Genomic DNA, 60,000 nt, shown 5'->3' with positions numbered 1-60,000 from the left:
GCATAGGCTACACTTACGTGAGCCAAAAAGTAGATAGTACTTCGCAACGAAGGTATTTCATCAAATACTGTTCGTTGACAGCAACTGAACATTACCGCCCTGCTAAGCGGCGTCAACGTGGATGTCGGGAATGTGGATCTGTTGAGCGGTGACGTGGACCAGTACCTCAAATATATGGACGCACTGCAGGACCACGTTCCCTTTGCACAGCTCCAAAATGTAGGTACACGGCCAATGCGTGCATGTACTGTTGGCTGTACAAGTACAGGTTGTCAAATAATTATTGAGAATTAGAATTCGATCGCTTGTGGTACTGGTCTTTATTTATAATGTATAGATAAAGTGTATGTACTGTACTATACCAGCACGTACGGGAATGCACGTGCATGCGAATACGTACATGCCTCAATCATAAACAGAGGCTGGCATACTTGTACAGATCGACAAAGCCACAGACACAGACATCGAGACAACTGCATCTGAAGGAATGAAATTACACAAGAAATGTACGCAAGATTACAAAACAAAACACACACACAAACAAACACACACACACACACACACACACACACACACACACACACACACACACACACACACACACACACACACACACACACACACACACACACACACACACACCTCCGTTTATGTGAAAAGCTATAGTCTCTCATTTTCTGTTGGTTTCTCCGGTTTTTGCAGCTATCAAGCGAAGTCAACGCCACTGCTAAGTCGGCAGAGTTTGAAGCCAAACTAGCGGTACGTAGGTTCTCTCACCCTTCTCCGCTGTCTCACTTTTTGCCCGGGCCGACTGTCCGTGGACAAAAAAACTTAACGTTGAGATTATCTCGGAAATTTTTAAAGATAGACCTCTGAAACTGTGCACACTTTTAGGGTTTGATGATCTCACGAAGTGAACCCAGTTTGGTCGACCTTCGTCAAATGTAAGGGTCAAAGCGGGGTCATGTTCGTTTCATAAAAAACTTAACGTTCAGCGGGTTATCTCAGATGTTTTTGAAGCTAGAGCTTTGAAACCCTATTGCACACTTCTAGGGTTTGATATAAATCTCCGACTTGACCTAAGTTTGATTGACCCTCGTCAAAATGTCGGGTCACAGGGGGTCATGTTCAATTCATAATAACTTAATATTGACGATTTATTTCAGGTGTTTTTGAAGCTAGAGTTTTGAAACGTTGAACACTGCAGGGGTTTGATAATCTTTCAACATGACTCTAGTTGGGTTTCCCCTCTTCACATTTTTGGGTCAAAGCAGGGTCATGTTCGTACAAACTTTACGTTGATATTTTCTCAGTTATTTTGTGAGCAAAAGCCTCTAAACTTTACACAATTGTAGGTGTTGATAATCAGCAGACACGATCCAATTTTAGAGTCCCCGCATGAAAATGTTTGCTGGAAAAGATTTTCACAACTGAAAATGTCAACTGAGCTATCAAGGATCCATATAAGTCTTAATCAGTCATGTTATGATGTCATAGTGTCAGAAATGAGGTCGCGCACGTGTCTGAGTATTACATATTTTACATGGGCTGGCCAAAACTCAATTTGGTCAACAAAATTAGTATTCTTTTTCAAAATTTGGTGGATGTTGAGTATGTCGACAGGCTAGTGATGGTGGCAGGGAGGAGGTTGGGGATTGTGCAAGTTTGAATAATTATGTGAAATATTTTTTGGGTTGAATAACTAAATGGATTGATAAAGGTCACATCAGGAGTTCTCTTGAACATTATATTATGAAGCTGGAACAGCTTCTGGTGTTTTTCTTCTTTTTTTTTTGAGGGGGGGGGGGGGGTCATAGGTAGTGGAATCCTCATTTTAAGACCTACAAAACCCTCAGAAAATCAGGTCTTATAATGGGGGTAGACTAACAGATGTTATGAACAGAATATCTTAGAAAACAGGCTCTTGATAATGTCTTATCGGGGGTTTAAGGTCTTAAAAGGAAGGGCGTAAGGTGGTTCCGGGAGGGGCGGGGGTAACGAAGGCAGGGTTCGACACTAGCGGGGGCGGGGGGCGGAACGCCCCAGAGTTTTGTGTTCCGCCCCAAACATTGCCGAAGCTTGGGGCCCACTCCGCCCCAGGATAAATTCCAACAATGACAATCCGAAAATTCTAATGCCAGAGCCAATCACTAAAAATCGCCAGTCAAAGTCGTCACTGAAATTTGCGTTACGATCAATGCTGCAGTCAAGAAAAAAAAATATTGAAATCGTCGAAGGACAATGCCGCAATGGGAAATAACTCCCAGATTGCGTTCTATAGCGTGAGAGATAAGTATCGCCTTCAAATGCCAAACGCAAAATGTGGCGACACATCCCTGGTGTAAAAAGACATGGAAATGAAGATGAAGAACAGGGTGGAGAGAAACGAAAAAAGGAGACGGATGCAGCCAAAAGCGCGAAGCGCTGTCGTAATTTCAATGTCAAATGGTTGAAAGAATTTCCCTGGCTTCAGTACGATGAAGAAAAACAAACAATGCATTGCCGCACGTGAATACTGAGAGTGGGCCCCAGATGTTTGTTTTCCGCCCCAGCAATTTCCATCTCTGGGGCCAGTGTGGCCCCAGGCCAAATAAGTTAGTGTCGACCCCTGGAAGGCGAGTCGTGTGCAAGCATTGGCTTTTCTTGTTTTAAACAATTTGACCCCATGAGTGTAAGGAACCAAAGGTCGATCATCAGAACTGATGAAGGGACGGTGGATATTCAGTGTGAAGATTATACAAGATCAACAAGGCCGAATACGAACTCAGGCAAAAACAAAAACGTTACACCCGCTTCGCTCGTTTCTTTGTCTTACTTTTTCCTTGCCTTACGTGCACATACAACAACTACGAAACTGAAATAATATATCGGTGTAAGTGTTCTAATTAAGATGTGTAAGGACAGTTTGTAAGTGTAAGAATAGGCTAATGGCTGAAACATATTTTCTTATATATTAACGATCAATCATTCAATCTCTCTCTCTCTCTCTCTCTCTCTCTCTCTCTCTCTCTCTCTCTCTCTCTCTCTCTCTCTCTCTATCTCCCTCTATCTCTCTCTCTCTCTTTCTCTCTCTCTCTCTATCGCACACACACACACACACACACACACACACACACACACACACACACACACACACACACACACACACACACACACACTGACACACACACTGATAATGCCAAGAAACTACGCTCTTTGCAGGCCCCCCAGAGGCAGAACTTCAGTGCTGCAGTCAACGGTAACTTGCGGGAGATTGAAAGACTTACGGTAAGAAAAATGACAGGTGCATTATTTAGCGTGTATTTATATATCTATAACTATATACGGCTTGTGTGTGTCCGTGTGTCAGTTCCGCGATGCACAGCCAAAGTTCTCGATGAATCTGCTTCAAATTTGGTGGGCATATTCAGGTACACCCCGGACACAATCCAGTCCATGAAAATGTTGAACACGTGCTCTCACCGATTTTGGTTTTTATGGTTTTTCTGTACATCCAATCCCAGTAACTCTTCCTTATCTTCTCCACTGTTTTGCGCGTTTATCTCCCTTCCTTCGTTCCCGGTATTCGGCTCTACTTCTTACCGGCGAAGCGGGTATTCATCTAGTATATATATATTTATATCTTACCATGTTAGCTAAGTCGCCTTCAGGCAACGTGCAAAACCATCACGCGAAGGAAGCGATATAAGAAAAGATATCTTTGAGTTCAGGAAAGCTTATAAAGACAATAAAAGCTGCTTTAGTGTTGTAAAATGCTTGTCATCGACTCACCTGAGCAATCCGGTAGTAATGGTACTGACTTGTGTCTGGGTGTATGGCCGTACGTCTGTGAGCTAAAAAAACATTAGCCTTGAGGTTATCTCTGTTAATGAGGTCGGAGCTTTGAGACTTAAATTTCTTTCAGGGTTTGATGACCTCCAGATATGACGCAAGTCTGGTTGACCCTCGTTAAATTTCAAAGTGTCTTTTGCAGGAAAAAATAGAGAAGAATAGTGCGAAACTGCAGGCTAGTTTGGGAGATGTGAGTATACCAAATTACTGCACATCATTTCTTTTCCCACTCTCCCTGTCCCCTCCTCGATCTCTCCCACTGATTTTCACTACCTCTGTTTGCTGAGTATGGTAGAGAAATGAAAGGCCTTTCAACTCATATGAGTGGTTTTACAACAAACAGCCTCATTACAAAGATCTGCACTCAAATGCATCTGCCTGGTTTTAGTCCATAGATCTCTCACTTGATTAACACTATACGACCTAGTTTCTGTTACCACAAAACAATTTTGGAATTCTACCAAAATAGGAACGGTGGTGTTCTGGCCCCGTTTAAGACTACCACTTGTTGCCTTAGTAAGTCGTAACGAGCAGTGTCTGTCTATAAAATTATGGGCGGGAAGGCAGCAGTAAACAACAAACTTCAAGTCGAGTTTTTGTCCAGATGTTTTTAAAACTAGAGCTTTGAAAGGCATGTGGGGTTTCAGGGCCGGACTAGGCTAAGAGGAGGGGGGGGGGGGGGGGGTTGCCAGTGGTGGTCAAGGGGGATGTTACCCCTGGCGGGGTCAAGGGGCAGAGCCCCTTGTGGGGGTCAGGGGGCTTCGCTCCCTGAAGCTGATAGGTAGGTCATATTTCTGAGATAGGGAAATGGTCGCTCCTTGCATGAAACGGCATAAAATAAACAATAATAAAAAATGTTTTAAATAAGTGAGGCACATGTTTAGGCTAGGCGGGGGGGGGGGGGGGGGGTTGCGCAACCCCCATAACCCCCCGGTAGTCCGGCCCTGGGTTTGATCATTTCCAGACATGACCCTATAGTCTGGCTGAGCGTCGTCAAATGTCCATGTGGTGAGCGGACACACCTTGAGACAAAACCAGAATTGTCCTTACATGGCAGTGTTCTTTCTTCGCAGAGACACAGGCATGAAGCTAGACCATCAAGGGACAGTGTGCTTCAGTGAGTCTCTGTGCCCCAAGCGCCTTTTTTTCATGTAAGTTTTTATATATCTGTTCGCCTCTCTGATGATCTGAATGTTTGTGTGCAGATCAAGACCCAAACAAACAACAGCAGAACAGATGCAATAGCTGCACAGAGCATGATTCCAATCGCTTGTGGTGAGGAGAAACCAAAGGTTTGTTTTGGAACCAAACTGTTCAAAATACTCAAATATTGCAACACTGCCTAAGGGTCGATTTTGGGTGTGACCTCATTTGAACGACTGTCACGTGACTCCAGTGAGACCAATCTTTAATCCAACCGAAGTGTGCCAGATAGCTTTGTCCCGTGCCCTTTCGGGGATAGAAAGTTGGACAAAATGAAGACGTATATGGTTATTTCTCGCACTTGATATAAATTATGAGTAATTAGCTGTGTCTACAGCTGGCCGTATACAAAAAACTTAATTTTGAGGTTTTCTTAGAAGTTATTTTTTTAAGCCAGATGGTCAAAAGTTCACACATTGGTAGAAATCTGACTCACTTGTGTAATCAGGAGAGTCCCTGCTTGTAAAAGACGTTTTCCAAAAATAACTCTCTCAGGATTTTCAGAGGTCTGGAAGAGTAAGAGCCCCTTTACCTCGGACAAACTTTTTACGGAGTATGTTCCACGATTCCGATCGGTTGTATCCTGCGATCGGAACGGACAACTAGGTATGACGTGTATGCTATGCCGCGTGCGCTAAATATAACACAATTTTCTTTCAAAAATATCATCATCGGAGCCACGAATCGCCAACGATGGCTTGCTGATCACTGGAAGGCACAGAGGGACACAAAAATATATACGACCTTGTTTAAGAAAAATGCATGCTCTTAGTAGGCTGCTGCTTCTTGCCTACCACGATGATGAGGTAATTAATGTCATTATTGAGAAACAAATGAAATGCATTTTCGTATGTTTCCAGGTAATTGAGACGTTTGTGAATAGGTTGAACATGATGATCGAGACGTTTACTAACGAGAGTAAACGCGGTGTGAGTATCAATTCTTCTTCTTCGTCGTCGTCGTCTTCTTCTTTTTCTTCTTCTTCTACTTTTTACATTTAGTCAAGTTTTGACTAAATGTTTTAACGTAGAGGGGGGAATCGAGACGAGGGTCGTGGTGTATGTGCGTGCGTGTGTGTGTGTGTGTGTGTGTGTGTGTGTGTCTGTGCGTGTGTGTGTGTGTACAGAGCGATTCAGACTAAACTACTAGACCGATCTTTATGAAATTTGACATGAGAGTTCCTGGGTATGATATCCCCAGACATTTTTTTCATTTTTTTGATAGATGTCTTTGATGACGTCATATCCGGCTTTTTGTGAAAGTTGAGGCGGCACTGTCACGACCTCATTTTTCAACCAAATTGTTTGAAATTTTGGTCAAGTAATGTTGGACGAAGCCCGGACTTCGGTATTGCATTTCAGCTTGGTGGCTTAAAAATTAGTTAATGACTTTGGTCATTAAAAATCTGAAAATTGTTAAAAAAATAATTTTTATAAAACGATCCAAATTTACGTTCATCTTATTCTCCATCATTTGCTGATTCCAAAAACATATAAATATGTTATATTTGGATTAAAAACAAGCTCTGAAAATTAAATATATAAACATTATTATAAAAATTAAATTTTCGAAATCAATTTAAAACACTTTCATCTTATTCCTTGTCGGTTCCTGATTCCAAAAACATATAGATATGATATGTTTGGATTAAAAACACGCTCAGAAAGTTAAAACGAAGAGAGGTACAGAAAAGCGTGCTATCCTTCTCAGCGCAACTACTACCCCGCTCTTCTTGTCAATTTCACTGCCTTTGCCGTGAGCGGTGGACTGACGTTGCTACGAGTATACGGTCTTGCTGCGTTGCATTGCGTTCAGTTTCATTCTGTGAGTTCGACAGCTACTTGACTAAATGTTGTATTTTCGCCTTACGCGACTTCTTCTTCTTCTACTTCTTCTCTTTCTGCGTTCATAGGCTGAAACTCCAACCTAAACTCATGTTTTTAGTTGTTTTTTTGGGGTTTTTTGTGTATGAAAGTTTTTACCCCGCCTTTTGTGCAACCCAACGCCGATTTTGGGGATGCATGCTTGGTATTTTTGTGTTTCTATATACTATAGCTCACCAAACTATTTCATGGGTTACAGGATCTTTTCCGTGTGTATGCTCAAGTGGTCTTATGATTGCGTGTACACACAAAGGGGGATAAGGAACTTTGTTACAACCAGAGTAAACCTGGCTTTAACATGGGATAAGACCACCCCTCCACTTGGTCACACACCAAAAATCAACGCCCTGACTGCTTGCTGTGGTTAGCTGAACATTTTTGATGAATTCATTTTCGAAAAAGTTACCAGTGTCTTTCACAAAATTAATTCTGAAAAGAAATACCAGTGGGCACAGAGAGCATCCAGGCTATTAGTTTTTGTATAGTGACCAAGTGGAGGGATGGTTTGATCCCATGTAAAAGCCTGGCCAGGTCTGAGACAGTGAGGCCAACTTTTTTTTCACGCGGCGGAGTGGAACTTTAACAAAATAATAAAGTGTGTTGTTGTTCTTGTTGTTGACGTTAGGTGATGGAGGACTACGGCAAGTGCGGCCCGCTCTACACCATCTTCCAGGTGATCATGCAAAACGCAGTGTGCGGCAACCTGGCCAACATCCTCGTACGTATCTCACGTGCTGTGGTGGCGTGCACGACGATGTGCCCCACTGGATGGGACCCGAGCCGTAGTTCGTTCGGATTGAAATTTTTGAATACATTTCAAATTCTCTCAATCAATCAAAATCTCAAATTCTATCAGTATCAATCAAGATCTCAAATTATATCAGTACGACCCAGCGCTTGGTTCCAAGCACTTAGTTTGGCACTGTCTCGTGCACACCACCCCTGCTCTTCTCTCTACACCTGCCATTAAAACCTATGACAGTGTAGAATTCACGGACTGTGTCTTGACTTCCACGGGAAAGCCTGTCATATGATTTGAAACTGCTTGGGAAAAAGGAAACAGAAAGAAATAAGCAGAGACAACGAAACAAAAACCACGAAGTAAAAACACCTGAGTGTGTTGGTTTGGAAGTGCACTAAGGTTTATAAGTATCTTTCCTTTCTTTCTTTCTTTCCCGCAGTGGTTGTTGTTGTTGTTCTCTCCCTCTCTCTCTCTCTCCTTGTCGGTTTAAGATAGTCCTTTTTTCATTATCTTCATTTGTATATTTAGTCAAGTTTTGACTGTTTTAACATAGAGGGGGAATCGAGATGAGGGTCGTGGTGTGTGTATGTATGTATGTATGTATGTGTGTGTGTGTGTGTGTGTGTGTGTGTGTGTGTGTGTGTGTGTGTGTGTGTGTGTGTGTGTGTGTGTGTGTGTGTGTACAGCGATTTAGAGAAAACTAATGGACCGATTTTCACGAAACTTTACATGAGAGTTCCCGAGTATAATATCCCCTCCCGGGTTTTTTGTTTTTCTTCAATTTTTTATTCAGGCAAGCACAGATTTATAATGACACATTCAAAAGCATTGTCACTGATAAAATTTTTCTTTCAGACATTTTTCAAATTCAGTCCAAAAAACCTGGACATGTTCACATTGCCACAATTAATGATAAACTGTATCTTTTTCTCATTCACAAAAATTACATACATTACTTGTGACTACCCCGATGTCTTTCAATATTGCATTAGTCACTAAAACCCTGTTATTTATTTTAATTTCACCCTTTTTTTTTTTTCTTTTTTTTTTATAAATGTCTTTGACGACGTCATATCCGGCTTTTTGTGAAAGTTGAGGCGCACTGTCACGCTCTAATTTTTCAACCAAATTGGTTGACATTTTGGTCAAGTAATCGTCGACGAAGCCCGGACTTTGGTATTGCATTTCAGCCTGGAGGCTTACAAATTAATTGATGAGTTTGCTCATTAAAGTTGTCATTAAAATCACTTTTCGCAAACAGATTAAAAATTGATTGCGTTGTATTTCTCATCTTCTCCTGAATTCAAAAATATATAGATATGTCATGTTTAATCTAAAAATATGCTCAGAATGAAAGGAAATAGGTTCAGTAAGTACTACGGACGCGTGCTTCGCGGAGGCGAGCGTGACCCGTCTCGGTCTTCAGTATCGTTAGCCTCTCTGAATGTAGTCTCGGCGATGATTGGTTTGTGGTGTTGATCATGACTAAATGTCTGTATATCGCTTCACGCGACTTGTTATGTTTTAGTTTTAGCAAGGTCAGATTGTAAGACTAGGCGTCAGCCTAAAATCTCCGTCCTTGGCTTGAGTAATGAAGATCGTTCGTTTGTTCGTTCTTTCGTTCCTTTTGTCAGAACGGGCTTTGGCTGGGGCTGGGCTGGTCACAACTCTTCCTCCTGGCGACAGCCAGCGTGGGTGTTGGCATGTGCAGAATGCTGCCCGCACCCTCCCATGCCGAATTCGAAGACCCGGGCCCATACCCGTGGCCGCACCCGACCAAAGGCACACAAACCTACGGGCGACTAACTCTGCCACCGTAGCCCCTCTGATGCCAAACGTAGTGAGTCTAACTCAAAACAAGAGGCGAAGCCTTCAAGGCTCACGTAAGAAATCGACAAACAGTAACACAAACTCAATCATTCCGTCACACATACACACACACAGAAAGAGCATAGGTGAAACTGTGCAAGAAAGCGAGACACTAGATCTAGATCTGTCTGTCTGCATGTAGCCTACTTACAGGGACACGACTGCCAACTAGTCTCGGCCCTCTCAAAATATCAATGACCAAGACTTTCAGTAATTCCTTCGCGTGACGTCTAACCCTCTTACGTCATAATGTGACGTCAATGTAATGTGACGTCTTCAAATGTTAAAGTTTCTACCACATACATACATATACTGTATATACATGTGAGTTGTTCTTTGCTACTGGTCACAAGTGGGGGTCAGCTCAGACGGACGCATTTTTGACTCACATGCGAAGCAAAAGTGAGTCTATGTACTCACCCGAGTCGTCCGTCCGTCCGTCCGTCCGTCCGTCCGGCCGGCCGGCCGGCCGGCCGTCCGGAAAACTTTAACGTTGGATATTTCTTGGATACTATTCAGTCTATCAGTACCAAATTTGGCAAGATGGTGTATGATGACAAGGCCCCAAAAAACATACATAGCATCTTGACCTTGCTTCAAGGTCAAGGTCGCAGGGGCCATAAATGTTGTCAAAAAAACAGCTATTTTTCACATTTTCCCGATTTTCTCTGAAGTTTTTGAGATTGAATACCTCACCTATATATGATATATAGGGCAAAGTAAGCCCCATCTTTTGATACCAGTTTGGTTGACCTTGCTTCAAGGTCAAGGTCACAGGAGCTCTTCAAAGTTGGATTGTATACATATTTTGAAGTGACCTTGACCCTGAACTATGGAAGATAACTGTTTCAAACTTAAAAATTATGTGGGGCACATGTTATGCTTTCATCATGAGACACATTTGGTCACATATGATCAAGGTCAAGGTCACTTTGACCCTTATGAAATGTGACCAAAATAAGGTAGTGAACCACTAAAAGTGACCATATCTCATGGTAGAAAGGGCCAATAAGCACCATTGTACTTCCTATGTCTTGAATTAACAGCTTTGTGTTGCATGACCTTGGATGACCTTGACCTTGGGTCAAGGTCACATGTATTTTGGTAGGAAAAATGTGTAAAGCAGTTCTTAGTGTAAGATGTCATTGCTAGGTTTAGTTATTTGAGGTCAAGCATGTGAGTCGTATGGGCTTTGCCCTTCTTGTTTCAATACAGTCTAGGGGAGAAACTGGTCACAAAGCACCCAGTACATGCCAGAGAGATAGGAGAATCGGCACAATCGAAGAAAATAACAAAATCATTCAATAGATACATGTATGGAAATATTACGATTTACTGTGAAAATGCTAGCAAAAATGGCGTCCAAAAATGGGAACGCACACTTGGTGCGTCTTTGAAGACTTACCTCCCGTTCTGTGTTGTTGATAATAGTCGTGTTTGTGCTGTTTTTGTTGAAATAGTATCTAATAAAACTGATGCAGTTCTTGAAATGTTGCAAATTATTGTTGTCTTTGTGAAATGCGAGAGTGTTCTGAGGCGTAATCTGCATACGGCTGATGTCCCACATAGGGTACCCCACTTCGATCAGCGTATCACTCCAAATGAGCTTCATAGCAGAAAAGCAGATACACTACCAAAACACTGCATAACAGATCTACAAGTCTGAGCCAGAATCATTGAAATTTACTTTCTGTATAAAATATTGCAATCAAATTTGTTCACGCCGTCCCACAAATAACGCAGGTTACCCTCGCCTTCGATTCAAAGTAACTCCAATCTGACTAAATAACCATCGAAACGCAGATGACGAACTGATTCACCACACATTTGTGGTATTTTACACACAAATTTCAACTGTGTTGTTTCGCGATAAACAGCCATAAACAAACAAATGTGGCGCCGTCACGTCGCCTCGGAAGGAATAACGCAGGTGACCAAGACTTGTTTCCGATACCTGTCTGATTAAAATCATCGTTTTTTTTCACAAATGACGGCTCTTTGGCAGATCTGGTGAGTTGGAAACTGTCTATGAATGTTTCATTTAATGTCAAATGCGTACATTCTTGTCGATATTGTTACCTTTGGGCTCATAAATTAAGTCAATCGTCGTGTTGTCCGAAAGTGACTTTTGTCAGCATAGAACTTACTGTGCTTTGATCATTGACTGAGAAGAATCTTCCGATGACACTAGTTCATTTCACTACGCGACTGCAGATCTGCAAGGAAACTTCTGGCAGGGGAAAGAAGACGAATAAGCGGAGTTCTTCAACGGATTGCTCTCACTGATCTAAATATTTAGATCTTGTCGTCTGCTAGTCTGCTAGTAAGTAGTCTTCGGTCGTGTGAAAGTCACATCTATTTCGACTGTGTGCATCGATCCGTGTAGTGAAATGTTGATCTTTGATGATTTGGCAACATAACTTCGCTAAATGTGCTTCGAGTGTATCTCCCCGTTAACCGCATTTGAAAACGTCTTTTAACAAGACCATGTTTCGACAGCCCAGACGGGGAGGATCCTCGATAGCTCACAGGGTATATAATGTTTTCCGCCGTTTTTTGAAGAATCCTTTCAAATTTGCTATTCCAAAAGTACCTTATGACACGACTCGAGTGGCAAAGAACATTCTCTGCAATTCCTGTCTCAGTCCGTGCAGCCGTTTCGGGTCCTATCGTCATCATACAAACAGACACACAAGAACCAGCTTTAAAAGTTAGATTATGTAGGAACCATGTGAACCAGTGATTTTTTCTTATGTACATCAGATACTACAGTATTTCTGCTTTATGAAAAGCTATATTTCAAAAACAAAACTAGAGATTTGAATTTTGACCACTTTTCCCCCTTTCTGTCACCAGTACTGAAGAACAACTCACGTACATACATACGCACGCACGCACAGACAGACAAAAGTTAGCATCGCATAGGCTACACTTACGTGAGCCAAAAACACACACACACACACTCACGACTTGATTTTCTCAGATTTGTGGAGGTCTTTAAAGCTGTCCCCTTTAAAGGGGGTTTCCACTGTGAGAATGAGTAGTTCAAAATGTTGTGCTATGTTTCTTTCTTTGTTTAACTTTGACGGTGCTTGCAGGCCGTGCATGAGGACAGACAGGAGGACAGACAGGAGGAGGACAAACAGGAGGACAGACAGGAGGACAGACAGGAGGAGAACAGACAGGAGGACAGACAGGAGGACAGACAGGAGGACAGACAGGAGAACAGACAGGAGGACAGACAGGAGGAGGACAGACAGGAGGAGAACAGACAGGAGGACAGACAGGAGGACAGACAGGAGGACAGACAGGAGGACAGACAGGAGGACAGACAGGAGGACAGACAGGAGGAGGACAGACAGGAGGACAGACAGGAGGACAGACAGGAGGAGGACAGACAGGAGGACAGACAGGAGGACAGACAGGAGGACAGACAGGAGGACAGACAGGAGGAGGACAGACAGGAGGACAGACAGGAGGAGGACAGACAGGAGGACAGACAGGAGGACAGACAGGAGGAGGACAGACAGGAGAACAGACAGGAGGACAGACAGGAGGAGGACAGACAGGAGGAGGACAAACAGGAGGACAGACAGGAGGACAGACAGGAGAACAAACAGGAGGACAGACAGGAGGACAGACAGGAGGAGGACAAACAGGAGGACAAACAGGAGAACAGACAGGAGAACAAACAGGAGAACAGACAGGAGGACAGACAGGAGGAGGACAGACAGGAGAACAGACAGGAGGAGGACAGACAGGAGGACAGACAGGAGGACAGACAGGAGGACAGACAGGAGGAGGACAGACAGGAGGACAGACAGGAGGAGGACAGACAGGAGGACAGACAGGAGGACAGACAGGAGGACAGACAGGAGGACAGACAGGAGAACAGACAGGAGGACAGACAGGAGGACAGACAGGAGGAGGACAGACAGGAGGACAGACAGGAGGACAGACAGGAGGACAGACAGGAGGACAGACAGGAGGACAGACAGGAGGAGGACAGACAGGAGGACAGACAGGAGGACAGACAGGAGGAGGACAGACAGGAGGAGGACAAACAGGAGGACAGACAGGAGGAGGACAAACAGGAGGACAGACAGGAGGACAGACAGGAGAACAAACAGGAGGACAGACAGGAGGAGGACAAACAGGAGAACAGACAGGAGAACAGACAGGAGGACAGACAGGAGGACAGACAGGAGAACAGACAGGAGAACAGACAGGAGGACAGACATGAGGACAGACAGGAGGAGGACAGACAGGAGAACAGACAGGAGGACAGACATGAGGACAGACAGGAGGACAGACATGAGAACAGACAGGAGGACAGACATGAGGACAGACATGAGGACAGACAGGAGGACAGACAGGAGGACAGACAGGAGGAGAACAGACAGGAGAACAGACAGGAGAACAGACAGGAGAACAGACAGGAGGACAGACAGGAGGAGGACAGACAGGAGGAGGACAAACAGGAGGACAGACAGGAGGACAGACAGGAGGACAGACAGGAGGACAGACAGGAGGAGGACAGACAGGAGGACAGACAGGAGGACAGACAGGAGGACAGACAGGAGGAGAACAGACAGGAGGACAGACAGGAGGACAGACAGGAGGACAGACAGGAGGACAGACAGGAGGAGAACAGACAGGAGGACAGGCAGGAGGACAGACAGGAGAACAGACAGGAGAACAGACAGGAGGACAGACAGGAGGACAGACAGGAGGACAGACAGGAGGACAGACAGGAGGACAGACAGGAGGACAGACAGGAGGACAGACAGGAGGACAGACAGGAGGAGGACAGACAGGAGGACAGACAGGAGGACAGACAGGAGGACAAACAGGAGGAGAACAGACAGGAGGACAGACAGGAGGACAGACAGGAGGACAGACAGGAGGACAGACAGGAGGAGAACAGACAGGAGGACAGACAGGAGGACAGACAGGAGGACAGACAGGAGGACAGACAGGAGGACAGACAGGAGGACAGACAGGAGGACAGACAGGAGGACAGACAGGAGGACAGACAGGAGGACAGACAGGAGAACAGACAGGAGGACAGACAGGAGGAGGACAGACAGGAGGACAGACATGAGGACAGACATGAGGACAGACATGAGGACAGACATGAGGACAGACATGAGGACAGACAGGAGGACAGACAGGAGGAGAACAGACAGGAGGAGAACAGACAGGAGGACAGACAGGAGGACAGACAGGAGGACAGACAGGAGGACAGACAGGAGGAGGACAGACAGGAGGACAGACAGGAGGACAGACAGGAGGACAGACAGGAGGACAGACAGGAGGACAGACAGGAGGACAGACAGGAGGACAGACAGGAGGACAGACAGGAGGAGAACAGACAGGAGGACAGACAGGACAGACAGGACAGACAGGAGGACAGGCAGGAGGACAGACAGGACAGACAGGAGGACAGACAGGAGGACAGACAGGAGGAGAACAAACAGGAGGACAGACAGGAGGAGGACAAACAGGAGGACAGACAGGAGGACAGACAGGAGGACAGACAGGAGGACAGACAGGAGGACAGACAGGAGGACAGACAGGAGGACAGACAGGAGGACAGACAGGAGGACAGACAGGAGGACAGACAGGAGGACAGACAGGAGGAGAACAGACAGGAGGACAGACAGGAGGACAGACAGGAGGACAGACAGGAGGACAGACAGGAGGACAGACAGGAGGACAGACAGGAGGACAGACAGGAGGACAGACAGGAGGACAGACAGGAGGACAGACAGGAGGACAGACAGGAGGACAGACAGGAGGAGGACAGACAGGAGGACAGACAGGAGGACAGACAGGAGGACAGACAGGAGGACAGACAGGAGGACAGACAGGAGGAGAACAGACAGGAGGACAGACAGGAGGACAGACAGGAGGACAGACAGGAGGACAGACAGGAGGACAGACAGGAGGACAGACATGAGGACAGACATGAGGACAGACAGGAGGACAGACAGGAGGAGAACAGACAGGAGGACAGACAGGAGAACAGACAGGAGGACAGACAGGAGGACAGACAGGAGGACAGACAGGAGGAGGACAGACAGGAGGACAGACAGGAGGACAGACAGGAGGACAGACAGGAGGACAGACAGGAGGACAGACAGGAGAACAGACAGGAGAACAGACAGAAGGACAGACAGGAAGACAGACAGACAGACAGACAGAAGGACAGACAGGAGGACAGGCAGGACAGACAGGAGAACAGACAGGACAGACAGGAGAACAGACAGGACAGACAGGAGAACAGACAGGAGGACAGACAGGAGGACAGACAGGAGGACAGACAGGAGGAGGACAGACAGGAGGAGGACAGACAGGAGAACAGACAGGAGGACAGACAGGAGAACAGACAGGAGGACAAACAGGAGGACAAACAGGAGAACAGACAGGAGAACAAACAGGAGAACAGACAGGAGGACAGACAGGAGGAGGACAGACAGGAGAACAAACAGGAGGACAAACAGGAGGACAGACAGGAGGACAGACAGGAGAACAGACAGGAGGACAGACAGGAGGACAGACAGGAGGACAGACAGGAGGACAGACAGGAGGACAGACAGGAGGACAGACAGGAGAACAGACAGGAGAACAGACAGGAGGACAGACATGAGGACAGACAGGAGGACAGACAGGAGAACAGACAGGAGGACAGACAGGAGGACAGACAGGAGGACAGACAGGAGGACAGACAGGAGGACAGACAGGAGGACAGACAGGAGGACAGACAGGAGGACAGACAGGAGGACAGACAGGAGAACAAACAGGAGGACAAACAGGAGGACAGACAGGAGAACAGACAGGAGAACAAACAGGAGAACAGACAGGAGGACAGACATGAGGACAGACAGGAGGACAGACAGGAGAACAGACAGGAGGACAGACAGGAGGACAGACAGGAGGACAGACAGGAGGACAGACAGGAGGACAGACATGAGAACAGACAGGAGGACAGACAGGAGGACAGACAGGAGGACAGACAGGAGGACAGACAGGAGAACAGACAGGAGAACAGACAGGAGGACAGACAGGAGGACAGACAGGAGGACAGACAGGAGAACAAACAGGAGGACAGACAGGAGGACAGACAGGAGAACAAACAGGAGGACAAACAGGAGGACAGACAGGAGAACAGACAGGAGGACAGACAGGAGAACAGACAGGAGGACAGACAGGAGGACAGACAGGAGGACAGACAGGAGAACAGACAGGAGGACAGACAGGAGGACAGACAGGAGGACAGACAGGAGAACAGACAGGAGGACAGACATGAGGACAGACAGGAGAACAGACAGGAGGACAGACAGGAGGACAGACAGGAGAACAGACAGGAGGACAGACAGGAGGACAGACAGGAGAACAGACATGAGAACAGACAGGAGAACAGACAGGAGGACAGACAGGAGGACAGACAGGAGAACAGACAGGAGAACAGACAGGAGAACAGACAGGAGGACAGACAGGAGGACAGACAGGAGGACAGACATGAGAACAGACAGGAGGACAGACAGGAGGACAGACAGGAGAACAGACAGGAGGACAGACAGGAGAACAGACAGGAGGACAGACAGGAGGACAGACAGGAGGACAGACAGGAGGACAGACATGAGAACAGACAGGAGAACAGACAGGAGGACAGACAGGAGGACAGACATGAGAACAGACAGGAGAACAGACAGGAGGACAGACAGGAGGACAGACATGAGGACAGACAGGAGGACAGACAGGAGGACAGACAGGAGGACAGACAGGAGGACAGACATGGGAACAGACAGGAGAACAGACAGGAGAACAGACAGGAGGACAGACATGAGGACAGACAGGAGGACAGACAGGAGAACAGACAGGAGGACAGACAGGAGGACAGACAGGAGGAGGACAGACATGAGAACAGACAGGAGAACAGACAGGAGGACAGACAGGAGGACAGACATGAGAACAGACAGGAGAACAGACAGGAGAACAGACTAGACAGGAGGACAGACATGAGGACAGACAGGAGGACAGACAGGAGAACAGACAGGAGGACAGACAGGAGGACAGACAGGAGGACAGACAGGAAGACAGACATGAGAACAGACAGGAGGACAGACAGGAGGACAGACAGGAGGACAGACAGGAGAACAGACAGGAGAACAGACAGGAGGACAGACAGAAGGACAGACAGGAGAACAGACAGGAGGACAGACAGGAGGACAGACAGGAGAACAGACAGGAGGACAGACAGGAGGACAGACAGGAGGACAGACAGGAGAACAGACAGGAGAACAGACAGGAGGACAGACAGGAGGACAGACAGGAGGACAGACAGGAGAACAGACAGGAGGACAGACAGGAGGACAGACAGGAGGACAGACAGGAGGACAGACAGGAGGACAGACAGAAGAACAGACAGGAGAACAGACAGGAGGACAGACAGGAGGACAGACAGGAGGACAGACAGGAGAACAGACAGGAGAACAGACAGGAGGACAGACAGGAGAACAGACAGAAGAACAGACAGGAGGACAGACAGGAGGACAGACAGGAGAACAAACAGGAGGACAAACAGGAGGACAGACAGGAGAACAGACAGGAGAACAAACATGAGAACAGACAGGAGGACAGACAGGAGGACAGACAGGAGGACAGACATGAGAACAGACAGGAGAACAGACAGGAGAACAGACAGGAGGACAGACATGAGGACAGACAGGAGGACAGACATGAGAACAGACAGGAGGACAGACAGGAGGACAGACAGGAGAACAGACAGGAGGACAGACAGGAGAACAGACAGGAGGACAGACAGGAGGACAGACAGGAGGACAGACAGGAGGACAGACATGAGAACAGACAGGAGAACAGACAGGAGGACAGACATGAGGACAGACAGGAGGACAGACAGGAGGACAGACAGGAGGACAGACAGGAGAACAGACAGGAGGACAGACAGGAGGACAGACAGGAGGACAGACAGGAGGACAGACAGGAGAACAGACAGGAGGACAGACAGGAGGACAGGCAGGAGGACAGACAGGAGAACAGACAGGAGGACAGACAGGAGGACAGACAGGAGGACAGACAGGAGGAGGACAAACAGGAGGACAGACAGGAGAACAGACATGAGAACAGACAGGAGGACAGACAGGAGAACAGACATGAGAACAGACAGGAGGACAGACATGAGAACAGACAGGAGGACAGACAGGAGGACAGACAGGAGGAGGACAAACAGGAGGACAGACAGGAGGACAGACAGGAGGACAGACAGGAGGACAGACATGAGAACAGACAGGAGGACAGACAGGAGGACAGACAGGAGGAGGACAAACAGGAGGACAGACAGGAGGACAGACAGGAGGACAGACAGGAGGAGGACAAACAGGAGGACAGACAGGAGGACAGACAGGAGAACAGACAGGAGGACAGACAGGAGGACAGACAGGAGGAGAACAAACAGGAGGACAGACAGGAGGACAGACAGGAGGACAGACAGGAGGACAGACAGGAGGACAGACAGGAGGACAGACAGGAGGACAGACAGGAGGACAGACATGAGAACAGACAGGAGGACAGACAGGAGGACAAACAGGAGGACAGACAGGAGGAGGACAAACAGGAGGACAGACAGGAGAACAGACATGAGAACAGACAGGAGGACAGACAGGAGAACAGACATGAGAACAGACAGGAGAACAGACAGGAGGACAGACAGGAGGACAGACAGGAGGACAGACAGGAGGACATACAGGAGGACAGACATGAGAACAGACAGGAGGACAGACAGGAGGACAGACAGGAGGACAGACAGGAGGATATACAGGAGGAGGACAGACAGGAGGACAGACAGGAGGACAGACAGGAGGACAGACATGAGAACAGACAGGAGGACAGACAGGAGGAGGACAAACAGGAGGACAGACAGGAGGACAGACAGGAGAACAAACAGGAGGACAGACAGGAGGACAGACAGGAGAACAAATAGGAGGACAAACAGGAGGACAGACAGGAGAACAGACAGGAGAACAAACAGGAGAACAGACAGGAGAACAGACAGGAGAACAGACAGGAGGACAGACAGGAGGACAGACAGGAGAACAGACAGGAGGACAGACATGAGAACAGACAGGAGGACAGACAGGAGGACAGACAGGAGGACAGACAGGAGGACAGACAGGAGGACAGACAGGAGGACAGACAGGAGGACAGACAGGAGAACAGACAGGAGGACAGACAGGAGGAGCAGAAGCAAAATGACAATGAGGTGGCCGAAGAGGAAAAAGACGGGGTTGAGAGTGATACTGACGACAATTAAAAACAAGTCGCGTAAGGCGAAAATACAACATTTAGTCAAGTAGCTGTCGAACTCACAGAATGAAACTGAACGCAATGCAACGCAGCAAGACCGTATACTTGTAGCATCGTCAGTCCACCGCTCATGGCAAAGGCAGTGAAATTGACAAGAAGAGCGGGGTAGTAGTTGCGCTGAGAAGGATAGCACGCTTGTCTGTACCTCTCTTCGCTTTAACTTTCTGAGCGTGTTTTTAATCCAAACATATCATATCTATATGTTTTTGGAATCAGGAACCGACAAGGAATAAGATAAAAGTGTTTTTAAATGGATTTCGAAAATTTAATTTTGATAATAACTTTTATATTCTTAATTTTCAGAGCTTGTTTTTAATCCAAATATAACATATTTATATGTTTTTGGAATCAGCAAATGATGGAGAATAAGATGAACGTAAATTTGGATCGTTTTATAACTTCTTTTTTTTTTTTTTACAATTTTCAGATTTTTAATGACCAAAGTCATTAATTAATTTTTAAGCCACCAAGCTGAAATGCAATACCGAAGTCCGGGCTTCGTCGAACATTACTTGACCAAAATTTCAAACAATTTGGTTGAAAATTGAGAGCGTGACAGTGCCGCCTCAACTTTCACGAAAAACCGGATATGACGTCATCAAAGACATTTATAAAAAAAATGAAAAAAACGTCTGGGGATATCATACCCAGGAACTCTCATATCAAATTTCATAAAGATCGGTCCAGTAGTTTAGTCTGAATCGCTCTACACACACACACACAGACAGACAGACAGACAGACAGACAGACAGACAGACAGACAGACAGACAGACACACACACATACACCACGACCCTCGTCTCGATTCCCCCCTCTACGTTAAAACATTTAGTCAAAACTTGACTAAATGTAAAAAGACCGCACGCCAGTAGACACAGGAGCTCAGGAATTCACTGGAGAGAAAGCTGAACAGAAAGAGGCGCCTGACGGAGAGTCCACTCTAATCTTGTAACTCCTCAAGCCTCTACCAAAACAATGCATCCAAAAATCGCGACAAAAAAACTTCCCCACATAACAATCTTCACAGACAAGCGTCTTCACACAGAAATCACGACAAAAACATCACCCCATATCACTCTCGACAGACAGGCATCTTCACAAAGAAATCGCGACCAAAAACATCATCACATATCACACTCAACAGACCGGCATTTTCACAAAGAAATCGCGAGAAAAAAAACATCCCCACATAGCAATCTTGACAGACAGACATCTTCATCGTGACCAAAAACATCCCCACATAGCAATCTTGACAGACAGACATCTTCACAAAGAAATCGCGACCAAAACCATCCCCACATAGCAATCTTGACAGACAGACATCTTCACAAAGAAATCGCGACCAAAAACATCCCCACATAACAATCTTGACAGACAGACATCTTCACAAAGAAATCGCGACTAAACACATCTTCACATTGCAATCTTGACAGACAGACATCTTCACAAAGAAATCGCGACCAAAACCATCCCCACATAGCAATCTTGACAGACAGACATCTTCACAAAGAAATCGCGACCAAAACCATCCCCACATAACAATCTTGACAGACAGACATCTTCACAATGAAATCGCGACCAAACACATCTTCACATAGCAATCTTGACAGACAGACATCTTCACAAAGAAATCGCGACCAAAAACATCCCCACATAACAATCTTGACAGACAGACATCTTCACAAAGAAATCGCGACCAAAAACATCCCCACACAAGAAATTCCTCCGATAGGAAAAACACCCCCGTCAAAGGGAAATAACCTTCTCAGTTGGTGGCAGTGAGAATGGTTATTTCCCTTTGACCAACGGGGGTGTCCCTCTATAAGTCCTTGTATAATTTTAATCCACCAATAACTCCCTAACCGTGTGTTTGACTGGTCCCAATTTTTGTAAGGACCGTCTCAGGAATGTATAGAACCTGTTCACCAAGTTTGGTGACGATCGGTCCGTTCATTCTTGAGATCTACTTGCGAACACAAACACACAAACACACAAACACATCGACCGAATCCTATACACACCCCTATACCGGGGGTGTAATAACAATCTTGACAGACAGACATCTTCACAAAGAAATCGCGACCAAAAACATCCCCACATAGCAATCTTGACAGACAGACATCTTCACAAAGAAATCGCGACCAAAAACATCCCCACATAACAATCTTGACAGACAGACATCTTCACAAAGAAATTGCAGACAGGCACTCTCATAGAACAATCAATCCTACAGACAGACCTTTAATTCCTACATTGCAATCAGTCTGACAGACAGGCACTCTCACAGAACAGTCAATCCTACAGACAGACCTTTAATTCCTACATTGCAATCAGTCTGACAGACAGGCACTCTCACAGAACAATCAATCCTACAGACAGACCTTTAATTCCTACATTGCAATCAGTCTGACAGACAGGCACTCTCACAGAACAGTCAATCCTACAGACAGACCTTTAATTCCTACATTGCAATCAGTCTGACAGACAGGCACTCTCACAGAACAATCAATCCTACAGACAGACCTTTAATTCCTACATTGCAATCAGTCTGACAGACAGGCACTCTCACAGAACAATCAATCCTACAGACACACCTTCCTACACTGCAATCAATCTGACAAAAGCATTCTGGACATTTAGTCTGACAGACAGGCATTTTCAACAATAAGCATGACAGAAAGGCATTCTCAACAATCAGTCTGACAGAAAGGCATTCTCAACAACGAGCATGACAGAAAGGCATTCTCAACAATAAGCATGACAGAAAGGCATTCTCAACAATCAGTCTGACAGAAAGGCATTCTCAACAATGAGCATGACAGAAAGGCATTCTCAACAATCAGTCTGACAGAAAGGCATTCTCAACAATGAGCATGACAGAAAGGCATTCTCAACAATCAGTCTGACAGAAAGGCATTCTCAACAATCAGTCTGACAGAAAGGCATTCTCAACAATCAGTCTGACAGAGAGGCATTCTCAACAATCAGTCTGACAATAATTTAGGCGTTTTCAATAATTATTCTGACAAAGGCATTGTCAAAAATCAATCGGACAGAAAGGCATTCTCAAAATTCAGTCTCACAGTAATTAAGGCATTCTCAACAATCAGTCTGACAGAAAGGCATTCTCAACAATCAGTCTGACAGATAGGCATTCTCATTCTCAACAATCAGTCTGACAGAAAGGCATTCTCAACAATCAGTCTGACAGATAGGCATTCTCATTCTCAACAATCGGTCTGACAGAAAGGCATTCTCAACAATCAGTCTGACAGAGAGGCATTCTCAACAGTCTGATAATAATTTAGGCATTTTCAATAATTATTCTGACAGGCATTGTCAAAAATCAATCGGCAGAAAGGCATTCTCAAAAATCTATCGGACAGAAAGGCATTCTCAAAATTCAGTCTCACAGTAAGGCATTCTCAACAATCAATCTGACAGAAAGGCATTCTCAACAATCAGTCTGACAGAAAGGCATTCTCAACAATCAGTCTCGATCACAGTAAGACATTCTCAACAATCAGTCTGACAGAAAGACATTCTCAACAATCAGTCTGACAGAAAGACATTCTCAAAAATCAATCTGACAGACAGGCATTCTCAACAATCAGTCTGACAGACAGGCATTCTCAACACTCAGTCTGACAGAAAGACATTCTCAACAATCAGTCTGACAGACAGGCATTCTCAACACTCAGTCTGACAGAAAGACATTCTCAACAATCAATCTGACAGAAAGACATTCTCAACAATCAGTCTGACAGAAAGACATTCTCAACAATCAGTCTGACAGAAAGACATTCTCATTCTCAACAATCAATCTGACAGAAAGGCATTCTCAACAATCAATCTGACAGAAAGGCATTCTCAACAATCAATCTGACAGAAAGGCATTCTCAACAATCAATCTGACAGAAAGGCATTCTCAACAATCAGTCCGACAGATAGGCATTCTCAACAATCAGTCTGACAGAAAGGCATTCTCAACAATCAGTCTGACAGAAAGGCATTCTCAACAATCAGTCTGACAGAAAGACATTCTCATTCTCAACAATCAATCTGACAGAAAGGCATTCTCAACAATCAGTCTGACAGAAAGACATTCTCATTCTCAACAATCAGTCTGACAGAAAGGCATTCTCAACAATCAGTCTGACAGATAGGCATTCTCATTCTCAACAATCAGTCTGACAGAAAGGCATTCTCAACAATCAGTCTGACAGATAGGCATTCTCATTCTCAACAATCAGTCTGACAGAAAGGCATGCATTCTCAACAATCAGTCTGACAGAGAGGCATTCTCAACAATCAGTCTGACAATAATTTAGGCATTTTCAATAATTATTCTGACAGGCATTGTCAAAAATCAATCGGCAGAAAGGCATTCTCAAAAATCCATCGGACAGAAAGGCATTCTCAAAATTCAGTCTCACAGTAAGGCATTCTCAACAATCAATCTGACAGAAAGGCATTCTCAACAATCAGTCTGACAGAAAGGCATTCTCAACAATCAGTCTCACAGTAAGACATTCTCAACAATCAGTCTGACAGAAAGACATTCTCAACAATCAGTCTGACAGAAAGACATTCTCAAAAATCAATCTGACAGACAGGCATTCTCAACAATCAGTCTGACAGACAGGCATTCTCAACAATCAGTCTGACAGAAAGACATTCTCAACAACCAGTCGGACAGAAAGACATTCTCAACAATCAGTCTGACAGAAAGACATTCTCAACAATCAGTCTGACAGAAAGACATTCTCAACAATCAGTCTGACAGAAAGACATTCTCAACAATCAGTCTGACAGAAAGACATTCTCATTCTCAACAATCAATCTGACAGAAAGGCATTCTCAACAATCAATCTGACAGAAAGGCATTCTCAACAATCAATCTGACAGAAAGGCATTCTCAACAATCAATCTGACAGAAAGGCATTCTCAACAATCAGTCCGACAGATAGGCATTCTCAACAATCAGTCTGACAGAAAGGCATTCTCAACAATCAGTCTGACAGATAGGCATTCTCAACAATCAGTCTGACAGAAAGACATTCTCATTCTCAACAATCAATCTGACAGAAAGGCATTCTCAACAATCAGTCTGACAGAAAGACATTCTCATTCTCAACAATCAGTCTGACAGAAAGACATTCTCATTCTCAACAATCAGTCTGACAGAAAGACATTCTCATTCTCAACAATCAGTCTGACAGAAAGACATTCTCATTCTCAACAATCAATCTGACAGAAAGGCATTCTCAACAATCAGTCTGACAGAAAGGCATTCTCATTCTCAACAATCAGTCTGACAGAAAGGCATTCTCAACAATCAGTCTGACAGAAAGGCATTCTCAACAATCAATCTGACAGAAAGGCATTCTCAACAATCAATCTGACAGAAAGGCATTCTCAACAATCAGTCTGACAGATAGGCATTCTCAACAATCAGTCTGACAGATAGGCATTCTCAACAATCAGTCTGACAGAAAGACATTCTCATGCTCAACAATCAATCTGACAGAAAGGCATTCTCAACAATCAGTCTGACAGATAGGCATTCTCAACAATCAGTCTGACAGAAAGGCATTCTCATTCTCAACAATCAATCTGACAGAAAGGCATTCTCAACAATCAGTCTGACAGATAGGCATTCTCAACAATCAGTCTGACAGATAGGCATTCTCATTCTCAACAATCAATCTGACAGAAAGGCATTCTCAACAATCAGTCTGACAAAAAGACATTCTCAACAGTCTGACAGATAGGCATTCTCATTCTCAACAATCAATCTGACAGAAAGGCATTCTCAACAATCGGTCTGACAAAAAGACATTCTCAACAATCAGTCTGACAAAAAGACATTCTCAACAGTCTGACAGATAGGCATTCTCATTCTCAACAATCAGTCTGACAGAAAGGCATTCTCAACAATCAGTCTGACAAAAAGACATTCTCAACAATCAGTCTGACAGAAAGGCATTCTCAACAATCAGTCTGACAAAAAGACATTCTCAACAATCAATCTGACAGATAGGCATTCTCAACAATCAGTCTGACAAAAAGACATTCTCAACAATCAATCTGACAGATAGGCATTCTCAACAATCAGTCTGACAAAAAGACATTCTCAACAATCAATCTGACAGATAGGCATTCTCAACAATCAGTCTGACAAAAAGACATTCTCAACAATCAGTCTGACAAAAAGACATTCTCAACAATCAATCTGACAGATAGGCATTCTCAACAATCAGTCTGACAAAAAGACATTCTCAACAATCAATCTGACAGATAGGCATTCTCAACAATCAGTCTGACAAAAAGACATTCTCAACAATCAATCTGACAGATAGGCATTCTCAACAATCAGTCTGACAAAAAGACATTCTCAACAATCAGTCTGACAAAAAGACATTCTCAACAATCAGTCTGACAGATAGGCATTCTCAACAATCAGTCTGACAAAAAGACATTCTCAACAATCAGTCTGACAAAAAGACATTCTCAACAGTCTGACAGATAGGCATTCTCATTCTCAACAATCAGTCTGACAGAAAGGCATTCTCAACAATCAGTCTGACAAAAAGACATTCTCAACAATCAGTCTGACAAAAAGACATTCTCAACAGTCTGACAGATAGGCATTCTCATTCTCAACAATCAGTCTGACAGAAAGGCATTCTCAACAATCAGTCTGACAGAAAGGCATTCTCAACAATCAGTCTGACAGAAAGACATTCTCAACAATCAGTCTGACAGAAAGACATTCTCAACAATCAGTCTGACAGATAGGCATTCTCATTCTCAACAATCAGTCTGACAGAAAGGCATTCTCAACAATCAGTCTGACAAAAAGACATTCTCAACAATCAGTCTGACAAAAAGACATTCTCAACAATCAGTCTGACAGATAGGCATTCTCATTCTCAACAATCAATCTGACAGAAAGGCATTCTCAACAATCAGTCTGACAAAAAGACATTCTCAACAATCAGTCTGACAGAAAGGCATTCTCAACAATCAGTCTGACAAAAAGACATTCTCAACAATCAGTCTGACAGATAGGCATTCTCAACAATCAGTCTGACAGATAGGCATTCTCATTCTCAACAATCAATCTGACAGAAAGGCATTCTCAACAATCAGTCTGACAAAAAGACATTCTCAACAATCAGTCTGACAGAAAGGCATTCTCAACAATCAGTCTACCGGCACGGTTGGCTTAATGGTAAGGCGTCCGCCCCGTGATCGGGAGGTCGTGGGTTCGAACCCCGGCCGGGTCTACATAAGACTTTAAAATTGGCAATCTAGTGGCTGCTCCGCCTGGCGTCTGGCATCTGGCATTATGGGGTTAGTGCTAGGACTGGTTGGTCCGGTGTCAGAATAATGTGACTGGGTGAGACACGAAGACTGTGCTGCGACTTCTGTCTTGTGTGTGGCGCACGTTATATGTCAAAGCAGCACCGCCCTGATATGGCCCTACGCGGTCGGCTGGGCGTTAAGCAAACAAACAAACAAACAATCAGTCTGACAGAAAGGCATTCTCAACAATCAGTCTGATAGAAAGGCATTCTCAACAATCACTCTGGCAGAAAGGCATTCTGACAATTCAACCAAGATGTCATTTTTACTGAATACAGAATTGTTTACTAAATTTAGGTTTTTATTGACTCACATGCGAAGCAAAAGTGAGTCTTATGTACTCACCCAAGTCGTCCGTCCGTCCGTCCCCCCCGTCCGTCCGTCCGGCCGGCCGGCTGGCCATCCGGAAAACTTTAACGTTGGATATTTCTTGGACACTATTCAGTCTATCAGTACCAAATTTGGCAAGATGGTGTATGATGACAAGGCCCCAAAAAACATACATAGCATCTTGACCTTGCTTCAAGGTCAAGGTCGTAGGGGCCATAAATGTTGTCTAAAAAACAGCTATTTTTCACATTTTCTCTAAAGTTTTTGAGATTCAATACCTCACCTATATATGATATATAGGGCAAAGTAAGCCCCATCTTTTGATACCAGTTTGGTTTACCTTGCTTCAAGGTCAAGGTCACAGGAGCTCTTCAAAGTTGGATTGTATACATATTTTGAAGTGACCTTGACCCTGAACTATGGAAGATAACTGTTTCAAACTTAAAAATTATGTGGGGCACATGTTATGCTTTCATCATGAGACACATTTGGTCACATATGATCAAGGTCAAGGTCACTTTGACCCTTATGAAATGTGACCAAAATAAGGTAGTGAACCACTAAAAGTGACCATATCTCATGGTAGAAAGAGCCAATAAGCACCATTGTACTTCCTATGTCTTGAATTAACAGCTTTGTGTTGGATGACCTTGACCTTGGGTCAAGGTCACATGTATTTTGGTAGGAAAAATGTGTAAAGCAGTTCTTAGTGTATGATGTCATTGCTAGGTTTAGTTATTTGACCTTGACCCTGAAGGTCAAGGTCATGTAAAGGTCAAGGTCAAGCATGTGAGTCGTATGGGCTTTGCCCTTCTTGTTCTTATTAAATTTAGTTTTGATTTCTGTGTTTGTTTTGCTTTCCACCTTTGGCGCTTGTGAGTATGATAGGATGAAGTTTAGGCTGGAACATTACAGTTATCACACTCATGTGAAGTTTAGCCAGGAACATTACAGTTATCACTCTACTCGTGTGAAGTTTAGCCTAGAACATGACAGTTTTCACACTTATGTGAAGTTTAGCCTGGAACATTACAGTTATCATACTTACGTGAAGTTTAGGGACATGAGTCAGGGCTCCCGAAAGTGCGCGTCCCTGCGTCCTATGTATATAAAATGATACTCACTAGAAACCGTGAACGCGTACTAGAAATGTATGGAGTGGGTCCCGGAACGCACCAAACCTAAAAAGAGAGGATCCCAGGACGCACTACATTTCCGTAATCGTCTGTACCTCAGGTACTCTTTTCAGACTGTCTCTTTAAGAAAATATAGTGCAAGCACTAATGTCGATTTTACGCGGGAACAACATCGGAAAGGATGCAGAAGTCGATGCCGATGTACCTGCGCCCGGCAAAGGGTATGATCTAAATTTCAGAATTGGTTTGATAATAACATTTATTTCATTGGTCAGTTGGTTAATGACGATGGACGTTTCTATGGGAACGTCCCACTAGTCCGAGGGTTCACTAGTCCGAGGGTTCACTAGTCCGAGGGTTTACTATAGTCGCTTGATTTTCCAGTTATTATACCGCCCCTTAAAGGCACAGTAAGCCTCCCGTAAACCATCACAGATACGGTCAGGCTTTTACACACAGTACAAACACCCTTTCATTTAAACACTCACCGATTGAGAACATCCTAGGTGCCCTCCGTAAAGAGCGAACAATTTTCAAAGAATTTATTTTTGCGTGGTTTATCTTACCCCTGAGCCATCGTGAACCCGTGTGATCCAGTTTCCCTTTTTCACAATGTAGTCGTCAGTTAGTCATTTGAATGCGACTCGATGTGAGCTTATCTACAATAGCACGTTTTTATGCACGAAACAAACGGCTGTGGTTCACAAGAACTCTAGCGATGGCTTTTGACTGTTGAGAGGAACGACGATATGCATAAACCGCCGTCTGCTACGACCCTTGCGTGATCCTGCTTCCGGGCTTTTCTTTTTTCAAACTTTCAAAGCTTCGAATTGCACTGATCTTGTCTTGATGGAAAAAGAATTCTTTTATGATTAAAGAATGTTTGTGTAACAAGCTGTCAATTTATTATTTAGATTTTAAAAGTTAGGTCTAGCGCAAAAACGCACCACGGTCCAAAAACATTCTGATAATCATCGATCCACGGCTATCGCCAGTTTACATCGATAGAATGAGACCCGAAGGGAAGTAACTCATTTTTGACAATCTGCAAAATTAATTCTTTAAAAATTGCTCGCTCTTTACGTAGGGCACCTAGGATGTTCCCGTTTGGTGAGCGTTCAAATGGAAGGGTGTTTGTACTGTGTGTAAAAGCCTGACAGTATTTGTGATGGTTTACGGGGGGCTTACTGTCCGGGCGTGATTTCCGGTAAGTTGAATATTCATAACAGCCGTCCAGCACCAAAACGAGGCGCCATTGTTGTAGAGCACCAAGTCCACGAAAATAAATTCTTTGAAAATGTCTCACGCTCGACAGAAAGCAGCCAGGATGTTCCCGTTCGGTGAGCGTTCAAATGGAAGTATGCTTGTACTGTATGTAGACGCTCGGGGAGCTCTGTGATGGTTTACGGGAGGCTTACTGTGCCTTTAAGGAAGGAATATATAAAAGATCATCGTTTCAGTAACCTTCAGGGATGTATGGTACTCTTGTAAGGTGCATATTGACTCAAAGTAAGTTATGAACAACTGCATTCTTCACATTTTCAAACAACATAATGTGATAACAGATTCTGAGCATTCCCCGCCCACTTGGAGGACGTAGTTCTCTCCCTTAGACTAGTCAGTTTCACCGATGTGGTCAGTCAGTTGGAGGCAACGGTTGTCTCCCTTCGACCATTAGTTTGAGAAAAGTTCTGCAGAATGTAACATTTCTGAGGTTCTGTGTTGTTACGCGGAAGACAGCATTAGAGAATTAACTGTTGTGTGAGTGTGTGCCTGTGTACATGTGTTGTATTTTAATTATTATAATGGATAATTTGTTACGGCCTCCCATCACCCAACCCCCTCTTTTTTCCCATCATCTTATCTGTCTTCTGTAGTGAGTTTGATGTTAATGCTTTATTAACTGTCCCTGCATTCACAAATACACCCACAAATGCTTGCTTGTACACCAACGCATTATCAATTTTTGTCATGATTTATTATGTTTATCACATCAATCAATATGAGGCTTATATCGCGCGTATTCCGTGGGTACAGTTCTAAGCGCAGGGATTTTTTTTTTTTTATTCTTATTTTTATTTTATGCAATTTATATCGCGCACATATTCAAGGCGCAGGGATTTATTTATGCCGTGTGAGATGGAATTTTTTTGAGTCACTTGAGAAAAAGTGACTCTATGTAATCGGTCAGTGTTAGTCTGTCCGGCCGGCCGGCCGGCCGTCCGTCCGGCCGGCCGGCCGGCCGTCCGTAGACACCACCTTAACGTTGGACTTTTCTCGGAAACTATCAAAGCGATCGGGCTCATATTTTGTTTAGTCGTGACCTCCAATGACCTCTACACTTTAACGATGGTTTCGTTGACCTTTGACCTTTTTCAAGGTCACAGGTCAGCGTCAAAGGAAAAATTAGACATTTTATATCTTTGACAAAGTTCATCGGATGTGATTGAAACTTTGTAGGATTATTCTTTACATCAAAGTATTTACATCTGTAGCCTTTTACGAACGTTATCAGAAAAACAAGGGAGATAACTAGCCTTTTCTGTTCGGCAACACACAACTTAACGTTGGGCTTTTCTCGGAAACTATAAAAGTGACCGGGCTCAAATTTTATGTGAACGTCTGATGCCTCATATAATATTCAGAACTGCGAAAGTGACTCGATCGAGCTTTTGCTCTTCTTGTTACACAATACGTCACGCATTCACATCGGCCAGCAGATCGCAGCCATTTCGGCGCATATCCTACTTTTCACGGCCTATTATTCCAAGTCACACGGGTATTTTGGTGGACATTTTTATCTATGCCTATACAATTTTGCCAGGAAAGACCCTTTTGTCAATCGTGGGATCTTTAACGTGCACACCCCAATGTAGTGTACACGAAGCACAAGAAACATGTCACCCAAGAAAAGAAAATAGCACTGGGGAGGCAGTTTGATGGGGACCTAATTAACCTTCACTGCATCACGCTTTGGACTACACAGTCCGGATGATGTGGGCCGTGTACGACCCATACTTTTTAAAGAATGATTCAACGTAAATAGTTTGGGTCATGTTTACGACCCACGCCATCTAAATAGGGATAAACTCTTTACCGCCTCTTTGCAAAGTATGGGTTGTACATGCCATCCGAATAGGGGTAAACACCGCAAAATAGCTTCTTTAATTCCATAATTATAGGTCGTCCACGACCCACAACTTCTGGACTGTGTAGTTCAAATGACGTCATTGTTTATTTGATTGTTTACAAAGATAATCTTTTAACAAGAAGAGCAAACGCTCGATCGAGTCACTTTCGCAGTTCTGAATATTATATGAGGCATCAGATGGACAGGAAGAAATTGCTATTCACAACACAATGAGTCACGTTCACATAAAATTTGAGCCCGGTCACTTTTATAGTTTCCGAGAAAAGCCCAACGTTAAGTTGTGTGTTGCCGAACAGAAAAGGCTAGTTATCTCCCTTGTTTTTCTGATAACGTTCGTAAAAGGCTACAGATGTAAATACTTTGATGTAAAGAATAATCCTACAAAGTTTCAATCACATCCGATGAACTTTGTCAAAGATATAAAATGTCTAATTTTTCCTTTGACGCTGACCTGTGACCTTGAAAAAGGTCAAAGGTCAACGAAACCATCGTTAAAGTGTAGAGGTCATTGGAGGTCACGACTAAACAAAATATGAGCCCGATCGCTTTGATAGTTTCCGAGAAAAGTCCAACGTTAAGGTGGTGTCTACGGACGGATGGCCGGCCGGCCGGACAGACTAACACTGACCGATTACATAGAGTCACTTTTTCTCAAGTGACTCAAAAATTGGTCGATAGGAAGGTTCTATAGTGTTTGAGGATTACATGAAGTCTAAATCCAAAACTCCCAATAGTTTTAGAGATACAGACACTCTTGTGAGGCTCTGGGTCGACCACGACCCAGGAAGCAGGGTGAAGGTCAAAAAAGCAAATTGTGCATACTACAGATATCACCAATATCTAGATCCATCTCAAAAGAAAACTGAGATCATTATTATCCAAAACACCGCTCCACAAAACAAATAATTAACAAAGAAAATATTCAATATTCAACAATGAAAGCTGTTCAAATAACCTAAAGTAAAAACATATTTCAAGCAGTACTTTATTTTTTGGCAGTCTAATTTGTTTCAGTGTTGAGTAAAATAGATTTAAGACTGAAGAAGCTTACAAAAACCACAAAAACCTACTTTCTTCAGCAGACAAACAGATATTCTGATGCCTGAATCAGGCAATTTGCTTAGCTTCAGGCACCAGTACATAAATCTTAATCTTAAATGCTCATTCAGACTAAACAAATTCAGGCTTGGGTTCCTGACCTTGCATTCAACAGTGAGACATTGCAAAAATTCACAAAGACTATGACACTGGACTCCTTGCAGACACACGGTGACCTTGCTAATAAATAAACATATATATCCAAATAAGCCTTCAACCCTGAAATCACTGCATGCACACACACAAAAAGACATATCTGAAACCATTCCGTTTTTGTTCTCCTCACAACTTTTGCACATTTTTCAGTTTGGCAGCTGCTGCAGAGTCTAAAATCCATATGACTTGTCCGTCTGTGGGCCGTACCATAGCCGCAGGTAGAGGGTCACCATCTCCCCCTTCTAGCACTCTCTGGTGACAAAAGAAAAGTCAGAATCTATACATATAAATAAATAAAAGAGAGTGTCTGTCTGTCTCTGTGTGTGTGTGTGTGTGTCTGTCTGTCTGTGGTCGCCATACCTCAGAGATGGCAAAAGATAAGCACAAGATATTTTGCATGCACACTGCCCTGGACCCACAAATGTGCACCTGGGTTTTAGTTTCTCCAGACATTGTTTCCTTCCTCGGATAATTACCCTCCCCATCTATCAATACAGTCTATATAGTGCAAGGGAGGTAAGTCATGGTTTGTCACCCACGGAAGGGAGGTAACTCTCATCAAACCAGTATACCGTGTCATTCTCAAGGGTTACCCCCCACCCACTATCATCCCGCCGCCCCCCCCCCCCCCCCACACACACACACTAACCCTGCCCCCTGCTCCCCCTCCCTGCCTTCCAGATCATCGCGAATAATGTTTACGAAACGATCGCCTCAGTGAAAGATCACGAGAATTTACAGATTTCTCTCCCCTGTTCAAAAAGGTATGACGCGCTCACTCATGAGGTATGCGTGCTTTGATCAGACGGTAACTACAGTGGGTGTGAGAAGGGGTAAACAAATCACGAAGAACACGTTGAACCAAATAGAAACTTGCCTTGCTTATACATCCAAATGTATGAGCTCACACTCTCATTTTTCTTATTCACATTGGAATAAGATTCGAGAGGTTTCTGAGAGAGGGGAGAGCAGAAACACCCGGGCGAAGCCGGCTCTGACTGCTAGTTACAAAAATAAACAAGAAGAGCAAACGCTCGATCGAGTCACTTTCGCAGTTCTGAATATTATATGAGGCATCAGATGGACAGGAAGAAATTGCTATTCACAACACAATGAGTCACGTTCACATAAAATTTGAGCCCGGTCACTTTTATAGTTTCCGAGAAAAGCCCAACGTTAAGTTGTGTGTTGCCGAACAGAAAAGGCTAGTTATCTCCCTTGTTTTTCTGATAACGTTCGTAAAAGGCTACAGATGTAAATACTTTGATGTAAAGAATAATCCTACAAAGTTTCAATCACATCCGATGAACTTTGTCAAAGATATAAAATGTCTAATTTTTCCAGTCTAATTTTTCCTTTGACGCTGACCTGTGACCTTGAAAAAGGTCAAAGGTCAACGAAACCATCGTTAAAGTGTAGAGGTCATTGGAGGTCACGACTAAACAAAATATGAGCCCGATCGCTTTGATAGTTTCCGAGAAAAGTCCAACGTTAAGGTGGTGTCTACGGACGGCCGGCCGGACAGACTAACACTGACCGATTACATAGAGTCACTTTTTCTCAAGTGACTCAAAAAGAAACAAACCACCTCACCTGCAGAATGTCAGCTTTGCCGGCCCCACAAGAGGCAAACACTGCACATGCAGCATTGTTGATGACAGGGAATGTCAAGGTCACACGTGATGGTGGTGGTTTGGGAGAATCTTTGATTGGAGCGACAAACTTGCTGGTCTCCTGCAACACACACACAGGCTGATTTCACATCAGAAATAAGAATAAACTTATCAATCAATGAGGCTTATATCGCGCATATTCCGTGGGTACAGTTCTAGGCGCTCTGCAGTGATGCCGTGTGAGATGAAATTTTATACGGCCAGTAGATTGCAGCCATGTCGGCGCATATTTACCTTTCACGGCCTTATTCCAAGTCACACGGGTATGGTAGACAATTATTAACTGTGCCTAAGCAATTTTGCCAGGAAAGACCCTTTTGTCAATCGTGGGATCTTTAACGTGCAAACCCAATGTAGTATACACGGGGGGTGGTTCGGACACCGAAGAGAGTCTGCACACAAAGTTGACTCGGTGAAATAAATTTCCGCCGAACCTGGGATCGAACTCGCGCTGACAGCGGCCAACTGAATACAAATCCAGCGCGCTACCAACTGAGCTATATCCCCGCACAACACACACTCCTGCTCTCTGTCCATCACCTTTTATGATAACCTTAAAACAAAAACACATTTAAAAAAAAAAAGTAAGGCAGTAAAGCAGCTCTACAAAAGAGCTCATGAAGATCTATACAAGAGAGAGAAAAACATTTTATAAGTTTACCAAGCTTGTTCACGCAGGCCCTTGTCACAAACAAACTGTGCAAATTGCACACAATCTTCCGCCAAATGCAAGCACACTGGGGTGTTCGGATACTAAGGAGAGTCTGCACAAAGTTACCTATGGGCAATAAATCCTTCGCCCTCGGGAACGCACATCTACGCCCATAGTGAAAACTGGTTTCAAGCCAGAGCCGCTACGGACTGAGCTATTCACCCCCCCCACACACACACACACACACTGTCATACCTTGAGCAAAGGATGGCCTGGGAACAAAGAACAGGTGTGACCGTCAGGACCCATTCCCAACACCAAAAGGTCAAACCTTGGAATGTCGTTGCCCGGCAACACAGATCGAATCTTCTTCAAGTAGTCTTCCGCTGCCTCTTCCACTGCAAAAAAAAATAAAAGAACAACGGCTCAAGCAATACTTTCTGCCAGTCAAATGTCGTTTGGATTCAGTAGTCGTTGAAACTTATTTTAAATTGTCAAAAACTGTGGCGTCGGTTCATCAGTACTGACAAACATTTTCATGGTGGGGAAAAGCTGACACCAAGGACTGTACAAAGTTTTCGGATAATTTTTCGAAATGTTTTGGACATTTTGCTAAATTTGCCAAAGAAAATTAATCATAGCAACACCCTTGCAAGTAGAGTGTGTGCGTGCATGCATGCATGAGAGCGTGCATGTGTGTGTGTATTGTGTGTGTGTGTGTGTGTGTGTGTGTGTGTGTGCGTGCGTGCATGCATGCATGAGAGCGTGAGTGTGTGTGTGAATGCTCAGGCATAAGTGCACAGGAAAGCATAAGGCTTTTATTATACAAATCAGACATGATGAAGGTCTCAAATGCACCCACCTGTTATATCTGTGTTGATGGGATAAATAAGGTTAGCAAGCGCTGGCACTTTGGAAACCAGTCCATCTTTGAAGATTGTGTAAGTACACTCTGGGTCGCTGTACGGTACGTAGCGCTCATCACAAAAGAAAATGCGCCACTTGGTCCAGTCTGTGGTTGCTGATGGTAGACCACTGCATAGAAATTTTGCAGCACTGCCACCTGAAGCAAGTTAATACAATTCAGTTAGACCACACTATATATGTTTACAACGTATACATACATACTATTTTAGTTAAACGATATACTGCATGTTTACAGACATGCATGCAGGTCTGGTTGATTTTTTTATGTGTGTGTGGGGTTGGGTGGTGAAGATATTTTTGTGTTGTTTATCTGGCCTAAAAAAAAAATAGGTGTGGTTACGGTAACCCGACCTACCCTATTTTTAGGGGCCGACCCTATAACTTTTTATTACATTTGTCAAAAAAAACCAAAACAAGAAGGGCAAAGCCCATACGACTCACATGCTTTACACATTTTTCCTACCAAAATACATGTGACCTTGACTCAAGGTCATCCAAGGTCATGCAACACAAAGCTGTTAATTCAAGACATAGGAAGTACAATGGTGCTTATTGGCTTTTTCTACCATGAGATATGGTCACTTTTAGTGGTTCACTACCTTATTTTGGTCACATTTCATAAGGGTCAAAGTGACCTTGACCTTGATCATATGTGACCAAATGTGTCTCATGATGAAAGCATAACATGTGCCCCACATAATTTTTAAGTTTGAAACAGTTATCTTCCATAGTTCAGGGTCAAGGTCACTTCAAAATATGTATACAATCCAACTTTGAAGAGCTCCTGTGACCTTGACCTTGAAGCAAGGTAAACCAAACTGGTATCAAAAGATGGGGCTTACTTTGCCCTATACATCATATATAGGTGAGGTATTGAATCTCAAAAACTTCAGAGAAAATGTGAAAAATGTGAAAAATAGCTGTTTTTTAGGCAACATTTATGGCCCCTGCGACCTTGACCTTGAAGCAAGGTCAAGATGCTATGTATGTTTTTTGGGGCCTTGTCATCATACACCATCTTGCCAAATTTGGTACTGATAGACTGAATAGTGTCCAAGAAATATCCAACGTTAAAGTTTTCCGGACGGACGGACGTCCGGACGGACGACTCGGGTGAGTACATAGACTCACTTTTGCTTCGCATGTGAGTCAAAAAACCGAGTGCAGAAAACGCAATGGAAGCGAAAGCGCTCGAGTCGCACACTTATTTCTCTGTCAAGTAGGTTTAATTTGTACACATTAAAAATAAAAAGTTAAAAAAAAAGTGATTTCCTACCTTCCTACCCTATTTTTTGGGGCTATGTTTGTTACCTTAACCACACCTATTTTTTGGGGGGGGCCTCACAATACTTTGTACCCTGATTCCCCTTTAGCTTCCATTCACCCCAACCCCCACACCTTCCACCTCCTATGTTAATTAGCTCATTGGTCGAACACCAATGTGGCCATGCTGGCACTGTTCCACTATAAATCTTAAACGACCTGATTTTCTCTGTTCCAACCAATACGAAAAAAATATTTACCATGATGTTTCTGGACGGAGCATGGCAACAGTCAAATCAAAAGACTTAGTGTTGAAAAGAGCAAGTTATGAAGGTTCAGAGGCATAGATTGCATAAAAAAAAATCCTACCTGAATTTACAACGCTAAAGTTCAAGATAATCGCATAAACTTGTTAAAAGCAAAATGCAGTCTGAAAGAATGTAATGCTCGGCTTATTCAACTTGAATTTCAAGTCACGATTAGCAGACGAAAATGCATGCATCAACATCCTGGTGTGAAAGTAGCGGGACAACTTCTCCAAAACTAAGTGACACATCCAACGCTTACCAGACACGCCTACAACAAAGACTCCTCGATCGTTTATCGCAGCATTTGCCTTTTCAATGACAATTTCACACAGTTTTTGAGCAACTGCGGCTTCGGACTCCAACACTTTGACGACAGCCGCTGCCATTTTTAAACTTGCTTAATCTCTGGACCAGTGTGTTTGAATGAGGAAAAAAATAAAAGATGTAGACACGGACCAAAGATCAAATTTTTTTTAAATTTTTTTTTAATGAATGACAGAAATAAAAGGGGTACGTGTGCCAGATGAATAAGATGGTGGAAAGAATTGTTTGTCGTTTAGTTTACATCATAGTTCACTGTACTGTCCAGCGCCATTCCCGTAGAGTGTACTCTACAGTCTCTGACCGAATGTCTTACAAATGTAACCCCGCTTTCTGATTCTTAATTGTATCATGATACATTGCATCTGTTACGCATTCTTTACATTTGACGAGCACGGGGTGGAGTGAAAATTACAAGAGTGTTCCTCCATTTCAGTTTTAATAAAGTTCTACCGTTTCACGGTAAATATGTCTTCCCAACTCAGTTCCATCCCCAAGTCCTTTTATCAACCTAAATAAAATGTTCCTTTTGCCAAGTCTGATTGGTTAAACATTGATATCCTCTAACCAAAAGCGGAAGTTGACGTACAGAAGTTGCAATCATGGCGGATGTGCTAAGCATTTTGCGACAGTACAATATCAACAAAAAAGAGATAGTAGAGAAAGATGACCAGATCATTTTTGGAGAGTTTGCTTGGCCTAAGAATGCAAAGACGAACTACGTTATTTGGGGGTAAGAATATCACTCTTGATTTGTGTTGTACTTGTAGCATTGAGTTCTAGCACTGCATGTTGATGACAAACTTGACATACGACGATACGTACGTTTTGATGAATTTGATGCTTTTGAGGAGAGAACCAACTCTTAGCTGGCACTTTCACTATTTTCAGAAGCACATGCAAAGTTGACCAGTATATGTCATATGTCATCTCAGCTTGATGATTAGATTTAAATTCATAATTAGCAGCCATAGTTTGGGTCTATCTTACCTAGGTACATGTATGTATTGTAATGTGTAATACACACAAATGCGTGTAAGCCTGCATTGATTTTGAACAACATCACGGGGAGCTGCAAGTGCAGCTTAATTGTTCCGTTGCTAACAGTAACACTGCCAGTTGCACAGAAAGGTCATTTGTAATTATTTTGATCCTGTTAAACCTGATATTAACCTCAGTTACTGAGTTAGTCAACTTAGTGGCACTCAATAAAACAAACTTAATTTCTTTAAGGTTAACTATACAAGTTATAACAATAACATTATGTCATTCGTAGTTTAAGGCAGTAATCAACTAGTATTGCATGGTGACTGAGTCACTGTAGAGAAGTATGTTTCATTGTTTGTGTGTGAAGGGCAATAAACTCTAAATAAGCCCCATGTGAGGCTTACTGCCCCACTGAGTGAATCTAAATGGGTCACTCCTCCTTCAGTATGTTGTCACTTCCACAGAGTTAAGTCGTGTCTACCGACTCTCTGTTGTGTGTGACAGTGACAGTGACATTCTGTCTCACACCCACAGTCACTCGAACAACTTGTTTGTCTCTATATATGTGTATCTCACCTGTGTGTGAACTGTGCTTAGTACTGTTATTGTCCTTGGTAGTTACATCACTTTCAGTTTTACTTTTAGGCCTGTAGGCAAACATTCTTTGACCTGCATGTTTCTTGATTTTGTCAAAATGATAATGAAGAATCCATTTCTGTTACTGTTGGTCAGTGTTACAGTTACACTACATTTAGTGATTTACACGTACAGCATTGACTATTTTTCTTTTTTCTTTTTTCAGAACTGGAAAAGATGACATTGCCAAAGAGTATTACACACTGGATTCCATTTTGTTTCTGCTGAAACATGTCACCTTACAGCATCCTCTCTATGTGCGAGAGGCTGTGGTAAGTATCCGATGGCAAAAATACCTTAACTTTGCAGAAAATCAATAGACAGACTTTTTATTTATAAATGTTATCAATATATATTATATATATATATCATCGAAGAAATGTGGGGTTTTTCTTCTGTTTTAGAGATATTATTATCATTCAAGTGTTTCGTTGTTGCTGTTTGGGTATGACTATCACACCACCATCCCCCGAAAGAGTGGAATGGCAAAGGAACATTAAACCAGCTGAATAAAATTAGCAAGAAGTGCAGGATTTTTTGTTTGACTAAATGTATAAAAACCATGAAACGTCATGACACTGACAGTGACTAAATTACACATGTGTGAAGTACTACTACATCAGTTCATGAGCTGTGTAAAGATTCTTTCTCAACTAATAGTACGATCATTAGTAGTCAAAGAACACCCTCACACCCCCCCCCCCCCCCCTCCCACCCACTCTCCCCGATCTGCTTCATTTCATGAACATCATTCGAACTTCCCAAAATGACAGGGTATCTGTCTGCCATGCATCATTTGATAATGAAATTCTTCCTGGTTTTGTAGGCGGCGAACATAAACGTGGTTCGTCGTCCAGACAGAAAGGATCTGCTTGCTTACCTCAATGGAGAAACAACAACGTCAGCCAGCATTGACAAAAGTGCTCCGCTGGAAATATCTCAGAGACCTACACAGGGTAAGGAGCCAGATCAATATGCAGTAAAGTGTGTTGATTATTTCCCCAAATAAGTAGTTCTGTGTCTCAGTGCAAGTGTGCATGTTGCTTTGTCTCAAAGACGTAATTCCTGAGATTTTATGAGAGTTGCGGCAAGTAGTGTGTTGGGTGGAAACAAAGGTCTGAAGCAACTGAGAGTAATGATCGCCTTATTTTATTTGCACAGGTCCAAAAGACAGTTACAGTTAAAGCATTTTCAGGCATCCCATACACCACTACAGATACATGTTTATTATTGCAGCCTTTTTTATTATTAGCCGTAGCTAATTGTGACTTACGGTTTAATCAGAACATTCATTAAGTTATGTTTGTGTTGATCGTTTGATTCCAATTTCTGTGTATGATGAAAGGAACAGATTGTGAATCGAGACTTTTATTTGTGCAGTCAAGCGAACGGCAGATGACCCAGGAGGGCCCGAAGGGACACAGAAACGATTACGTCTTGAGGTATGTCCATGACAAGCACAAGTTTTATTTTGAACTTTTTATGTGGCTCCAAGCATGTTTTTTTTTAATGAAAATGATAATGAACACTCATTATTATTAATTGCCCCTTCTTGCCAGAGCTCTTGTCAATGTACAATAGAAAACACACACACACACATTGACAGATAAATAAATGTACAGATGAACAGATCATTGCTGGAGCCTTACATTTGTCTTGTCATGTTTGTTTTGTGTCTGTTGCATCTTTCAAGTTTTCTTTTCACCTGAGAAGATTTGAGTAACCTAATATGTCAAAATTTGTTGTTTATTATTCTCTGCAAAAAGAAAAGTTGTAGGGAAGGAAAATTATGGGATACTACAGTGTCTGAACAGTCATTGGAAAAAAACACCAGAGAAAACTTTTATTTTATCTAAACACAGATATTTGTCTCGAAGGTTTTAAAGAGTACTCAGTGTCTGCACCAGAAATCAACATAGCCTTTGTTTATTGCAGGAAGCACAAGTCCGGAAGGCCAGGGAAAACTGGATCAACAAAATCGATGGAGGCAGAGAAACATCCATGTTGCCCCAGCTTGGGTAATCAATCGATCAATCAATATGAGGCTTATATCGCGCGTATTCCGTGGGTACAGTTCTAAGCGCAGGGATTTATTTATTTATTTTATTTTTATTTATTTTTTATGCGATTTATTTATGCCGTGTGAGATGGAATTTTTTTTTACACAATACATCACGCATTCACATCGGCCAGCAGATCGCAGCCATTTCGGCACATATCCTACTTTTCACGGCCTATTATTCCAAGTCACACGGGTATTTTGGTGGACATTTTTATCTATGCCTATACAATTTTGCCAGGAAAGACCCTTTTGTCAATCGTGGGATCTTTAACGTGCACACCCCAATGTAGTGTACACGAAGGGACCTCTGGTAAGGAGGCATGAGAATGAAAGTACAGTGGAACCCCCCCTTTTACCACCTTCACAAATCTGAGAAAATGGGGTCTTAAAAGGGAGGGAAACTTACAATGGAGGTACATTTACAGAGGTTATGAACATAACATCTGAGAAACGAGGGTCTCATGGACCTAATGCTATCATCCTTATGTAATACAGTTTTTAAGTCCAAGTTATCTCTCTCTCACATTGTCCTTGTTCATGTTCATATCTTTCCATCTTACGATTCTGCAATAATCAGCAAGCTTTGGAATGGAACTGCATGAATTATTCCTTTTTTCCTCAGAACGTCTTCCATGGCAGAAGTGATGCCCCTGGAGAAGATCGCAGCCATCAAAGCCAAGCGTCTGGCCATCAAGCGAACCAAGATCAAGGGAGACGACGACATCCAGGCGGGGGCGCTGGAGCAGCGAAGCTTTGTGGATGCCGAGGTGGACGTCACTCGTGACATCGTCAGCAGGGAACGTCACTGGCGAACACGCACCACCATTCTGCAGAGCTTGGGAAAGGTTTGAGGCTTTCGGTGGCTTTCTTCTGGTGACTTTTGTAGCGCGAGTGTGAGCTGTTAAAAGTAACCAGGGGTTGTGAGCAGGAGAAAGGGCCCACCTGGGCGAGACTCGAGCGCTGGGTGGGATTGGTTATGAAATTGAGATTTGATATTTCAACCAAGCTTGAGCTCCACCCAGTTTGGTACTTGCTTGTAAACCACCACCCAAGGAAGATCATTTGATGCTTGTAGGAGTGAGGGCGTGAGAGAGTGTCTGCAGGATATGGCATGTTTGATCAGATTGATTTGATGTCAAGGTCAGGAATCAGTCGGCACTCTTATGCAGGTTTATCCCAGACTAAAGTCTTTAAACTTAACTGCGTCATACCGTCCCAGGTCATCTTTGAGTATGAGCTATCATTTCTCTGATCAGGGTTTTGTTGGCTATTTATGAATTTGACTGTAAGCTATTTATAATTATACTAGAGGAATACCCGTTTCGCCGGGTAGCCGGCTTCGCCGGGATGAAATACTTAGAGCCGTACGCCGGCTTTGCCGGGTACGAACAATGGACCCGCCAAGCTTAGGTCCCTCCCAGATTCGTGGAATGGGAACAGCACGAAAATGATTCAGTGGCCATAATGCCATTCCTGACCATATCGAGTCCCATCCTTGACGACGAATGTAACCGTGTTAATCACCTTTGGAGGCGAACTCCACTCAAACAGGATTGAGCAATTTAGAGCTTATCTCTAAGCCCTTTTGATCTGTTATGGCTTCTTAAAGGAAGGCCAGTACATACTAATACACAAAAGCCGCCAGACCACATCACAAACAGAACTGAACAATCCACAGGTGTTGCCCACATAGAGAGACACACACACACACACACACACAAACACAGAGAAGCCGTATATATAGAGGGATAGATGACAGTGTATTTTTCGCGTGGCTATAAATTGATTCGACCTTTGCACTTTTACAGTGAGGATAATTTACGGGTCCAATTTACGTTCTGGACACTGCGGTGACCTTCTAAAAATAGTAACAGAATGCCGGGAATATCCGAAGATGCCCCACTCATACTATAGTGCACCATATGAAGGAAGGGAGGTAAACGCTGAAAACCTGGAGAAGATAAGGAAGAGTTACTTATAATGGTGAAATGAACACAAAAACCAAAATCGGTTCAGCGCTGCGCGCTGAGAGCACGTGTTGAAATATCTCATCGATGATATTGTGTCCGGGGTGTAGCTGAATACGGTGTCCAAATTTGAAAAAGATCCACCGAGAACTTTGGCGTTGTGATGTGGTGTAGCGGCTTTGGTTTGTCGGTATGGGGGCCCGGGTAGCTGAGGTGAAACCAAAATCGGTTCAGCGCTGCGCGCTGAGAGCACGTGTTGAAATATAGACCAGGTTGTGTCCTGTCCCGGGTCTACCTGAATATGCCCACCAAATTTGAAGCAGATCCATCGATAACTTTGGCCGTGCATCGCGAACTCACACACAGACACACAGACACACAGACAGACACAAGTCGTATATATATATAGATGAGTGCAAGCTGTCCAGTGTCACTGACTGCCAACTTTTTAGCCCTGTTGACACTTTGAAAGAGAAACATTTGAGTTTTGCTCGCAAAAGAATTTACTGGTGGTCAGAACTCTATTGTGGGCGAGAATAAGAAAAGCAGTTTACATCATGGACAAAGACGTTTTACTGCAGTATGTTCAGAGACTAGGAAGTTTTGCTAGAACATGGATGTAAATATAGCAAGTGTTAAAAGACTGAAGGTGTGGTGAGAAGTACATTGTTGGTGACTGGTCAATGCTTGCAGGACTTTGCCAAGAACATCTTCAGCATCCTTGGGTCCATCAAGGCCAGGGAGGAGGGGACACACCGCCCGTCTCACCACCACTCATCCTCCAGCACCTCCAACCCTGCACCTTCCACACCACAGGTATGACAACAGCAAACTGTAAGGGCATATTAAAGGCACAGTCCTACTTGTGAAACGGATCATGTTCACCGCCACAAATGGGTCCAGGCTTGATCGTGGGATAAGATCACCCGTTCACTTGGGCACAATCATACCCCAAATGTACAGACTGCAGTGGAACCCCTCTTTTAAAACCTTCAAAAATCGGGGTGAAATCAGGTCTTAACCCCTTCACTGCCACAGTATAACAGCATTTTGGTATTGCTGTGCGCCAGGGCAAATTTCGCTTTCTTCGGTAGGTTCACTAATCTGTCAGGGCCTAGTATTGTAAGCCGTTCGGCGTACTTTACGCCGAAATAACATCTCCAGTACGCGGAACTCGATTTGGTGTACGCCGAAATGCAAAAATCTGTTATTCCCAAACGGTAAACCCAAACAGTCCCAGCTTTTGTTTTGTGTGCCGTTCGGTTCAATTCTCAATCGGTTTGACAGTTTGCTTGAGCACGCACTTTCTCTGGCCTCATCGCGCGAGCATGCTTTGTGCCGGTGTTTTGTGGCTCTAGACTTGAAATAATGTCTCGGGGGGGGTCATTTTAGGTTAAAAATCTTCAAAAAATCTTTAAATTCGGGGCTTTGCCTCTGGACCCCACTTGGGGCCTCCTGCGGCCCCCAGACCCCCGCCTTTGTAAGCTGAACTCACTTTTTGCAATGCTAGGCCCTAATCTGTTCACTGCTAAATCATTTATTGAGATATCTCTTAGATCTTTGGCATGTGGTTTGCTTACACCCTTGGCTATTATCTGATAACATGATCATTGGACTTTGTTTGTGATTGTTATAGTAAAAATCGATATAATGACCATTTTTGTCAAAAATGACATTTTCCAAACTTTCACACACACACTGTAACACGTAAAACCGCAGAAAACACAGCTAAAACTGGTGTCAAACATCAGATACTCACATTAAAGCCCATAACAGTATTCTTCTGTGTGGTAATTCATAAATCACTTCTTGTAGAGCTTCCAGAACACTGTATCATTTGAAAACAGGTCTACGAGTTGATGTCCGACTTTCGGCCGCCATTTTGAATGTTATAGATCGGAAAAAACTTCTAAAAATGTTTTTACCACGTGGTACTAACTTATCTGAACAGTCAATGGGAAAGAACTGTGTTTAAACCCCTACAAGAAGTTGGACAGTGGTTACCTCCCATTTAGTTTTCACAAATGTCCTGAAAAGTGCTGATGTAAATGCCACATACCTAGTACGTGTATGGGCGTATGACAAACCAAACATGACCACGTATCTAGTACGTGCTGGGCAGTGAAGGGGTTAAAAGGTGGGAGTCTTGAAATGGAGGTAGATTTACAGAGCTTATGAACAGAAAGTCTGAAAAAGGCGAGGTCTTAAATCGGAGAAAGTATTAAATTGGGGGATTTTAAAGGGGGGGTTCCACTGTTTCTGCTTTCTTTGCAGAGTTGATTTTCTAACAGGCGATCTGTCAAGTTATTTCAGCAAAAAATTCTCATTTGTGCGGGAAGCACCTACTAACAAATTGTAGATTATTGGTATGCATCCAAATGGAAGGATAAAATTGTCCCTTGCAAACGCCTGGATAGATTTCTGGTTGTAAACATATTCTCCTTTTGCCTTTCTTGCAGTGAAACATCTGGTTGATGATCCTCTGTTTCAAAACTCCCCCCCCCCCTTCTTTGAGACCTAACTGTCTCAGACATTCTCTTTACAATCTCAATAAATGTACCTTCTTCCCCTTCAACTTGTTCAAGTCCAACATTTCTGAGAGTTTTTGAGGCATAAAAACATGTGTTTGAGGTCTTAAAACATAAGGTTGGCCGGAACCAGGAACATAGGTCTGCATACCTGGGTCTTTGTGCAGTATTATTTGGTGACTTTGTAACTGCAAGGTGCGGTTGTTATGGGACACATTTTTATTCTTTTTGGGGGGGGCTGGTGGGGTAGGGGTTCTGTGTTTTTTTTCCAGTTTTTTTTCATGTTTGTTTATATCTGTGGGTCAAGGTTTTACTATTGCATTTGTTTGTAGGTTGCTCCTCGACCCCAGCCGGTGGTGGGGTACAACAGATACGATCAGGAACGTTTCAGAAGCAATCAGGGTGAGTTACAAAATACAGCCATACATTGCACTGTCAAATTACTGGCACTGATTTTGTTCTTTAGGCCAGAGCTATGTTGTTATGTTGAGAAATCAGTTCCTGTAATCTACCTGTTTGTTCTTTAAAGCTAAAGTTGTGTTAAATTTTTAAAATGTCGAATTGATTAAATTAATATGTCGAATTAATATGTTACCATGTGAGTAATAAATCTGTCCCCTCCTGCAGAGTTGATGTGAAATTTACAGAGTTCTCTCCCTGGAGTGTGTTTGGACTGAGGGCAATGTTGAGGTTAATTTTGACCAAAGTGAACTATGATTGAATGCTTTTGTAGAAGCTTATGGTTTCAAGATCGTCACCATAGCATGGGAATTGACCAAGGTTAAAAGGAGTAACAGTAACTGTTTATTTCTACAAAAACTGAGGATTTCAAGATCAACATCATGGGAATATACCAATGTTAAAAAGCATAACAATAACTGTTTATTTCTACAGAAGCGGAGGGTTTCAAGATCGACACCATGGGCACTTACCAAGGTTAAAAGGAGTAACAATAACTGTTTATTTTTACAGAAACGGAGGGTTTCAAGATCGACACCATGGGAACTTACCACGGCATGACGCTCAAGTCCGTGACGGAGGGAGCCGCAGCACGGAAGAAGGAGAGTTCACAACCAACAGCCCACAGCCACAGTCCAGCACCAACACAAGTCTCTCGCCCCATCTCACAGGCACGGCCGCCACCCAACCAGAAGAAAGGTAAAAATACACAAATCCAAAAACAGATTGACTGCTAATGTTCCAAAATTCAAAATCAAAAAGAAATTCAGAATAAAAAAAACTAAAAATATAGGTTACTGGAACGTTAAATTATTGACAAAACAAAACATTGAATGTAATTGTAATGGTAAAGTTACAAAGACAGCTATTTTGCTGAATTAGGAAAAGAATGCATTTGGTGTTAAAGGATAATGCCTTTTGCAGGTTCATGAGAGTTGTCAGATCTGCTGTTGAAATGTCTTGACAAGAGGGAAATCTTGAGGAAACAATGATTGTACAAGTATTGTCTTTGTTTCTGTATTGAGAGAGTTTTACACCCTCACGGCAAAGCCATTAAGGGCATGAGAGACGGGGAAACCTGTTTTGTTATTCTTCTTTCTGAATCGCTTTAAAAAAAAAATCTAATTTTGAATATTGGTTTCTGTAGAGTTTGCTATAACTTTGAGTGTTGAACAGTGTATACATGGTGTCAGGTGAGCATGTGGCAAGCTTCGTTTTCGAGATCAGTTTGCGGAACAAAAAGCGAATGTGAGTTTTCAGTTATGTGTCCATGTGGGATTAGAGAGAAAGAGAATGTTGTTCTGATGTAAAAAGTAATTGTTGTTGTGTAATTTTCAACCTGCTTTTTGGATATCCCCAGGTTCGCGGACGCCAATCATCATCATCCCGGCAGCTTCCACATCTCTCATCACCATGCTGAACTGTAAGGATGTCCTACAGGATCTCAAGTGAGTGTTTCCTCCTATACAGTGGAACCCCCCTTTTAAAAAAACACCAAAAAAACTTTGGATAATATCAGACCTGTGCACATGTACGGTTTCTCCGTAATTTCTCCGATTTTTATATGTAGAATACGGTGCTACGGACTTTTAATTAAAATTCCGAAATTCCGATGTTTTACTCAAACAAATAAATTTGGACTTTTTTCTGTTTTAAGATGTTTTACCAATTAGTTGGCCGTTGCGCTGAAAAGACGTTTTCCGATTTACCGGAAGCGCGCGTGTTCTCAGCATTGAGTCTTTGTTCTTAGACTTAGTTCGTCCAGCGTCTGCGTGGCAACTTGTGATTGAAGTGAAACATGGAAAAGAAAAAAAGAGTGCGAGATTCAGATAGTGAAGAGGAGACACCAAAGAAGACAACAGTGTTGATGTTTCACCTTGGCTTGTTAATAAATAGTCATTCCCATTCTACTGCGTCATAGTGTTTCAGTTTGTGTGCTTTGTGAGCAGAATTATGTCTTGAACTGTCGTTACAGCTTACTACTGAAACATTTTAAAAACTACTGAAATTTGGTTTGTTTACTACTGATGAGCGTTTTGAGTGTGCACAGGTCTGTAATATTCAGAATTTTTAAATAATTGTTGGCCTCCCTTTCCTCCTATGGTGAAAACAAGTGGGCTGGTGAAAAGGTTTTGCCAATTTTAAAGACGTTTCAGTTTTTTGATTACACCAGGTGCCAAATTTTATCCCAGTACTACTAGTGTGTGTTTGTATGTTTGTACATCGGGCTAATTTAGATCATACGGCTAACACTTTTTTGAGGTGTGTTACAAGCAGGACTTGGGACTGGGAGTTTTAACAACTCAGCTACTTTGTTACGGTTTTGGTGAGCTTAACCAGTGTGCAACGTTCTGCTGACCTGCATCACAGCATCACATTTCAGAATGTGTGTATTTCATCAGCATAACATTTCAGAATGTGTTTGTTTCATCTGCATCACATTTCAGAATTTGTGGGTTTCATTTGCATCACATTTCAGAATGTGTGTGTTTCATCTGCATCACATTTCAGAATTTGTGGGTTTCATCTGCATCACATTTCAAAATATGCATATTTCATCTGCATCACATTTCAAAATACCGGCACGGTTGGCCTAGTGGTAAGGCGTCCGCCCCGTGATCGGGAGGTCGTGGGTTCGAACCCCGGCCGGGTCACACCTAAGACTTTAAAATTGGCAATCTAGTGGCTGCTCCGCCTGGCGTCTGACATTATGGGGTTAGTGCTAGGACTGGTTGGTCCGGTGTCAGAATAATGTGACTGGGTGAGACATGAAGCCTGTGCTGCGACTTCTGTCTTGTGTGTGGCGCACGTTATATGTCAAAGCAGCACCGCCCTGATATGGCCCTTCGTGGTCAGCTGGGCGTTAAGCAAACAAGCAAACAAACAAACAAACATTTCAAAATGTGTGTACAGTGGCACCCCCCTTTTAAGACCTTGTTTTCTCAGAATTTCTCTTCATAACCTCTGTAAATGTATCCCCATTTTAAGACCCCATTTTCTCAGATTATTGGAGGTCTTATAAGGGGGTTTCATCTGCATCACATTTCAGAATTTGTGTTTCATCTGCATCACATTTCAAAATTTGTGTATTTCATCTGCATCACATTTCAGAATTTGTGTGTTTCATCTGCATCACATTTCAAAATATGCATATTTCATCTGCATCACATTTCAAAATTTGTGTATTTGATTTTCAGGTTTGTGAGCACAGAGGAGAAGAAGTCGCAAGGAGCTCGTCGAGACAATGAGGTGCTGATCCAGCGACGCAAGGACGGTGGTCTGACCGTCCCCTACAGAATCATCGACAATCCTGCCAAGCTTACACCTGATGATTGGTACGTGTCTGCTGTGGGGACTGGTTGGTTGGCTGGTTGGTTGGTTGGTTGGTTGTTTCCTTCCTTCTTGTTGTTTAGCTTTGGATAGGAGATGGGTAGGGTCGGGTCTTTTATTGTGTGTGTAATGTCTTTTTATTTTGGTGTTGTTTCATTTGCACTGGATTTAGGGGTTTGAGTACATATTCTATTTTCCTTTCACCTTTATCATCTCTACCCCCACCCCATTATCTCTCTCTCTCTCTCTCTCTCTCTCTCTCTCTCTCTCTCTCTCTCTCTCTCTCTCTCTCTCTCTCTCTCTCTCTCTCTCTCTCTCTCTCTTTCTCTTACCCTCCACCTCCCCCTCCCCCCCTCTCTCTCTCTGTTCTTACCAATTGGTTAAGGCAGAGTTAGAGCATTATTTACTTCATTTGTGAACTGATTCCAATTTCTTAATCTGTTAAGAAAACAGACTGATTATTATGACATAAATTTGTACTTCAGATGCAGGCTGCTAAATGCCTACACTCACACTCTTATCTGATGCTCTTTGGTTTTTTTCTCCCTCTCTTTTAGAGGTCACATACAATGAGCGGTTTTGCTGCTAGCATTGGTAACCTCCCTTGGCCCAAGGGAGAGAAGCGTCTTACCTCCCTGGCGCGAGTGCGACAGGACACGGGTGAAAAATCTCTTCTTTGCGATGTGTAAATTGGTACTTTTCTATTTACTTTCTGCAGCTTAGGTAACTGCGCCATGTGTAAAAGATGGGTAGCATATGATTCGGACATACCTCGACACCACAAATATAAAAAACAATAAAGACTATGCGCAGTTACCTAAGCTGCAGAATAAAATAGAAAAGTACTAATTTACACATCGCAAAGAAGAGATTTTTCACCAGTGTCCTGACGCGCTCGCGCCAGGGGAGGTAAGCAGGGCTAGCAGCAAAAGCGCTCATTCAGAATCATTTTGAACAACTTTCCACCAAGTGTTTATACGTGTGTGTACTGTGCAGGGAGCGAGTGGTGGCAGTGTTTGCACAGGGACCCGCCTGGCAGTTCAAAGGTTGGCCTTGGAGCGGAAACCCCACAGACATCTTCTCCAGAAGTAAGTGGTTCAGGCTGTGCCTTGGTCGTGGGCTTCATCTCAGATTCCGTGTCTGTAACACAATCATATTGTAGCGGAAGTATGAGTATTTTGTGATTATGTTATATGACAGTGGTTTTGTAAAAAAAATTTTTTTATATTAGCATTGTGTTGGTTTTTTTGTTTTGGTTTTTTGGTAATGATAAGATTTTCAAGTATTTGGCGATGGTTTCATGAAAGATTTTTAAGAAATCTTTGTTTTCAAGGTTTTGCTCAAAACCACTAATTAATAAATCAGGCCATAGTCCCCGTTTGTCTCAAAACAAACAAATTATGTGTCTATTCTTTGTTGTTGTTATATGTTTGTTGCGTCTTTTTAAAACTATTTTTAATGTATTTGCCTGTGATGATCACAAAAACCAGAATCATTAAGATCATGTGCCGTGTGCAAAATGCACATAACTATCACACTTGTCCTGTTCAGTTCGAGGTTTCCACATCAAGTGGAAGGAGTTGCCGTTGGACACCAATGTCAAGAACTGGGCCGTGCATGTTCTCAATCTCGACCGCAACCGTCGCCACCTCGATCGCGCCTGCCTGCAGGAATTCTGGGAAATTCTTGACAAGTGAGTGGTTGAGTTACTGTATGAAGCAAAACAATGAAATAATACTGTTTTATCACAAAATTACCACTACAGTGGTACCCCCCTTTTAAGACCTCTACAGATCTGAGCAAATCAGGTCTTAAAAAAGGAGGGAGTCTTAAAACGGGGGTAAATTTACAGAGGTTATGAACAGACAATCTTTAAAAGAAAGGTCTTAAAATGGGGGGGGGGGGGGGGTTCCACTGTATTGCAGTGTTAACAACAATGGGGACTCCAGTCGTTGGTCCCTGCCCTCTGGTAGTAGGACTCGTTCTAGTCAGTGACATTTCGTGTGGAAGGTTCATGGTTTGAATCCCAGTCGCGTCTGGGGAGAGATAAGGGTGGAGATTCTTCAGAATATCCCAGGTCAACTTATGTGCAGTCCTGCTAGTTCCTTATCCCCTTCATGTGTACACGCAAGCACAAGACCAACTGCGCATAACAAAAATCCTGTCATCCATGTCAGAGTTGGGTGGGTTATAGGAACACACCCAAAAAACGGCATGCATCCCCCAGAATCAGAATGTGATTGTTTAAATGGTGGGGAAAAACAGCCATAAGTGTAGAAACCCACACGTGTATGTGGGAGTAACAGCCCACAAGAACAGAGGAAGAAGAGGAAGATCACAGGTACTTGTACCAGTGTATTTGAAAGAAGCAGTCAGTCATGTTAGTTCAGCATGGAAGCAGTCTGTGCTATATGTCAGATTATCTAACGTTCGTGCAGATTGTAGCTGAGAGCATTCCTGACAACATAACATTTGCTGCACAGACAAGCCTATACAGATGCTGACAGATTTCACTCTTACTCAACCTGTGTCTCTCTGTTTGTGGAGTGTGTTCAGTTGAATATCAGTCACTGTGTCAATGTTAACCCCTTATATCAGTAACTGTGTCAATGTTAACCCCTTATTTCTTCCTTACTTTCCAGATACATGCTGAAGACCAAGCCTCACCTGAGATTCTAGTTGCCCAGTTGGATGACATTTTTCTTCCTTGGAGATAACTCACTTGATGCAGCAACTCAGCAGTTTACTTGGTGTTCCCTTTTTCACTGCATGTGTCATTTGGCAACTTCTGCAGCAGGACAATTTTGAGTCAAATGTGTAATTTGAACTGTGGTTGAAAAAGGTCAGGCACCAAACTTTTGTTAAGATGTGCATGTTCTGATTACGTTTTGTGAAAACAGTTGAATTATGTGCAAAAGGGAAGAAAGGGATGAGAGAAAAATGTGTATTTGCAATGAAGGAACGGCTTCTGGATTTATGAAATATATAACTTGTCATAATTATTTGGGGGAGAACGAATTGATTTGGTTTGTTGCATCATAAGGCTGGTTGTTTCAGACGAGACGTGTATTTTGAGTTCAGTTTGTGTGTGTGTGTGTGTGTGTGTGTGTGTGTGTGTGTGTGTGTGTGTGTGTGTGTGTGTGTGTGTGTGTTGAAGAGAGGGAGAGAGTGGCTTGGTCTGTAAGCTTTGACATAAGTGTGTAAATAGAAAATAGGTGTCTGAGTGAGAGAGTGCACAGAAAAAGCTTCATTTGGGTATAAATAGGGCATACTTCTTGAGGTAAACTGCAGGTGTTTTTTCTCCATTAAACTGTTCAGTCTTAATGCGTGGAGGAGTTCACATGAAAAAGCAAAACCTTTTTCTTAATTGTGAAAAGTTGCATGTTTTTTTACATTCTATAACACTAACAGAATCGTATATCGCACTTGCATATGTTGAGATGTTTCTGTACAGTTTGATAAGAGTTTATTTTCACTTTTATCTTGTGAAAAAGAAAACGATGGTCGACTCACTGATGATCCTGGACTGTATTGTTGCATTACTGTCGGAGACATTGATCCGTTTTGCCAACCCGCTGACTGTTCTGTGTTTCACTGAACAATTTACTGTTTTCAACATGTATTACAAAGCTGTGAACAATGTGATGTTTTACCATGTTGGTATGTTTGTTGATTTGATTGAAAACAATTGAACTGTTGATAATTAAAACATAAGTTCAGAAAGTTCAACTGGTTACCTGCTTGATTTTCCTGTCTGGTTGTATGTTGTTTGTTTTTTTTACGTAATTGAAAATTGGGCAGCATAATTATTTAAGATAGGTTATCAGATGAATTAATGAATGTTGCATGCACTTTTTGGCAGCCATTACCCAAGGAACATCTTGAAATTGTTTACTTTTGCAACAACAATCCTGTTTTGTTTCTTTCGGAACCTCTGTGAATTGAGACAGTGTATGAACTGTTTTGTAATTAGTTGTGTGTCACCCAGATGAACGCTGAATAAAGACATGTAAATAATGTTGATTTTGATTGTGCGCCGTTTACTGTTTGTCTTGTGAACATGAACAGAAACAAGAGACTGCAGGTGAGAATAACTAGAACAAGATAACAATAAAACTTGAGATGAATGTTCACACATTTTTCTGGTCTTTTTTGTACCATCCAACTTATACTCTCTCCCTTGCTCTCTTTTTCATTATCTTCTTGGCACACGCACACAAACACACATCAACACTCACACACACACACACACACACGCATCCACACACACACACACACAGAAGCATGGTAAGAAATGCACGTCGAAGTCGCTGTCAGGACATCTCAGTATTTGACTTTTATTTCGTGCATTCTATGTTTGTCTGCCTCGTCAGCTCTTCCACGAAGACGCCATTCCCAAGGTGGTGACTGCTTTTTGCAAAATTAGACTGGAACGGGTGCAGTGGCTTAGTGGATAAGACATCGGCCTCCTACCCGGAAGGTCGTGAGCTCAAATCCCGGCCGCGGCCGCCTGGTGGGTTAAGGGTGGAGATTTTTCCGATCTCCCAGGCCAACTTATGTGCAGTCCTGCTAGTGCCTTATCCCCCTTCGTGTGTACACGCAAGCACAAGACCAAGTGCGCACGAAAAAGATCCTGTCACCCATGTCAAGAGTTCGGTTGGTTATAGAAACACGAAAATACCCAGCATGCTTCCCCCGAAATCGGCGTATGCTGCCTGAATGGCGGGGTAAATATGGTCATGAGTGAACGTGGGAGTTTCAGCCAATGTACGAAGAAGAGGAAGACTGGAACCAGCTTACGAATCCAATTACGGACAGTTGTGTCTGTACTTCAGGTCATCAAACGTAATCAACTGGGAACTATGATTTATGCTACAGGCTGAACTGAGTTGAACTTTATTAACTGCGACAAGGTTAGATTTAAAGCTAGGCCTTTTCTTACAATCTGTCCTTGAAAACACACACACAATCACATAAACACATACACACACAATCCAATTATTCTAACAGATTAGCGCTAAGAAAAGCATAAGGGAAACAGTACACTACTAAAAAAGATTAAAAACAACCATATTGTTGGTGAGCCAAAACTGAGAAGCCACATACACACATGCTTATTACTTCTACATCTGTTCAGCGAATTATGTCATATTTGGTGTACATCAAATTCAGATGACAGATGAACAGTTCGCGGTTTTCAAGGTTGTAGATCAAAATGGTCTGACTTAATATGTACTTGTTTATAAACTATGTTCCAGTATTCGGGGATCGACTCACCTGTACTGTACGAGGTTTCACATTGTGCAGTCACCACACTCACCAGTCTAAAGCCTCTTCAAATTATAACTCACCATATCTAAAGCCTCTTCAAATTATAACTCACCATATCTAAAGCCTCTTCAAATTATAACTCACCATATCTAAAGCCTCTTCAAATTATAACTCACCATATCTAAAGCCTCTTCAAATTATAACTCACCATATCTAAAGCCTCTTCAAATTATAACTCACCATATCTAAAGCCTCTTCAAATTATAACTCACCATATCTAAAGCCTCTTCAAATTATAACTCACCATATCTAAAGCCTCTTCAAATTATAACTCACCATATCTAAAGCCTCTTCAAATTATAACTCACCATATCTAAAGCCTCTTCAAATTATAACTCACCATATCTAAAGCCTCTTCAAATTATAACTCACCATATCTAAAGCCTCTTCAAATTATAACTCACCATATCTAAAGCCTCTTCAAATTATAACTCACCATATCTAAAGCCTCTTCAAATTATAACTCACCATATCTAAAGCCTCTTCAAATTATAACTCACCATATCTAAAGCCTCTTCAAATTATAACTCACTATCATGTTTTAACCTGCCTGCTTCCTTTGCACAGTGTGAATTTCCTCCAGAATAAATTTTAGTAAGTGACACTTACGTCAATTTGCTAAATCCGTTTTGCCACAACAACAAAAAAGAAGAAAAAAAAAGATAAATAAATCAATCAAATGAATACATAAATAAATTAAAGTTAAATAAACAAATAAAATCCCTCTGCACACGGCATGAATGCAACCTCTAGTGAGCTTGGGTATGTGTCCTGGGAAAATTATGCTTTTATTTCACGTCACGTGGAAGCCTTGACAAATCACTGGCGATAACAATTATCGTTTACGCGGGAAAGACTTACCTCAAGTTGCGAAACAAATTAAATAATAACAGCGCCAGTGGGGGTTGGGGGCAGGGACGGATCCAAGGGGGGTTTCCGGGGTTTCCGGAGAGAAAAATCAAAACTTGACTAAATGTAAAAGAGAGAGAGAGAGAAAAAAAAGAAAGAAATAAATTTGACAACAAAGAAAAACTGATGGCTCAGATTGCACCAGATTGCTCCATTTTCCTTGATTTTTATCAAATTTTCCCCCGAGGAGCCGGTCTTTGTCTTCTAAATGATGGTTTTGGAAGGTAGTTGGGTAATTTGCTCGCTCAGGTTGCACCAGATCGGTCAATTAATCTTGTTTTGATCCAAATTTGTCTTCTTAAATTTACTTTTTGGAAGATGTATAAGGGGAAGTTTCCTGGCCTGATCAGATTGCACCAGATTGCTCCATTTTTCTTGTTTTTATCAACATTTTCCGCGTTCAGTTTCATTTGTGAGTTCGATTGAGCTTGACTAAATGTTGTATTTTCGCCTTACGCGACTTGTTAACTCTCTGAACGTGTTTTTAATCCAAACATATCATATCTCTATGTTTTTGGAATCAGGAACCGACAAGGAATAAGATGAAATAGTTTTTAAATCGATTTCGAAAATTTAATTTTAATCATAATTTTTAATCATAATTTTTATATTTTTAATTTTCAGAGCTTGTTTTTAATACGAATATAACATATTTATATGTTTTTGGAATCAGAAAATGATGAAAAATACGATAAACGTAATTTTGGATCGTTTTATATTAAAAAAAGTATTCGAATTCATAGCACTGGGATGTTTGAATGCGGATTTAAAGGTCAAAGCGGCGTTTATGACGGCAGGGAACCCGTTAGATATGTGTCGGCCACTTCAATGACAAAACAGAGGCAGAGACAGAAACAATCGAGTTACTGCGTGTGTCTGCAATGGAGCGTGAAAAAAACATAGCGTGACCAGAATCCGTGTGATCTGGTTACTCTCGCTCTCTCTTTCACCCTCTCTCTCTCTTTCTCTCTTTCTTTCTCTCTCTCTCTCTCTGGCTCTCTCTCTCTCTCTCACGCTCTTTCTCTCATCCTCTCTCTCTCTCTCTATCTCTTTCATCATCTCTCTCTCTCTCTCTCTCTCTCTCTCTCTCTCTCTCTCTCTCTCTCTCTCTCTCTCTCTCTCTCTCTCTCTCTCTCTCTCTCTCTCTGTATATGTTCCGAGGACATGTTGGAAGATTAGGCTAATCCTAAAACCTTGATCCTTATGAAATAAAGCTCTGAGTTCTGAGTTCTCGCTCTCTCTCTCTCTCTCTCTCTCTCTCTCTCTCTCTCTCTCTCTCTCTTTCTCTCTCTAGCTCTCTCTCTCTCTCTCACGCTTCGTCCAACTTGTGAGGGTCAAGCAAAAAGGACATGACATGTACCAGTAGAATAATGGGGTTTTCTCCTCTTCTAACACTATTGATTGGACAATGCCAGCCAGTTATAGCTACTAGCTAGATTAAAATTTATATTTTATTACTTGTTATGTGCGTGTTGCTTGACAGGTGCGTTGTGCAGTGACCTTACTCTGACATCCTGTTGTTCCTTCTTCACAAAGCGCAATGGCTTATCCAATAATGGCAGCGCTGGGTGATAGAATGCATGATAATTGATGAATGCCTGGTCACTTGACTTCTCAACACACTTTGGTTATATGTCGATCTTTCACGCCCCTCTCTCTCTCTCTCTCTCTCTCTCTCTCTCTCTCTCTCTCTCTCTCTCTCTCTCTCTCTCTCTCTCTCTCTCACCCTCTCTCTCACCCTCTCTCTCTCTCTCCCTCTCTTTCTCCCTCTTTCTCTTTCTCTCTCTCACTCTCTCTCTCTCTCTCACCCTCTCTCTCTCTCTCCCTCTCTCTCTCTCTATCACTCTCTCTCTCACTCTCTCTCTTCATGTGTCTTGAATGCCATAGTTGAACAGGTGTTATATAGGGGAAGGGCTCCTAATATGGACCACTTTTTGTTTCATGCTGATAAATAGCTTGTTTTCTTGCAAAGAAGTTTCATTTTGTGTTTGGTAGTCCTTCTTTCTTAGGTTAACCGTTAGGCCTAATGAGAGTAAAATAGCTTTGATACACATTCAGCAAAAGTTAAATACAGAAAAAATCACAAAGGGTCCATATGTTAGGAGCCTGGGCGCCTAAAATGGACCAGTGAAGCGGACTTCACGAATCACTGTAAAAAGCCCCCTATATTTCAAAATAACATGATACAACTTAGTGTACAAGTCAGCCTAATTAAAATATGCTCTAGATTGATCTGTTTCGGGTTGATGAGAGCATTATTTGAAGCACACCAGGAAACTAAAGAAGCTTATCAAAAACAGAGTGAAAATAAGTGAAATTATCAACTTCCACGAAAAGAAGACTTTTCGTTGCATTTTTTTTAAATCTCGAGGGCTAGTTATAGGTTATTACCAGCAAGCTTCTTAATGAATTAATGAAAATAGCCTTTAGCTTTTATTTTCTTCGATTTGTTGAAGGTGGTCCATATTAGGGGACTCGCACATACTTTGAGATTTTGCAATTATTTTATGTTTGCAGTAGAAACTGGGGTCAACATTGCTCAAATGTAACAAATACGGGTTTAGCTGTCACATATACCCATTTTTGTTTGATAAAAGCTTTGGCTGTAGACAGAAACGAGTCCGTTTTAGGCGGCAAATTTAGAGTGAACGCTGCCAAAAGTGAAAAAGAGAAAAAGCCTAACGGTTTTGATATTTCTGTTTCTGCAACTGTTTTGACATGTGCAAGTTATTTAGAGAGGGTGAATACAGCGAATAAAACTTTATTGAGCGCTCTAGCGCCGTTAGTTTTTGGTGGTCCATATTAGGAGCCGGTCCATATTAGGAGCCCTTCCCCTAGCCCTATATAGGCAAATATTTAAAAACAATTTCCTGAAAAGATTTGGTGATGAATATGGAGAATGTTTTTAATGATGATCCGAATTTTCGCCCCCACGTGAGGCTTCTTCAGGGTGATAGAATGTGTCACGTTTCAATATATCACTCAAGGTGATTATGAACCGGTTAATTACTACTAATTAACTAACCACACCACGATCCACTCTCGCAGGCATACAATTAAATAGAGTCAACAAAAGTATAAGTTTCAGACGCCTGTTTATGTATAAACTCTCCACCTCCCTCGAGCCTTCACTCAAAATATGTTCCTTTTACGTTCTCAACACGTAAAAAACCAGTGTTCACTGACAAAATGCCAGTAGTATGTAGAAAATTATAGTAACACGCTGAACCCGTGTAAATACAGTCAAATGAGAATGTTCTGTTCGAAAAGCTCTAGTTCGTGCAGGTGTCACACACCCCACGTTGTCCCTACTCCAATGAAATCATAGATACGAAAAGACAACGGTGGTCAACGGGGTGCGTACGACATGGTGCACTTAGCTTTATCTCTGCTGCTGCTGCTTAGCCGGTATGCTGGTTAGCCGGTTTGCTGGTTAGCCGGTTCGCTGGTTAGCCGGTCCGCTGGTTAGCCGGTCTCCTGGTTAGCCG

The 60,000-nt window shown here is 42.9% G+C and overlaps 3 protein-coding genes across 3 annotated transcripts in view; 2 read left to right on the top strand and 1 right to left on the bottom strand.

Annotated features, from left to right (window-relative positions):
- The window catches only part of LOC138947935 (prominin-1-like), a 27,260-nt gene extending 17,781 nt beyond the window's left edge, over positions 1-9,479 (top strand). The window contains exons 8-15 of the mRNA XM_070319461.1: positions 82-219; positions 703-759; positions 3,202-3,267; positions 3,974-4,021; positions 5,037-5,123; positions 5,895-5,963; positions 7,543-7,635; positions 9,294-9,479. Of these exons, the coding sequence (XP_070175562.1) occupies positions 82-219; positions 703-759; positions 3,202-3,267; positions 3,974-4,021; positions 5,037-5,123; positions 5,895-5,963; positions 7,543-7,635; positions 9,294-9,479 (744 nt within the window). The remainder of the gene's footprint in view (positions 1-81; positions 220-702; positions 760-3,201; positions 3,268-3,973; positions 4,022-5,036; positions 5,124-5,894; positions 5,964-7,542; positions 7,636-9,293) is intronic.
- A 23,088-nt stretch (positions 9,480-32,567) lies between these two features.
- Positions 32,568-38,399, bottom strand: LOC138948679 (6-phosphogluconolactonase-like). The gene is made up of 5 exons (XM_070320269.1): positions 38,242-38,399; positions 36,347-36,547; positions 35,740-35,882; positions 34,753-34,893; positions 32,568-33,411 (listed from the first exon to the last, which is right to left on the bottom strand). The coding sequence occupies exons 1-5, from the start codon at positions 38,366-38,368 to the stop codon at positions 33,286-33,288; spliced, it is 738 nt and encodes a 245-aa protein (XP_070176370.1). The 5' UTR covers positions 38,369-38,399; the 3' UTR covers positions 32,568-33,285.
- Positions 38,400-38,881: 482 nt separating this feature from the next.
- On the top strand, positions 38,882-54,290 carry LOC138948678 (parafibromin-like). The gene is made up of 14 exons (XM_070320268.1): positions 38,882-39,036; positions 40,093-40,198; positions 40,753-40,882; positions 41,307-41,368; positions 41,862-41,944; positions 42,611-42,833; positions 44,649-44,771; positions 46,816-46,885; positions 47,456-47,641; positions 48,303-48,390; positions 50,140-50,277; positions 51,269-51,360; positions 51,824-51,965; positions 52,915-54,290. Exons 1-14 carry the CDS (start codon positions 38,906-38,908, stop codon positions 52,949-52,951), a joined length of 1,611 nt encoding a protein of 536 aa, XP_070176369.1. The 5' UTR covers positions 38,882-38,905; the 3' UTR covers positions 52,952-54,290.
- The last annotated feature ends 5,710 nt before the right edge of the window (positions 54,291-60,000 follow it).

Source organism: Littorina saxatilis, linkage group LG15 (genome assembly GCF_037325665.1).
Source record: "Littorina saxatilis isolate snail1 linkage group LG15, US_GU_Lsax_2.0, whole genome shotgun sequence".
NCBI lineage: Eukaryota > Metazoa > Mollusca > Gastropoda > Littorinimorpha > Littorinidae > Littorina > Littorina saxatilis.
Note: the sequence above shows the minus strand (reverse complement) of the source record. Positions and strands in the feature narration are given on the sequence as shown.

Bases quoted from the DNA above. Each gene is read 5' to 3' on its own strand.
- LOC138948679 (XM_070320269.1), bottom strand. From the start codon at position 38,368: ATGGCAGCGGCTGTCGTCAAAGTGTTGGAGTCCGAAGCCGCAGTTGCT. The intron at 36,548-38,241 runs GTAAGCGTTGGA...AACTTGCTTCAG, and splicing joins CTTTGTTGTAGGCGTGTCTG to GTGGCAGTGCTGCAAAATTT. The intron at 34,894-35,739 runs GTATGACAGTGT...TGTGTGTTGCAG, and splicing joins CAGGCCATCCTTTGCTCAAG to GAGACCAGCAAGTTTGTCGC.
- LOC138948678 (XM_070320268.1), top strand. From the start codon at position 38,906: ATGGCGGATGTGCTAAGCATTTTGCGACAGTACAATATCAACAAAAAA. The intron at 46,886-47,455 runs GTGAGTTACAAA...TTATTTTTACAG, and splicing joins ACGTTTCAGAAGCAATCAGG to AAACGGAGGGTTTCAAGATC. The intron at 51,361-51,823 runs GTAAGTGGTTCA...TGTCCTGTTCAG, and splicing joins CACAGACATCTTCTCCAGAA to TTCGAGGTTTCCACATCAAG.